This window comes from Pecten maximus, chromosome 19 (assembly GCF_902652985.1).
Source record: "Pecten maximus chromosome 19, xPecMax1.1, whole genome shotgun sequence".
Classification (NCBI taxonomy): Eukaryota; Metazoa; Mollusca; class Bivalvia; order Pectinida; family Pectinidae; genus Pecten; species Pecten maximus.
This window is the reverse complement of record NC_047033.1, coordinates 4,910,487-4,976,892: the sequence shown is the minus strand read 5'-3', so window position 1 is coordinate 4,976,892 and position 66,406 is coordinate 4,910,487. Positions and strand designations below refer to the sequence as shown.

Sequence of the window (66,406 nt, the reverse complement as noted above, 5' to 3'; positions counted from 1 at the left end):
AGAAACCCATACACTTAATTTCATGCAACTTTAGAACAAAAACATTATACCATTGTATGATATCATGCAGGAAAAATACTTATGAGTAGTAAAAAGTTGGCCTGATTTATGAAATATTTCTTCTGAACTAAAACCTCTTGAATCACTCTTTGAAGAAAGCTCTAAGTCAGTAAGTGCTTCAGGGAAAAAAATCCTATCTGATATAATCACACTCCATCAATGTGAGAAGTGTAAATTTATTACACTCCCATCAATGTCAGAAGTATATTTTAATCACACTCCCATCAATGTCAGGGTTTTCTCATGGCGCTCTGGAAAATTAAACAACTCCATGTCAAGCAGTGGAAATGCTGCTTGGTGTGACAGGGGCTTAGCTATAAGTTTGTCTTTACTGCTGTATTGTTTAACCCCTTGCTTTAATTTCCAAATTCAACAGAAGAAATTCAATTACAATTTGCAGCAAGAAGCTTAATGAGACAACATCGTGTTCTACCATTTCATGAAATTCCGCCAGATGTGAAATTACATGCCAAAAAGACACATATGATAAATTCGTAGTAAATAAATGATTTCACCACTCATACCCCAAGAATGTTCCAGTCACTAGTAGCAGGAGATACAGCCCAGACAAATGTTTCTTTGATGTAGGTCAAAGGTCAAAATATAGGTCAGAGTGGCCTACTTATGACACATGACACACTGCCTCACCAAGGTGACCCATACTAAGTATGAAGTTCCAATCGCTAGTAGTGTAGGAAATAAAGCCGAAACAAATTTTTCCCGTTTAATATTCAAACAAAAATAAGTAAAGTCAGCTCTTATTTTAATGACTAACAATTATTATAAATAATATATAAGTGATACAGTTTGAATTTTCTAACCTTGATGAAATTGTGAGCGAAAAATATAAATAGTGGAAGTTGTACTCATTTTAGAGAAGTATTCACCAAACTATTTGTAATAAATCTATATGCGGCTTGTATGATAATCCTTAATATCTTTAAGCTGACAAACCCAGCCGATGTCCAGACTAGGTATTAAAGCAAGAAGTGGAATTGATCACAGGCGGAATTCAATACAGCAGCCATGATATGAATGAATAGCGTTTACCAAATCTAACTAAACGGACCATGCCAGTACCATGCTCACTTGATAACGGCACAATCGCCAACTGACAAAACCAGCTGATGCCCACAACAATACCCACACACCAGAGCTCTGGTTCTCATTGTAGGACTTATAATATTATTCTTCGAGGGTTGGAGTGGAAACCAATAAAGAATATAAATATATATCTGATGTATGGATCACCAGTAGAAAGCATAGAACGCTTTATACAAAGAATCAGGGAAAGAGAATTTCCATGTTTCTCTAATTGCAATTTATAAGCCATACATCATGTCTTTCATACTGAACACTGAATTCCTTAATCGTACCTGAGAAACAAACAAGAAATTTTAATTAGACCTACCATTTCTTTATCATTCCATAAATGCTAAATATGGTTAGTGTACGTGTACTAATTTTAGAGGTATTCTAATATTTAAAGCGTCTTTAATTTGCGCTCAAGTCATTGCGCTTATTCAAATGAAGCACTAAAATTACTTAACCTAACATTCTGCATACACGACATCCGCAAACTCACAATATCTACAGTACAAAATGATATAGCATGCAAGGTTCAGTATTACAATATCGTCTGTTTCAATAAAGTATGCAAGGTTCAGTATTACAATATGGTCTGTTTCAATAAAGTATGCAAGGTTAAGTATTACAATATGGTCTGTTTCAATAAAGTATGCAAGGTTAAGTATTACAATATGGTCTGTTTCAATAAAGTATGCAAGGTTCAGTATTACAATATGGTCTGTTTCAATAAAGTATGCAAGGTTAAGTATTACAATATGGTCTGTTTCAATAAAGTATGCAAGGTTAAGTATTACAATATGGTCTGTTTCAATAAAGTATGCAAGGTTCAGTATTACAATATGGTCTGTTTCAATAAAGTAACAATGATCATTAAACATTTTTATCATTAAACAAATACAACTGAAAATTAACAAACTCTAACAAGGATTTTAAGCGAGATAGGACAACTGCAGTTCATTTAAGCATTGAACGGCTTTCAGTTGGCATTCATATTGACTATGAATGCCAACTGAAAGCCGTTCAATTCTTATATTTGCCATCTGCGATTTTTAATTTGTCATGCAATTTTTTTTTTTAATTTTCAAATTCAAATTTCCCGCGCTTACCAGTAGCAGAGATCACTTCCTGTTGGCAGTTCATAAGCTGGTGAACTCGCAACTGAATTGGTAGGGTTATATAGTGGCAGTGCCATACAATGGTAAATATAATTAAGTGGTTATTTCACATGTATTATCTATGATCTTGTGAATACCTGGAGTCAACCCATCTATGTTCAATATAGATGCAGAGACGTCTCCTGGTATGCTGACACAAGCCAACCAGCTTGAAGAGGTTTTAAAGCAGAAAGTCTCAAAACTACATTAACATGTACATGTATATGGATATACAAAACAACAAAATACTGTTTACTAATACAATGTAATACCTATAATTGGTCAGTCAGAATAGTCATCTCACTTATAATATAGCCTGCTTCTGAAAAATCACAATCTTACCTGTACATGGTTGATGTGTAGTATATATCTAGAAACTTGAAAGCTATAGTGTGTTTCAGGAAAGTGTATCACAGCTAATCAAAAGAGAAATTATTGCTGTGATAGTGTAAATTCAAGATTATGCTAACAAGTCTACATCCCCTGTGAGTGCTAAAATATGAGTTCGCTAATTTAAATACACTTACAGTAATTACTGATATAAATTACAATTGTCACCATTTCTGAACTGAAACCAAAGTGTGACAGATTCTTTTTATTTCTCAATAACTTGAGTGTGGAACGTGACCCAGTTCACAGTGTATAAATTATACATAAATAATGGTGGACTTCTTTCCGCAAGCCATGCCCACCCACCCACCCACCATGCCTAATTTTCATATCAACATTAACTCAATATTTATTGCATAAGATATTAAGACAACTTTAATAAAATAATTTAATAAATTAATTGAATAAAATAGTTGAAAAGAATAGTTTTTTCATCTGTTGTGATGTGGTAAAAGTTAGCAGGGTTCAGCTGTCTGTCAATGGCTTTTGCGAGTGGCTGTGTGTTGTGTGTGGAAAAACTTGAAACCTATGGTATTTACCGTAAATGTGTGAATGATTTTTTTGTATATTGTTATTTCAAAAAGAAAATATTGTTAATATGTTAAGTTAATGAGATCAATTTCAAACAAATGGAGCAGTCAGTAAATTGTCCGTAGCTAGAGACTTCAACTGGCGAAGTTCGCAGTGTCACAAAAACTGGACGGAAACCCAAACAACATTTTATTTGGCCTTTTAAGTAGAATGTCAACAAAGACATGATTTCCTCTAGAGTTAAGCTACACATTGCATGACCCTTCCTGACTGGTTAATCAAATCATCTGCTGACATCTCAGCTAAATTTGTTTTACATGCTCGCTCAGAAATGACCACAATTCGGAGATGGAAAAGTATCAAGAAGGAATTCCCTTTGGTCAAACACTACCAAATTTAATTTGGATTTACACTCAGGGTTTCAGGGTTTTCAGAAATAACAGAACACATTGCGGCAGTTGTTCAGGATTAGATTCGATATGCTGTTAAATTTATATCCTGTAAGACTGATAAATCTGTAAATTAAGACCGAAACCGCATGATGCGTGACAAAACAGAACACATGTACAATGTATTGTCATAAGTAATTATGTACCTCATACAACAGGTCACAGAGTATTATTGCACATAATGGGTTTATATTCTCTAAATGAGTTCCTTTTCAGAATGAGCAGGCTCCTTCCATGCAGTTTGAATGAAATTCCTAAAATAACCCCAGTATTCAGTTTCTATCTTCCAATGACCAACACTTTTAGGCCCGACACTTTAGTATATTACTGATGAAGGACATAACAGGACATGACAGGAAGGACATAGATAACACTATATTTACGATTGTATGGCACTGCCACTATATAACCCTACCAATTCAGTTGCAAGTTCACCAGCTTATGAACTGCCAACTGAAATTTGAATTTGAAAATTTCAAAAAAAAATAGCACGACAAATAAAAAATCGCAGATGGTAAATATAAGCATTGAACGGCTTTCAGTTGGCATTCGTAGTCAATATGAATGCCAACTGGACAGAGGCAAATTCCATGAAGCGCGCTAAAAATGTCCCCAATTAAATGGTGAGAGAACAATAGAATAATGATTACAAAAACACACTTATATAAGACTATACTTGCTGTCCCTTCTTTCCTTGCATTATGCTCTTTCACTGTTTTTGATTCATTTTATAATTGAACATATCAGTGGGTTACAATATCGGCTCCTTGAGCGAGGTGTTGCACTATTGCATTACTGTGAAGCCTCAGCTGGCAGATAATGTTTGCGGATCCCAAGAGACGTAATGCAATTCTACTTGTGCTACTGCAAATCAACTGGAACAGTGTAACGAAGAAACTTGAATATGTTTTGTTCTCTCTTAAAATCTATGTTGTCTAAGACTGACTTTTTCCCTCACTTTCTTTTCGAGACAATAAATTGCTGACAACTGGGTTTAAACTATAAATATAGATATACAGTACTGTATCTTTCCCCAGAATATATTTAATGCATCTTTCTCCAGAATATATCAAAATTTGTTAACTGATTGCGTCAGAATATATATATGGATTCCCTTTACTAAACTATGGATAGCTGTTTATAAGTCCCTACCAGTGAAATCGAGAGGAATATAGGTTTCTTCTTCATCGGTCTTGTATCTAATGTAACTATAGATAAGGTATCCATACTCAACGCGAATTTCCACACTATGAAGACCCACTGAATTCCGACTGACGTTGGCTCCTCTCCCCTCCGAAGTAACTATAGATACGTATACACATACATTTTAACGCCAAACCTTGTCAGTACTCTAGCGACTTCATTTCTTAGGGATTTTTCAGTCAGTACTCTAGCGACTTCATTCCTTAGGGATTTTTCATCAATCTTCAAACAATGAGAAAGGAATTAAAATTTTGGACTAGTTCAATTTTTAGGGTTCAGGGGTCAAGGTCAATTACTTTATGTAGCAAGGGGCGGTAGGAGATATGTATAGCAATATCCAGTATGCAGTATGGCCTGTGCTGTCGTGGTTGTGTCCTTGGGCAAAACATTTTACCCTTATTGCTCTGAATGGCATGCTAAGGGCCTCCCGTATAGTGTTGTCTGAGGTAGTCACCAACTACTACAAAGAGAAGCAGTCTAAAAATGACCCTGGCTGTTTAAGGGGCGATAAACCCAGCAAACAAACAACTCATGGAACAATGACCTCAGATTTTCTATTCAACTAATATATATATATATCAATTTCTATTTCAATGCTTATTGATATTTGACAATTAAACATTGATATGTTCACTGGTAATAAATATTATACAATTGTTGAATACTTTTCATTAGAATGTTAGCTCAGAAGACAACCAAGAATCTTACAAATCTGACAAAGGACCTTGAAACTTGTCCGAGATGTTATGGTCTTTTGAAATTGTCTGAAATTTGATCAAAATCCCTCATTTTTTCAAGCCGTTAGAGAGAATTTTCTTAAAAATACTTTCTAAAAATAATAACGGTGACCTTTGCAAACGACCTTGAAAAGCGAACTTGTCCAAGATATCATGACACTCTATTATTGTGTAGTTTTGTCCTATTCTATAAAATAGGTTTTTCAAGCAATTTTCTACATTTTGATAGCATAGCATAGGTGATCCTGGTATGTAAAACATTCAATAAATTTGTATTTTTTTTTAATCTGGACGAATAATATTAATGAAGTTGTCTGGCCTAATTATTTAAGATTTTTAGCATGATATTTGTTAGAAAAAGACAATAAATGATTTGTGGGAGAAAATGAACTAATAATTTGGGGTATTTTAAGGCAGAGAGAGTTAAGTTGGGGTTTACCCATTAACCACAGGGTCTTATATTAAAAAATAGCCAGAAATACCTATATAAAAAATTATATTATATATATATAGGTATTTCTGGCTATTTTTAATGTAAGACGAGACACGTGCCTGTGCATTAACGGTAAAGAAATGCATGGGGCTAGATTGCTGTTTTTAGAATATATTTAAAACTGCATCCGCATGTGTTACTCGAGCTCTACTTACATTTTGTAGTCTTAGAGAGTAACTCCAATGTTACAAACTAAATGATCTGTGTTATATTTTTCTCTCTTTTGGAAGCTCTTTATTTTGAGAGATTATTAAAAGTTTTTACACAGCATATTTTCAGTCTCTCACTCTCCTGAGGATAGTTATAGGTCTTACTAGTGTAAAATAAGGAGGGAAAATAGGGCTCATAGAGACATAGACTGCATAAAAATGCCAGATTTAAAGATTTTGGTGTTTTTTTATGAATGAATTCAATGGGAACAATAATACAGGATTCACTATGGGAAAGATGCCTGTTTACAATACAACTGTGAATTGGCAAAATCAAACAACCCCCACCACACAAGATTTATGCAAACGGGTTTAGCATACAAGAGTAATGCCCCTTTAGTTAACAGGAGTACCATGGGATGGGGGTCACTATCTGGAATCTATGTTGCTATGTTGCAATATATATTTTAATTATTTTAAAACACAATATTTCAAGGCAAAATAGATACTTTTATATATAACAAATTAGGTTTTGCATCGCTGTAGACTATATATCTAGAAGCATTTGACTTCTTAAAGACCTATCATGAAACATGTTTGACTCTGGCAAATGATAACCCCTGCAGCAACCCTCAAACCAAATATCAGATAAAAAAATTAGCCTCTCTCGAGTATGATTGTCAAGGATATGTAGTTGTGGGACGGGTCATACTCGGGAGAGGCTATTTTTTTATCCGTTATTTTTTTGGTGACGTACAAAGTGTAGGTTCGCGCCTTCCCCCTTTGCCAAAGACAGAAAATGCCACAGAAAATGCCAAAGTCAAAATGTTTAACTCGAGGAAGTAATACAGTAGTTAACAGCAACTCTCAAACCAAATATTACAACCATATACAGGAGTTTACTTAGAGAGTCGAGCTTACAAAATAAAATGAAATAGATCTAAACAGTCCGCCTCTGGAATGATAAATTGATATCGGAACGTCTACTAGATTTCTAGGCCTGGTGGTTTAATTAAAATTGGTATTTTGGTTTGAAAAACAACACGAAAAGAGTTACTTGCCATTATCCAATGTCAGCTGGCGACAGTTTAGTGTCAAACAGTCCCCTTGTGTATTATTCCACCTTGCTGTCAGTGTGGCGGCCCATCCATAGGCTCCAATGGCGGCATCTGAACTTGTTGTAGCGCACTTAAAACAGGAGTTATTCCCCTTAGTACACAAGCTGGATTGATCCATTTCACATTATGAAGTCATGCATTTAAAACAAGTCCACGGCATTTTTTTAAAGAATACTTCGTCTCCTAATTTACATTTGTAATAGCATTAGGACAACACTGCATAATCGCATATAACTTTGAAAGAAAACAGTGTGTGGGAAGTTAGAGGTGTTTTTGGAACATCCTACAGAAGATGTGGACAAGTTGTGTTTAACTGAAATTCAATTGGATGAAATCCTTCTTAAACTCAGATATTTTGCTAAATTAGTTAAGCACTAAGCTTATACTAAGAAAAGACAGAGACGCTTTTGGTGGTGGCATCCTCATTAATGAAAAAAGTGTAATTTTGAAACAACGCGGGGAAACGATTTCGATGGAATTAGTTTTAGATAATATGAAAGTACAAGTATGTTATGGGCTTTATGAAAGTTAGACCTCATGGCAAAACGTAACATCCGTTGTCTAGGATGAATTACTGCAAAAAATTGTTTTAACATGCAATTTAAACGTTAAAATATTTGGGGAAAACATCAACAAAAAAACAAAACACAAAACAAAAACGAAAAAATATGAACGCAAATTTAACTTTAACATAAACTCGATCCCGATATTCAGTTCTCATAAGCATTTAGGCGTTAGTGAGGATGCTAAATGGAGTGTCAATATTAGGTATAATAGTCCCCGTCACTAATTTATGCAGACATGCGCATTGAGTGGGTGCTTCTTCCATCATAACCATTATAAACAATATTGCAACCCGCGAAATTTTAAAAAGAGTACCTGTGGCACATCTCAAAAGTATAGCAACGGAGAACATCGATGCCAATAAATAGAAAAAGGAAAGGATTATCAGTTTGATACTTGAAAACCAAGCATCAGAAACGGCATTAACGTCTGTCTGCAGCAAGGTATCGGTCAACGGCGTCAATGGTGGTACATTTCTAAAGGCTACGGAGAACCCGTGTCCCTTATTCAACAAAGTGATCTACCAGAAAACGTCCCCTATACACATCAAGATTATCTTCGGAGGTATAAACACGTTTATGATAAGCCGTAAGACAGAAAAAGTAGCGGGGCCGCGGTGGCCGTGTGGTTAAGGTGTCCCGACACTTTAACACTAGCCCTCCACCAGTGGGTTGCGAGTTCGAAACCTACGTGGGGCAGTTGCCAGGTACTGACCGTAGGCCGGTGGTTTTTCTCCGGGTACTCCGGCTTTCCTCCACCTCCAAAACCTGGCACGTCCTTAAATGACCCTGGCTGTTAATACGACGTTAAACAAAAACAAACCAAAACCAAAGACAGAAACAAGGTCAACTGTTATTAATTATAACGGGTTGGACCGAGCCATGAAGCACTGGAAGGCCAATGATCTTCAGAACATCGCTTTTGCCCAGGTAACTTGAACACCGACCCCTCCCCCGATCTTTGTTTAACCTACTTTTATTTATTTATTTATTTATTTATTTATTTTTGTTTCTTTTGTCATCTTTGACTCTGTCCTTGAAATATAATTGACTAAATGCTCACTTTAGAATAATAAGATCCTCAATCAGAGAGACACATATAAACATTTTTATTTTCTCTTTACAAGAGAATGCCAATCGACATAACATAACTAACATAACATAAATAAATCTTTTATCAATATAGAGTCATAATGTCATCTCTTTTGCCATTCCACTTCAACTTTCAAATTTTCCAATCGTACTCTTATTTCACATTCAGTCAATCTACTAATAAAACAATTTTATGCAAATGTACTTCTTAATGTAAACAAAACATAAAATGGAACCTCTATATTGCATTCACCACACAATCTATTGTTACATAAAGTTTTAAACAATTTTATTGTACTGTAAACATATAACAGAAAATCAAGTACAATATATGGACTAGATTATTCAACTAATTTACATATTACAAGCATGGTCACATTAAAACAATGAATATCCAATTCAATTATTTTCAATTCTAGATAAACAACCTTTTAATGAAACATTTCCAACTTAATTCTGATGGTACAAATTCATAAGTTAAAGGTCCATTATGGAAGATTATAAATTTCTTCATATTAACACATCTGGAATAAATCTACACAATAGGTATATAAAATCTACACAATAGGTATATAAACCTACACAATAAGTATATACAATCTACACAATAGGTATGTAAAACCTACACAATAAGTATGTAAAGTCTACATAATAAGTATGTAAAATCTACACAATAGGTATGTAAAATCTACACAATAGGTATGTAAAATCTACACAATAGGTATATAAAATCTACACAATAGGTATGTAAAATCTACACAATAAGTATATAAAATCTACACAACAGGTATGTAAAATCTACACAATAGGTATGTAAAACCTACACAAAAGATATGTTAAATCTACACAATAGGTATGTAAAATCTACACAATAGGTATTAAAATCTACACAATTCTATGCATCATTTTAACATATGCTATAGATATATGTCTATACTGATACAAAAAAAAAGAAAGAAAATAAGCCGCGGCTTATTATCGAGATTTTAAGGTATGCAACTGAGCGTTTGGAGCATATACTGTACCTTAAACTATCACACGATTTTGGGTAGGTTCTGAGACAATAACGTGTTTCTTCAAGCATTAACAAGATGACGTATTCTGGAAACCATGATATATTTGTGTTAAGGTCAACTTCACCTAGAACCAGGCATTAATCACAGGGGCTAGTAACGATATAAATGGGGAAAAAATGAAAAATAAGAAAAAAACGTACGCAATAATACATATGTATTGCGTACGTTTTTTTCTTATTTCCCCCCCCCCCCCCCCCCCCCCCCCCCCCCCCCCCCCCCCCCCCCCCGTTTATATCGTTACTAGCCCCTGTGCATTAATTTACGGAGGAAAGGTCTGAGGTGTTTAAGACGGACTGACCACTATTAGTCAATACTCGGAAGGTATTTCATTTATGCTTCAATGAATCCCTTTTTGATGATAATTATTGAATTCAATGTCCATCCTTTTAAAACTTTTTATTGATACTGTCTATAAGAACCTCACTGAGTAAACAATAAGATGTTAGATTCGTCACGTATCTCAATGTACGTTATCAATCTACATCACACGGCCCTCGGTTCCTCATTAACAGACTGTTAAATCAGTAACGGAGTCTTTTACTGGAATTTTAGTAGATTCTCATGGCTACAATCATCTAAATTGTAGACCAACGTGCCTTATTACGGCAACTAAAAGTAAAACTTAACTCAGGATGACCCAGGTAAGAAATATTTTAACAAGTGTGGTTAAAAGGCGCTGGACTTTTTAATGTCTGTGAACTATTCTTATGAACAAATCACACAAAATGAGATATTTTTGTGTTATTTGTGCCATACATTTTAATTTCATTTGTTAAATAAATCGAATTTTCACATCTTAACATCGATATTAATGTAACGTTACGGGTCTTTGCCCATGACTAATCACTTAGGTTAAAATCACTGTGAGGAAGCAAGTTATAAGGTTTATTGAAGTTGGGTCTTCATCATCTAATGGTAATCTATAGCGTTCGTTTTGTGCCTTTACCGGTTGGTAATCCAGGTCTCAGGAATGAACAGGTAAAATTAAACTGACCATTGTCCATATTGACTCGTAGACAAGTTTATAAGTCAGATCAATTATCCAAAAGAGGTTTTATCATTTTGGGTAGCCATAACGTACATCTGTATCCATGATATTACTTATTGACATGTAGTAAAGGTGTACGATGAAAATGCCTGACACATCTGTCAGAAAAAAAAACTGACAATGTAAGGTCACGGGTAGATTGGCTGTCATAGTAAGAACAAAGGAAAGTTAAACTGAGAGGACAGGTATTTTACCTAAGAGTGACCCTAGAGTAAATACATTACGTAAACTTTGATACGTCTTTGGTTCGTTAATTAAACATGGCTAATAGGCTAATGGCGAGAGTCTAATCGTATTTCACTATCAAAGGAGAATTGTTTACATTCTCAGCTTGACATCCCTGTTATATTTTATCGCTGTATTTTAATTACTTTCTTAAAATTTAATATTTTTGAGCAATTCAATACCATTATACCCAGTTAAACAAAGAATTTTCCTTTTATATGTATCGACATAGGTAAACATGAGGGGGGGGATCTGACAAGGTGTTCCGCAGGGAATAGCGTCTTCTGCTTTATCGACGACACCCGCCTGTACATCATTATTAAAAAGATTTCGCAAATCCTCACTGTTTATATTAGAACATCTTTTTCTGTCTACTCTAGAAAGTACTCAAATAAAGCGTCGTTCAGATTCAGCATGTGAATGAATGAATGAATGAATGAATGAATTTCATCAGACTGAAATTGAACCGAAAATGATGACGATCGTATTCTTCTGTCCTTGGTGACGCCATCGTGCAATTGGCTCCAGGACATTATTAGGGATTCTCAAAATATTCTAGGATATGAACAGTACTCTCCGATACGGGTATAATAAAATATTGCCGGGTTAATTCTTGACTGATACGTGTTATTTTAACCAACATTATCATGTGAAATGTATTTCAAATCATCTTTTTTCAGCAATATGTACTTATAATGTATATTCACTATACAACTTGTTTCGGACTTTGTGCTACTATTTTGTGTCTTGTTTACAATCCTTTGACATTGCAGGTGATAGACACTGCAGGTGAACTTTGCTTGCCACGTTTTGATTAATTTCAATTGTGGCGCGGTTCAGAATAGACTCCAATACTTAACGTTCTGCTGAAATAAAATATTGAAAATTATGAAATCTATTGAACGACTGAAGCTTTTGTACCCTAACCAGATGCCTTTTACATTGTTTCGCTCTATTTCGATGTTTTTGGCCGTTTTCTATGTTCTACACTAATCAATGCTCTCACTTCTTTGACAACAATGTCGGATCATGCAAGGGGGAAGGTCTATCACATCTATTGGTTTCACTTTTCCTAACCGATTTTTAAACTTCTTTTATTGAGAATGGTGTTGCAGCCTTCGACTTCGGCGGATTAAGCTTATTTCTCCTGATGTACGGGTCAGTCAGGTCACATACACGTGCCATCAAGCTGCCATCCAATATTGCATAATAATTCTTACCAAGTTTGTATTATTTCCAAAGGCAATTTACCAAATTATGCTAAAACATTGTGACTTTCCTCTACAAACTATAGTAAAGTTAACCCCTTCCCCGGGGTCATGGATATTCAAAATCTGGGTTAAACGCCTGGATATCCTTCCGTCTATGAAGATTATTTGATTCTACCTTATTTGGGTCTTGTGAAGATTATTTTGACATTTCAGTCAATCGGGCCGCTTTTTGCCCTTTGACCCTCAGTACCCTGGAGGATAGATACCATATAATTCATACTTTTTGTTGACCCTTGGCCATAGAAGATTCCTGCAAAAATTCACTGAAATTGGTATAGGGATTTCTGATGTAGGGAAAATTCAATTATTTTGATACAAGGTATCAAGTGATGAAAACATCGAAATACCCATCAGGAATCAAGCTTGAAATGTTACATAAAATAAAAGTGCAATCGATGATTGCAACGCTCACCGGCAGCAGCAATCACACTATGCACCCATTTTTATTTATGTATAAGCATGTGATTTCCTAGTTATTGATGTTGCATTTATTATGTTCCTTTTCCATCAAAGCTGAATCATAATTTTCATTTGTTGGCATGCAAGGTTTGCTGGTGGTTATACATTTGTTTCTTTGTTAACAACATGCTATTAAGTAACTATAGTGTGTTATACCAAGAGTTTTAAGGACGCATGTTGAAGGGTATGTTGTGCATCTGCGGTAATTTATTCCAGGAACAGGTATATCAGCATGCTTTCCCTCCTTGTAATAATAAAATTGAATTTCTTGATTATCAATATAAGTGGACTATTGTGATAATGGTAACGCTAAAGTGCAACTGGAATTAACTTGAACAAATGAGAAAGGTGTGATATGTATACTTTTTGACTTATAAGCTTTCCAAAAACCAAAAACCCAAAAAGTTTAAAGTGGGTTTTGGTCCCTTGAGTTTTGATATATTTTGGCAGATTTGATTCCCGTGACCTTGAATTTGAGGTCACTGTCGTTCACTCCAGCACTCCAAAGGTCCAATATCAGGACTCTTGCTTAGCGAGAAAAATGAATGAAGTTCAAGGTCATTCATTTAAACAATCTCGATATCCCTTCATACCAGCATGCTTTAGGCCCAATATCAGATATCTAGGTTCCTATGGCGCGGGAAGGATGTCATAATTAAATATTTTTGCCTAGGCAAAATTATTTTTGCCTAGGCAAAAGTAGAATATTGCCTAGACAAAAATAATATTGCCTAGGCAAAATTCGATTTTTGCCAAGGCAAAAATATTTCTGCCTAAGCAAAAATAATTTTGCCTGGGCAAAATTCGATTTCTGCCTATGCAAAATTCGATTTCTGCCTAGGCAAAATTCGATTTTTGCCTAGGCAGAAATAATTTTGCCTAAGCATAAATCGAATATTGCCTAGGCTGAAATATTTTTGCCTAAGCAATATTCGATTGCTGCCTAGGCAGTATTTTATTTTTGCCTAGGCAAAAATATTTAATTATGATATCCTTCCCGCGCCATAGGTTCCTAGGTTACCGAGTGGAAAAGTGGAGAATGTAAATTCTTCAAAACAGACGTTGGACGACGCAAAACGACGGACAAAAGGTGATCAGAATAGGTTAATTGAGATTTCGTCTCCGATGATGTAAAAACTGTATACGAACAAGCACGAAGATGAATATTTCATTATAGCGGCGAAACAAGAAAGTGAGATGGAGAGTTCTACAAAGGGATGTAACTCTTATTGACTCCAGTGGTAGGTGTTACAACATTATATTGGATTACATAAATTCAATAGAACACAAAGACTTTTTTCTGTTTGTTCATACACATTTATTATCTTACCGGTTTAGTAAACATTACAGCAACAGGAGTATGGAGAACTGTGTCGCTATCCACTTAGCACCGGTTTCATAGTTCATATCATGCCTAACATTTAGTACTCGGGAACAAGTCGACTACACCTACAGTTGAATACTGTGTTATTTCCCTTCTGCGTCGCAATCATATATTATATATCCAATATTACATTATAAATATTTTTTTAAAAATCAGTTGTAGTCGTCTTACACCATTCGTGACAAATCTGATTCTGGTCATTCAAACGCATGTATGATGGTACATAATACAATTGCAGCAAAACGTGTAAAAGAATTCGAGGACGTTTTCAATTCTAATTTGGAGATATGATTTGTTTTCTTTGACATTATGAACACATCGAATAGATATTCGAAATTCGATATACATTTACAACTAGCACATTTCCGATAAAAATCGCACTATAGGTAACATGCCAATGACATCAAACAATGCTTCGTGACATACCCGAAAATTTTCGAAAATATTGACATAATACCACCAGGAAATAAACTGAATCAAGAGTCCTTGCTCACAAGCATTACAAAGACTTGGAATCACGTGATCAACATAGATTTCAAATACTTAAAGATGTGCTTGATATATTGAGCAATGCTAAACACATGTTTAGTTTGATGTTAACCCATAGTTAGTAATCATCCGTGCAAAATATTGCATATAAGGCTAGTAAGAAGGAAGACCGGAAGTTTGATTTTACACATCACCTCAACATCTCGTCATTCCGTTCATCAATGGCTGCCTGCGTCGGTTTATTACAACCGATGCAAATATTTGGGACTTGAGAGCAAGGACAATTGTTAGTGCTAGATTGATATTTTGACGTGAGTCGTCGGTTCAGTCAATGGTGGCGTGGCAGGTGATGAATCCGTTAATATAATATGTTACTTCGCTGGCCATTTGTATATCTTAGATATACCTCAGTTATTCTCGAATACATCGAAGTTGATATAAGGTTGAACTAGTATCTCTCATGACTGACAAATATGTTGTCCATTAGATGTACTATGCCATTCATGTCCCAACAGAAAATTATCAACTCTCTTAAAAACTACTTCGCAAATATAGCACACATTTTTATAACTTAATCGTTATAATAAATCCAGTTGACATTAGCACAAACATTAGCCTACACACACGTGACACAGCCTATAGTCGCCGTGTTTAATGCTATCAATCATAACAAATAAAGGTACCAATTGCTCCTTTACTTTACATATTAATACATTACCCGTTTTTAGCCCGAACACTTGTTGATAAAATGTTACTTTTATCTGTACAGAAAATTATTTCTAAATCATTCAGTTACTATAGAACTTCGTTAAACCGGACGTATCTTAAGAAGAAAAAAAAAGAGAAAAAAACAACAACTTAAGATGGCTTCTTCTTTGATAACAATTTTCATTAAAAAATAACTGAATATTACATGTGTGTAAATATGTTGTTTAATAAGGTAAACCCTCATTACCGCGAACTCTGATAACTCAAAAACACTGTTTAACTTGAAATAAATATTCACTTCCGACGCTAAACAATCTATGTAAAATACCGTATACCAGGTTGCCTCGAATGATAGGAATATCTCGTTTTTTTTCAAGACTCCCACTGCGTACGAGTTAACGAGGTTTGACTTTAATATATATAGACATACTACATCGAGGTTTGGTATCGTCTTAGGCTTGAATAACATTGGAAATGTTCGGATTATCGGAGTATTTAAGTCCGGTTTAACGGGTTCCGGTGTATCGACTTGCAGACACACACTCTGTACAACGGTTTTTAAAATAATTCATGATATATATGGCGTATACATGTAAACATGGTGCAATAATCGCTACATTTAAAAGTAATTTACATATTAAGCATCTCACATCCATATATAAATGTTATCACGTTCATAGTTTCATACAATAGAAGAGCATATACACGGCACGTGCACCCATAAGTTAACAAATTCAAACACAGTAACACTGGCATTCAGACAAATATTCCGAGAGCTATCAATACTTTGTACAACAGAACTATATTCCCGTCTAGCACTCAATAATTAGCTTCCATAATTAACACTCGACCTTAGTACACATACGTTCTGCTAAGCATTACATTGTTAACATCTCAAATAATAGGCCCATTGGTCCTGTATTGCTCACCTGATGATTAAGCTTTAGGCGAAATGGGAATGTTTCTAATTTAAATTGGACTCGACGAATTTTAAATGGCATAACAAAATACCTACTAAACGTTTGTGATAACAATATGGTAAATAAAACAACACCCGTAACTGTTTCGCTTTAAATATGTACAATCAATACAATATCTGGAGACGCGGTGGAAAGAGGTCGAAAAAGCAGAATGAGTCAAGACGCTCTTCAAACAGTTGCTAAGATAATTTGCATGATTTTTTGTTAAGGTATTCTTCATTGACCTGAGAGGTCAAAATCTATTGCAACATTTCGTTCGTTTTCTTGCTACCAACCAGTCATGCTCTGAATATCACAGCTTTAAATACATTCTTTAATTGAGGATCAATTCCATTCATCCTTCTATCAGCAGTATATAATAAATGCCTATTTTTAAATATTGAATCCCCTCCCTTGGATGCTCCATGCCAAATAAGGTCGAATTTCTCTTGAAGAAAGAAGATCTTACAACGTTTCCTTTTCTGGGCTCAAAACAACAATTGACAAAAGTTGAATTTATCACAAGAAGCTCCAGAGTGGCTGAAATCCATTCGGCCATTATAGAGTAGTAGTATGTTAAAAGAAAAGTTGGCACCTGGCAGAAGACGATGGACGTTGAGCCTAGTACACTTTGCCTTTGGGGCTGGGCTAATTGATGTATGTAGATTTGGAAGACTTTGCCTTTTGATTCGAGGGTAACCATAATACTAGATCGACACAGATCATAGAGAAAATAATATATGCAGATATGATTAAAACGTTTTTGTGGAAAAATAATTTAGTTTTTGATTTAAGTTCACATTCAGTTTTGATTCTGTTGTATTTTCATGACATTTTTTTCATTTTTTTTGATGATCAATCAAGATTCTATCAAATATCACTGACAGTTCAATACATTAGCACAGAACCAAGTTATTTTCACTTTCAGAAACATACCCAATTACACACAGATAATTAGTAACCTTTTCACACTTGACATTCACACAACTGTACAGTATACAGGGACTGAGGTAGATGTCGGCTGTACAGTAAGTGTTTCTCGTAAAAGAGAGAATCATTATATTACTTATCACGCCTCACAATACTACGATAGTCTGGTTATCTCCCTTTAAAAACATTAATGGTTTTATTTATTACAAAAACGTTGGTGTAGCAGGCATGAACAATAATTAGAATGTATCATCATATTGACATTTTCGTATCATTAACTCACTTGAAAGTTTAAAATTATTAAAAAAAATACTGAATTTACTTTAATATATCTGCTATATTGCAGAGAAGAGAAGATAGATGAAGAAGAAAGGGAGATAACCGGACTAGTTAAGTTTCTAAAGATCTATACAACAATGTTATCATACACAATTTCACTTAAAGTACACAATGACAAGAATTCAAGAATAAAATTAAAAAGCCTGGTGTCTTCACTTCTCACTTTGTAAATATGACAATGAAATAAATACTGAAATACACCTTAGATCTGTCTGAATATATCAACAAAAATGGTCTCCAGTTTCTTATAAAGTAATATTTTGTAGATTCTCTTACAGTTATCCACCTGTACAACTGGTAATTTACAAAGGTAATGCAGTATTCATCCATTTACTGAATACAGAATACAATATGTAGAAATACAACATCAAATTTTGATTGCAAACCAAATCTAAATATCTTAGATATATAAATATCTTATCCGTACCGTATTCATCCACAAACAGGTCCCTGCCCACAAAGAAGCCCTCATCTTCATTTCTTCAGAATAATTAATTTAAAAAAAAATCTTCAATTTTAGAGAATCATCAAATAAAAAAAAACACAAATAAGCTTAAAGAGGCTCACAAATATGCTCTCCAAAAATGTTAAACAATCTTTTTAAACAAGTGGAGGGGGGCTCATTTGCGGATAATTACGGTATATTCCAAATATGGTCATCACCGGTACCAGTTTTATGATGCGTGAGTCCGTGCTGAATATATTCCAATGCCTCAATTGGTGGTTCTGATGCTGATACGTTAAAGCTTGTCGTCCACATTTACATAGATTAAAGCGTCACATCAAAGTGTATTATTTTACCAACACAGCTAACAATTAAGTCATTATTGCAAAATAGAAAAATGGCAGATTGCCAAAATGATAAACTGTTCCTTATGTTGAGCTCAATCAGACAAGTTCATTACTGTTACAGGTATATATAATTATTATTTAATACTTTATATAATTATCTATACATTTAGCGGTATGCTTTTAAAACCTGATCACCTGGTTACAATTAATCTTTTAAATACAATACGATGCAGAGGGATTTTCTCAATGTTACAAAACAGCATCGCAAATTTTATGTTTTGAACATTATATTGTAAATTTTATCTGCGTCATGAATTTTAAGTCAAATACTTTTGATATTTAGCGCAGAACTTCACTGTTGTTCATAATTCTACTGGACAGATCGCCGTGTTTTAGAGGAGAAAAAAAGAAGAGAAAAAAAGTAATTTGTCTGAATTAGTTTCACAGGGTCAACGTGCATTGTATTCGGCAGTTCTACATTTATTTGATATTAAACGGCTTCGTTTGAGGTAAGGATGGTCATTAATCTTGTAAATTATACAGGTCACTGATAGTATATTTTACAATTCCAGTTCAGAAGTACTCATAGTACTAAGCATACCCAGTACTATACTCGGTTTTCCAGCAAAAGTCAATACATGTGCTTTAATGGAGTTGCATTCCGCTACAATAACTGTAACCACTACATATACCAAATAATGAATATTCCAGAATAAACGTGTACACTGATCGATAAATATTATTGTTTCAATGTAAACCTGTAACAATAGCTGCTTCCTACCGACTCGGCTAGGGAAAATTTAGCAATAGTAAGTCAGGGGTCTCAATTACGATCCATAGCGGAGTCGTTGGAACAAAGATAATGAACTAGCAATTCTCTGTTACATTTGTATATAGCGATAGAATGGATGCAAAGAAAGGTTCATTTTTAAATGAACTGTGTAACGGGACTTTCAATGTGGATAAATAGAAGCAAAGTTTTGAGTAAAAGTTTTGGGGTCAGTTGATCCATCACTAAATAGGATAGACAAATTTGGATATGGTTCTATACGTCTGTAGACCTATTTAACTACTTATAGATCTCTTGTAACGTTAAATTGGTTTGTGTAAGTTGTTAGTAAGTAATAAAACCAACAGGGATTTAATACTTATCATCAAAGTCATACTAGTTGTATTGTGTTACCATGGCTATAATGTTGGACTTATCCGTTACGTTTATTCATTAATTGTTCTGATTTTATTCATTTTATTTTTTTTCGTGGAATAAGGGTGTTATAAAAAGGAATCTACCATGCTATGAAAAGCATTGTGACAGAATGTGACTGAATCTCTATTGGTATTCTATTCAGCCTACATTTTCATAAATAAAATGGTCATCAATATGTTGCTATTTCATATACGATTGATAAAAAGACATTTAAAGGTTGCTTTACGTTGGCAAGCCTTTTGGAAACGAAAATGAAAAATTTGATAACAATTTCATTTATTTCTTCTTAAGAGCCGGAAAAAAAGATCAAAACGTGTTCCATATATTGTAGACCATATGTTTTTCTGTTTGAATTTTTCAAGTTACTTTGACTCTGTATAGGCCTATAGTTTGTCAATTGTGACGTCATGAATAAATATGCAAGTATGTGACTTAACTTTCACGTTCACCGTAATAATGGGAGACAATTACTGCTATACTTCTGATACCAAATGTATTCAGCATTTCACTGGGGCAGATATGTTATGACCCAAGGACATTTTGCATTTGTAAATTGTTACGTCGATAATGGTCCAAAAATATCATAATGGCTTAATAAAATTCACAAACCTCTGAAATCACAACATTTTGTCCAACAAATATGTTATTCAACCACATGTCTATGCAGACCTCACATAATGTATCAATTCTGCTGCAGATATCCGAACCACGTGATCTTACGTACGTGGTGAATGACACAGAATATAACTATTCTCCTTCCAGTTGTCCAGCTTCCAGTCACGGTATGTTTTACATTCTACAGCGCCCAGAACTATCAATGCTCCAGTCGAGGTTGATTTTTTTTGTATTGGTCTGATGAAAGAATCAGTTGAGAGTTTTTAAAGATTTAGAATTGAAAACCTTTTTAAAACTTCCTCTCATAAGTAGTGTTCCCCTTCATTGAACAAATCTAGTAGATGGGGAGGTATTTCATTTGAATGGTCAAGACGTATACACAACACCCTCTCAGCATGTCTTGTACTAATTGTCCGAAGATCGGTGACCTTCATTAATATCTTAGCCCAGTGGACAGGTTGCTGTGGACGCTTCACTGCCACGTAGCGTTTGAAGGCACCTAAAACGTCATCTTGGAGTTTTTCAACTGCTTCTGCTTCTTTTAAACCGGAACGATCTGCAATGAAATTACGTTTTGGTATGTTGAAATGTCTTGATTAACTTAAAACATGTAGCTTGAACATAATAGAAATATATGACGTTAAAATTTACGTTAATTACCTTTAATGTTAATTATTTTCATTTTATTGGTTTCATTATTATTCATATGCAATTAATCTATAATAGAAATATATATATTGATAGGTACAAATTAGGGAATAACACGGAAACCAGTGCTCAGAATTTATATTCTTATATTTCTAAGATTTACAATAGAATCACATTAAAATTTACCTGATTGCATGAGTAGAACGGCTGCCAATAGAGCTAACTCTGTCTTGTCGAGGTCCAACTTCGCTAAGCCGACAGCAAACTCGAATATTGGTTCCACGAGAATTCCCAATCCTTCCGCTTTTATCTGGGACTTATGCAAGGTCATACCATTGTGCATTGTTAGTGTCTCTTGCTCTTGGTCATACTTACAAGCAGCTCGAAGACACATTATCTCCATGCAGCAGGATTTCAAAAGTAAAATTTGGTCATCTACAAATAGCTGAAACAAAAAAGAAAAATATATTTAAAGATTGAAATGGTTATATACCATCAATATATGAATGCAGTTTCAGTAGTAATGAATAAGCAGTTTTAAATGCAGAGAACTATTAAGAACATAGTACTTTTTTGTTGTTGTATGGCAGCAAATATACATGTGTATATGTCGATATCTGCACAATGAATAACAACTATTAGCAACAAACACGCTACATAAACACAACGCCTCATCAATGTGTCCTGCAAACGTTCTACACAATAGTGGTTCGTAGACCAACATTTGGTCAGGCAGTAATTCGTTTTTGAAATATTTTATATAAATGATGATTATGGTGATCCAATACGTTAATATCAGCTGGATACCACCGTAATGCTTGTAAATATTACTTATCATTTATTACTTTGTACTGTGATATTTGACACTTAACTAAGATATATTGTATTAAAGTATATTTGTATATTGATGCCAATCAATATATTGAAATGGTCGATTTTAATCTTATAGGGGTACCAAAAAGGGCATTACTGACGCGTGTGTGATCCCAGCTCAACTCTTCATATGGCAAGAGAGGGTTCAGAAGAAACAGAGAAAGAGAAGAGAATACATTCATAGGAATGCAAACTAAACTCCACGTGCAGGAATAGAAGTACAGGAACCATATAGATCTCTTTGCATATGAAAACATTTAAAACTAAGGAAATATTATTCTTCATACAGGCAGAGAAATTAGTTCCGTAGAACCGTATCAAGTTTGCAAACTGGACGAACACAAAGTAAATGATTTCACGCAGTGTCACACAAGGGGATCTTACTCTTCTAATAAAAAGTGAAGAGGTCTTTTCAACCCTTAAGATGGGTAGGAAGACGAAAGGAATATCATAAAATCAACACGTAACGAACAACGCATCCCCTCAAAATAGAAGTGACGTTAGAGAAAAAACGTATTTATTTAGAATATTTTGGAACCTGACATTTGAAGATGTCATCATTGTCTTGTTAGCGCATGAGTAAAAATATTCTTTAGAAAACCATGAAGATTTTGAAAATAACTGTACAATATATGCTATTTTACTTAATACCTATTGAAACAAATTGTTTTAAGAAAGGTTCACCGTACGTTATACGACTGAAGAGGGTATTTTTTTCTATAGATGCGCATTCAAGAGATACACACATTGTATTAATCCGTTTTCTGCCAACAGTAAGCCAGCTTTTCTTACCAATCGGATGAAAGTATTTTATCTTCTGTATACGTATGATAATGGAGAAATCATGCTCTCCAAACCAATGCAGCTGAGCTGATTATTTCTACCATAAATTCTATCAAAATGTCATGGAAATACACTAACGATCTCGCTATCTCTCGCGAGAATATCCATCACGTTTGTTATCGCTGTGTCTGGAATTTGACCACGAGCGTTATCACGAAGATTTACTAACATGTAAGTTCAAAACATGTTCGGCCATTGATTGATAAGTTTAGTAAGGGTAGAGATGGTATTTTAGTAATGTTTGAAATACCAGAAGCACTTTATAAGTGGGTGAATGATTTTCAAGATAAATCTTTCCAGTGGAAAAAAAAAAATAAAGTAAAACCTATCACATGTATGAACGTAGTTTTAGATGTTAGATGTTAAGATTGTATAGTTTGCTCTGACGAAATGGGTCTGTAAAAATACCTGGAAAATGTACCATTGTATAATTTGCTGGATCATAAACATCATGTAAGTCTCATTGATTTTCCTGTCTATTTATCCTATATCAAAATTATTCTGATAAAATGTTTCTTTGTTAAACATTTCTTTTCGCATGCTTGTACCAACCTATTAAAAAACTAAAATAACCGCCTAATTTACAAGACTATCTTTAGGTTTATTGTATAAAGAGAATACATGGTCAGTGTCTTAAAATATAAGATGTATTTTGGCGAGGGTAAAGAAAGACAAAAGTGGCGAGCCTTGGCGAGCCACTTTCATCTTTCTGTCCCGAGCCAAAAATACAGCTTATATTTTAAGACACTGACCATGTATTCTATTTATCCTGCAACAATAAAAGAAATAATCATCAAAAATAATCAATTTGAAGTGAAACGGTGTCAAAAATGACAGAAATATGTTCGCCTTTTAAACGTTGTTTCACCTTGAAGTAGGTCAGTCAAATTGACGCACGTGCTAAGATTCCAAAATACTGCTGTTTTCCGTCACTGCCGTATACAGCAAAAATATATATGGTGGGTGTATTCCGACAATGCGGTGGCAGTTGCAGGATAAATAAATATATATATATTGATGGGACAATCATTCATATGATATACAAAAAATAGTGATCCATAGCAATTGATTTAACGGGTTTTAAGATGACCGAATTAAGCTACACAAGTAAATATTTAATAATATAAATAAATGCATATCAGAGAACAATAATACATATGATATATTCCGTAAAAGTCGATTGGGGTTATAGTAGACATACGATTTTAACCAAGCCATTTAAACTTATTTACGTGGAAAACATTTGAAACATTTCTGATATCATGATACATAAAAAAGCCGGTTTTAAAATACCATTTCACGAACATTTTTATTACGTTTAACACAATATTTCCATTTGCTCTACAATGTCACTTGATTATAACCTCAACAACAAAAATAAAAAGGTCATCACATCATAATTCTCGTATAGGTGTTCGTGACGTCGTCACATAATGACGTCGTTTGTTTGACGTCACAATATTAAGTGTATTTTCGACGTCACGAAAAATACGTACTGTATTATTAAAAAAAAACCCGACTGATACATTTAACTTGCACCGATTTACGCAGTTCAGTTGCATAAAGATGAATATTCTCATGGTGGAATATATTGGTTAAAATAATGAAATTTAATTGATTAATTCATCAACCTCCACGAATTTTACACGAACTATTTTTTGTGGAGTACGATCTGTACTTTTTGGTATATGTAACATTTTATTTACATGTTTTTTTTCTGGAATACATTACATTGCATTATTTTTCTTGTTGGTGTATTTCATATACAATATTTTTTATAGGTTTGTAGGGGCTTGTTTTTTTCTATTTACATATTTGATCTGCACTTTTTTTTTTTGTTTGTACCGATTTGCTTTATTCTATGCGTACATATTTCTTGCATCTATTGTGCTCTTATTTGGCATTAAATACAATTGGTATAGATCAGTTTTGATTAAACGTTTTTGGTTATGTAAGTTTCGTATAAAGTATTTGGTTGCATCAGTTTCGTATAAAAGTATTTGGTATATATTAGTTTCGTATAAAAGTATTTGGTATATACACACATGTATCAGTTTCGTATAAAACTATTTGGTATATATTAGTTTCGTATAAAAGAATTTGGTTATATCAGTTTCGTATAAAAGTATTTGGTATATATTAGTTTCGTATACAAGTATTTGGTATATATTATTTTCGTATAAAAGTATTTGGTATATATATATTATTTTCGTATAAAAGTATTTGGTATATATTAATTTCGTAATAGAAGTATTTGGTATAAAAAATATATGCTTTGTGTATATGGTAACTACAGGGTTGTTAGATTCAGTACGCACTAGTCTACTCGTATATTATGCTATGGGCAACGCGTAGAGATAAAGACTATGTATATTATTTACACACCACGAAGCCAGTAGGCACTATACATAGATCGATTGACCCAGATACGCTGACCACTGGTCAGTACAGATAGTACATAGTTATACATATAATTAATTTCACTATAGCTATAGTTTGCAGGAGTTATTATGATGTTATTAAGCACCGGTCAACAAGTGCCAGTATCCACAAAGCTCTGGACATTTGGCATTAGGGCTGGGCAGTAGATAAAATGGTGTAGATTATCCGAATTGGCCATGTAAATAATAGCCATGATAAATTACATATCAACAACGGCCTTGACCTGGCCTGACCTGAAACTGACCACTGTCCACCACTATCTCAGTATAATTTATAGACTTCCATAAGGCCGTATATACATCAGCCCAGTCATGCATAATGTGATATCACCAACGGATCTTTTGTAGTAGACCATACATGGCTAGTCCTACTCTTAAATAAAGCGCAAAAGTTCGACGGTATATACAAACATTTAGGATGTAAGTTTTGCGTTAGAAATATAAAGCTTCGTAAAATAATCACCATACTAAGTACATACTTAGCAACAATGTTTGTGCATGTCCTCATTTAGCAACGAGAAAAAAGGCTAAGGTCAGTTTTAATCCGTCGTATCAATATGGAATTATTTGCGAAAACAAAAGATTAATTAAAGCATGCATACACATCTGAAGACATATAAAGAATGGAATGTTCATTGATTTCGAAAGAAAGGGACACCAATAGGCATATAATTATAATACAGTGGTGCAGTATACTTAAAAGCGAAACAAACATCAGGAATATGTTAGAAAAGCGAAACGCAACGATAGAAAAACAGGCCATCTCAAAACAAAAACAACAAAACAAAACAAAATAACAGGAACAAAGGTCATCTCAAAACAAAACGAAATAACAGGAACAAAGGTCATCTCAAAACAAAACGAAATAAACAGAAACAGCAACAGGAAAACAGGCCATCTCAAAACAAAACGAAATAAACAGAAACAGTAACAGGAAAACAGGCCATCTCAAAACAAAACGAAATAAACAGAAACAGCAACAGGAAAACAGGCCATCTCAAAACAAAACAGAAACAGCAACAGGAAAACAGGTCATCTCAAAACAAAACGAAATAACAGGAACAAAGGTCATCCCCAAATAACAGGAATGATAACAAGAACAGAAAAAGGTCATCCCTAAACAAAAGGAATTATACCAAGAACAAAAAGTATTTCCTGCAGTAGATGAGGTTTGGCAAGCAAACAAATCTATGATGTATTTACATGGAAAAACTCTGATATATTGCACCATATTATCATATTCCTTAAAGTTTAAAAAAGAACAAACAAAAAAGTCCCCTCGACTGGGTAGTATGCTCCCAACAATAATTCCATACTTCCTTAGCTAAATAGCTAAATATGAAAAATAAACTGACATTTAAACAATTTTAAAATTGGCTCAGTAAGATTAACAATACTATTGACGAGATGTCCAGCTCCACAATAGTTAGTAGAGTCACTGAGTACCTTTTATATGACCGTCGTTTTCTGTTCTATAGGTTATGACCTTCGCCTGGGGCATACCAACCCTGAAACCACCCGTACAGGTAAAAAATGACAGGGACGTGGATATGGTATCGTATTTCTCGGCCACGTATCAATCAACTTTCTCAATGGACCTTAACGGTAACCACTTTGACAACCTTACTCCTGATAGCTAAAACTAAACTGATAAAGAATGATAACACTGATATATACAGTCAAACGTTGTTATCTCGACCTTAGATGACTCGAAGACTCTGCTTAACTCGGAGTAACTTCAGTTCTGACGGTAAAAAAAATACATAAAATATACTCGGGTATCTCGAAGATTTGCCATGCATGACCACCTTCGAGAAAACGAGAATCGACAGTACATGCAGGGTTCTGTACTATTTCCCGCTACTTAAGTGAATCCTGGTTTGTTTTATTTAAATTTGAACGAGCCCTAAGCACATCTATAAATATATATCGCAAATTATTTCCGCTTCTCTACTGCTCATTTTTAACATGCATTTGCAGTGAATGAAAACTTCGACTGTATAGCAAAACCTTTCTACAAAGGCCATTCGTATTGGCTGCTAACGTAAAACACAGTAAATTAACCTCCACATAAAGGTCGTCTGTATATAGCACAACCCTGTCATAACGGTCATCTTTATACAGCACAACCCTGTCATAAACGCCATATGTTTATAGCAAAACCCTGTCTATAAAGGACATCTGTATATAGCTAAACCCTTTCTATAAAGGTCACCTGTTTTGGATACCAATATAATATGCACATGCTTATAGATGACCGTTAGTGACAGGTTTATCATTTATAAGATAAATGAAGGTTTTAGCATGAGGTATTGATATGCAAATAATCATAATGGTTGAGTATGATTCAGAGTGACCGGCAACTGTCTACACTGTTAGACTTTATCCTGATACAAAATATGATGTTATCAAAATATAATCATAATGGTCAGGAGAAGGCACTATTGATATCAAATTCCACATATAAGCAGAATGATGAATGAGGAAAGTCACGCACCGGCTAGGAGGAGGTGGCTGTCGGGTAAGGTTTGCTGACGAACAATCGATAAAAACTGACCGTGCTGACCACTTCGGTGGCTCATGGATTATTCAAATGAGCTGACCGCTCCACATTACCATGGCAACAAATAAAAAGGGCAAAGCCTAGAAATGAGACATAGCACATCTGTGAAGATGTGTCCTCGTTATGTTATCTCGTTTAATCATATATTGACGGGTGGTGTTTGTTTCAAAATTATCCTTTTCAAATCTGCTATATGTCGTATTGTGTATGCTATACTTATACATATGTCCAATGTTAAAAAAATAACTTATTATCTTAAATTATTTACATTGTCAAACTACCTAATAAATACTATAGGCCTTTATTATGAGAAAATACAAAATAGATAATACAATGCATTGTATTTAGAACAATTGAACAGGTGTGAGTATGTGTCCTGTTCTTGTTGACAGTAATAGCAATTTAACAAATATTATCAATTATGTTTAACTCATTCCGAGAACAACTGCATTGATGTATTTTCTATTTCCGGATATATATTCAAATCTCAAAATCAGGTGGAAACAGCCATATGACTTTTTTTTTAATCTTCCAATGCATCATCTAGGTGATACACATACAATAGTTATTAACAATTAAAAAATTCCATCAAAACATTTAATAGCAGCACCTAAAATTTCCATGGTACAGGATTCGTGGTCGATTGTTCTCGGATATACACGTATAAACATTTAGCGAAAGATAACCAGGTGCTATTTTAAAACTGTGGCAACGTTTGTACTACATCATAATGTGACAACCACTGCATTGAATGTACGTTTGTATTACAATGTAGTGATAATTCAGCGAAAATATGCAAATACTTTAAAATGTCTTATTTATATTTTGTAATATGAATTTACATTGTTTATAAAAGTAAATAATGAAAATAACTCCAAAGTGTTTTTGAGCCAATTATATTAAATTTTGTTTCCTTTAACGATGCCATGGGATATGTTTTTCTGTGTATAGAATACATTTATCTACATAGATATATTCCGTACCAATAATTGGAGCCTTACCAATTATTATAGTAATAATGTTTAATGACGAACAAGAAATATATTTACTCCTACTTTCTTTTCTATTTCTATTGTTTTCCTGCTAAATATTTACTTCTTCAATCTATATTGAAAAAAAACATCGTAATAGTTTTATATTAGTTGTTCTATTTGTATATCCTATGTAACTGGCTTATTTGTACTTGAAAACAAGTTATATTTCATGACTGTTATATATAATACTTGTTTAATGCTAAAAACAAGCATCCTTCACAATTCACAAAACAAATAAATAAATAAAGAGATAAAATCAAATCAAATAAAAAAAATTACTATCGTATTTATGGATGCTTACACGAAATAATATAATTGATGAATTGTTGACTGTCGTGTATATTTGGCTAATTGATGGTAGGCAATACTAATACTTATGAGTAATACATGTAATCTGAAACAGTTCTGTGAGTTTAAGATACATCACTTACAAAGTGCAATCATGATACCTTGAAAACAATAAGGCAGTTGTATGTTTAATACAATACCGAAAATTACATACGTACTCCTATCACCATCCTCCAAAAAAATTAACTAGTGATTATATCTTTTAAATTTTAAGTGGGTAAATGATCAACTGCATCCCGATCGAGCAAAATCAACCACGACCTTCCTTAATATTTTGTATATAACTTTTGATCATTATAAGGGCGTTGTTATACATTCTTCAATTGTTGTTTACTAGACTTCTAGATACAATGTAATGCATTTTGTAAGAAGCATATATACACAACTGCCGAAGAAGCATCCTTATTGGTCTAATGTAATGAGGTGATCTAGTAATATACATTGTTTATTTCAATGAGAAAAACATAAAGGCTTTTTTAGAGGTAACTCAAAACAAAAAATGAAAAAAATGTAATGGGTTTTAATGGGATATTATAGAGCTAAACACTGCACAAAAATATCATTATTTATCTGTTGTTCGTTTTGTTGGTTTTTTGTTTTGTTTTTTTTGTTTGTTTGTGTACAATGAATTATTTGACGATTGCAAAGGAAACCAACATGTAACATCAACATTACTGTCGTTAATTGCCATCTATCTTAATATTTTCCCTCCTGTTACATGTGTAGTTTATCGTGCGTCTCTTTTCCAACTTTTTTCCAATTAAATACTTCGGATCTATGTTTTTGACAGTTTTCAATATTGGGGAAATATATGATGAAAATAAATATCACAGAACTTCCCAGTTACACCATAGACCGCATGCAGCGAAAGACATATTTAATCTTAAATTAACACCATTGTACATACCTTCAATGATAAAATGAAAGTTTTCATGCCTTTGTATAAACCATTCTTAAAAATACCGATTTCCAACCCTTTTTGCCTTGCCGATTGGTATGCATAAATGTTTGAAGACTAACTGAGGTCATTATAACATATAATTCGAAAACAATATACGTGAAAACTATTTGATAAATTAATTGGTAAGACAATTGTTTTACTACTGATACCGTTACTTATTATGTTTGAGATTAAATCTTGTTTCAAGTTCTATATAAAACACCGCTGAAGCATATATTACATATCGGCGGCTTTACACAGAGCATCCTTCTCACTCGAATGCATAATTTATGTAAAAAAGCACAATCACTCCTGTACGGTTTAATTCCGTCTTTTTTTCTGTTATATCTTAGAACAATTTAGACAATTAATTAGAATGTTTTACAAATCAGTATAAGCATACGTGTACCATACATCATATTTTAAAGAAGTGCAGATCAAACACGAATTTCATTAGCCATAGAGAACGTCATGAACGACTACAACCTGCGATAAATAGAAATGGCATTAATTTGTACCAATATCAGAATAAAATATCTATGTAATGAACTTATTCTATAAAGAATACTTATCATAGACAACAAACAGTATATATAATATATTTACCTCCCCGTCCACGTCTCCGAACAAGATTAACATCAATATTCATCGCGGATCGAATCACTTATGTGAGACCAAAGTGAAGTCCATGGCGCAAGTGCGTAAAGGACATGAGCAGTGCAGCAAAATATATCGCCATATACCCATATTTGGTCACCATCAAAATTGAGAGGCAAACCCGAGGAGAACATCTATTTTACATCTCAGAAATAGGAATTGGTTGCTTGTTTATGCGTCTTGGAAGAAAATGCAAAAAACAATATTTCCATTTTCTTTTTCGTGTTGTAAGTGTATGAGACATTGTGTCATTGGAGTGTCGACTGACCGAGAGGAGAGGGGTCAAATGTAAGTATGATTATTTCTCGTCATATCTACTGCCTAAGCTTCTTACGAAAATATGATTACACAAAACGATAAGTGAAGTATGCTGCCATTCAACACCTCGACGTGAAATATTGGATTTTAATCAAATGCGTCATAATTTTGTCAAAAAATATATTCTGTAAAACATTAGTATATTGTATTATATATGCATGTATTATATATCATATTACTTATTCTAATATCCAATTACGTATCCAGGTGGGTTCTATGGACTAAGACATGTTTAAAGTGATATGGCTTGATGCTATGGACTTGGAAATGTAAAATTGGCACGACTTGATGCTATCGACATAGACATGCTAAAATTGTCACAAGACTTGATGCTATCGACATAGACATGCTAAAATTGACACACGACTTGATGCTGTCGACTTGGACATGTTGCAATTAACATGACTTTGTGCTATCGACTTGGACATGCTTAAAGTTACATGACCTGATGCTTCTGTGGACTAAGACATGTTCAAATTGACATGACTTGATGCTATGGTCTTGGACATGTTAAAAGAGATACGACTTGATCAATCACTTTGACTTACAGACAAAGGCCGCGATAAGAAACACATGATTAGAATTAACATAAAAAGCCAGTACCTACCTCTTTGCACTTTGAAATAAAGTAGTATCCATTACCTAATAGTGTAAACATACGCGAATATATGGATATCCTGTACAGACCACGTGACCACAGTACCTTAGAGACTCCATTGTCTGGTAAAGACGTGGTACAACACTCACGTTCAAAATGGTAAGCTAACACTTAACTGATTCTATCGTCAAATGACAATGTAAATGCAAGCGACATGCGCAAATCGCAATTATACCAAACAAGCTAACAGAGTATCCCTCAGCTACACAAATTTGCATGTGTTGTCAATTAATTATATGTAATAGATAATGTAATGGTAATGGACATAAATTTTTTTTTTTTTTTTTAAATCAATTTTAAGTATCGTTTGAATACCTATCTTGGGCTTTAATCATTTGTTTATTGGAAACTGCTAGAAATAAAATACTTATAAGATATATCTTTAATATAACAATTAACAGGGCATGCTTTCTCATACATAAAGCAATAAAAGAAACCGATCTTTGGAGCATATAAAGTAGCATGCGATGCGATATGGTCAACTAGGGAGCTGCGGCTTATCTAAGAGTGTATTCATCTCTACAAACGTTTTGATAAGGACATATAAGTCACGTGACAGAAATATTTTTGCCTATTACAGGTCTATTTGGCTTCTAAAAATGCTTACGTGTTTTTTTTAATAGCATTCACAAAATATATTGAAAAATATTTTATAGTGGTTGTGAGAGTTCTAAATATTGTATTTATTGTGTACATCGTATTGATTAAAAGTAGGTGGTTGTACAGGTTATAGTTATTTACGTTTGGCTTTTGCGTGACTGACCTGATATAGCATATAAATACTATGCAAGTGTATTACAATGTAATGATTTTAAGCCCTTTAGAGATTTATTACATTGTTATGATTTTAAGCCTTTAAGAGATTTATTACAATGTAATGATTTTAAACCCTTTAAAGATTTATTACAATGTTATGATTTTAAGCCCTTTAGAGATTTATTACAATGTTATGATGTTAAGCCCTTTAGAAATTTATTACAATGTTATGATTTTAAGCCCTAAGAGATTTTAGTAAGAATTATGACATTCTCTAATTCATTTTAAACGTACGAGAATATATCTTCGTGTTTCCAGTTAGGGTAAGCAATTTTAATTGTATACGTGCATTTTTTCATAAATCAGTTAAAATACTGTTGTACTATTCAAACCTCTTACGCCTCAGTCCGGATATAACTCGTAGTTGCCATAATGACACATTTCGGAAACAACCGTCAGAAACCAAAATCCAAGTGTTAGGTGTTGAATATATCACTTGACCAATAATGTTGTCATAGCAATCATTTGCCAATTAATACCAGTTCTTTAGGGCGACATTGTGTTCAATGTCTAAATCCGCCTTTGTAAATACGACATACCTGTGGTCTGTTGGGTCAGAAAAGTAGGATAAACTGGTTCGGTCTCGATTTGGAGTGAAGAAAAAATGATAATAAAAGCTTAAACTCCAGCTTGTCTTACCTGGATAAAGCCTGGGACACCCTTGGCAAACTCGACCACTTTGACAATGGAAGGAGTCATCGCATCTGCTAGTTGTTGCCATGCCTCAGGATCGTTTGTGTCGGTACAGCTCATCTGCAAGAATACATAATGGACGATAACCTCACCTCTAGTTCACCCCAGTTCAGCTATAGCATGCTATTATAATCAACTAGAGTACATGTAAAAGCATGTGTCTTATTGGTTGATGTGTCCGGTCACTGCCCTCGTCCCACGTATAACAGGACAATATCCGCTTGCACCCTAAGGTTCACCCTACTTATCATGGCCTACGTTACATATATATATATAGAATGAGTATTTACCGTTTTAGGTTATCAACCGAGCGAGGGAAGTGGAGGACGGACAGCAAAGGAAGAATGCTGTTAAAGACACACATCACACGTCCAGGAGAACGGGACACAAGGGAGAAAACGTTTTATACATGGTGAGTTATGTTTACCTTGCATGGTCGTGGTTATCATGGCGGTGTTGTGATGTGTGTTACAAATGCTGCCATCGTCCATTTTGAATGATATAATCGTATCGAGGCTAGTCTAGTTCATGTTCGTTTACAGTTAAATAAAATGTTCTCGTCTCTTTTTGGTATATCAACTGTGTTTCAATCAGTCTGAAGTTTCTCCCTTCTTGATGTTTAATGGCGTCATCGTAACTGATGTTGTACAGGTGGTTTATTTTTGTAACGATCACAATCATTTAAGGACGATGTGCAAACATAATATCATAACTATAAACATAACATCATAACTATCTTGTTAGGTTTTTTTTATTATTTGGACATTGTTTTGATCATTTATTAAATGTACAATACTAGGATCGTTTAAATAATATTTTATCAATATTAAACATGTGCAATCGTATCATACAGAATTATGAAATTTATGAAATAAGATCATTTTATCTCCTTTTATAGCGTATTCGTCAAAACGCTAATTACGATTTAGTTAATTGCAAAAATTTAGCCGCATACATTGCCAACACTGATTTCTTTTGAACCATAAAATAAATATGTTCATTTGAAATATCGCCTCACACGAACCTACTCAGAGCAAAACTGTTACGCCCTTTTTGTCAAGTAAACAATATCTTGTACCCAAATTGATTGCATGTTTTGTTAAAATACTGTTCCAATTACTGGGTTTAAATCTCTATGGCGAAGTTTAATTGACACGAAGTCCGTGGTATGTTATCTTATCGCGTCAGACGAAATAGAATAACGATTATATCTTTCTTCGATCCTATTTCGTCTGAAAAAAAGTTCATGAACTGTAGCTCTTTATTATGTTAATATATTCATGAATTCCTCCCCATACACTTCACACGATAAGCCCATACCTGCTGTCCATGGGAGACATATAAACATATCATGCCTTTTTCCGGTGTATGGACACCGACATAATGTATGTAATAATAATAATGTAATGATCAGTATAAATATAGTTATTATTCTAGGAAATTCTCGTAACACAAGACTTTCAGGGTCGCTTATACAAAGTAAACAGAGATATTTTAATGCTGATATCTGAAGAAATATGAACGTCACTGTTTCTTAAGTTATTTGTTATGATAACCCTTATGCTGTTTTTTTCAGCGTTATGTACGTAATAAAAAAGAATTTTAAATTAGATATAGTTATTTTGTACATAAACCCAGTCCACCAAACACTATAGTATTCTGTTAACTATGTGTAAAGTATTAAGCTTGATATCTGCTATAGAAATAGAATACATTGTTGCATATGTTATAGACTGGTAAAATTATTAGAGTTTTAGAAATTTGAGCACTTGTTAAACCATTCCTTAATTCATAACTTATTCATAACTTATTCGAAGCAAAATAAAGTTGAAATATGAAAACCAGTATCGTTTACCTAAAGACTTCAACTTTAAAATAAGAACATGAACAGATAACATAAATGGTGAATATTGACATAATAACAAAATTGTAATTCTAATCAGCGTGGAGGCCCTTAAGGATAAAGAGAATAAGACCAGGTATTTCTGAGGAGAAAGCGTCTTCAAAACATATGAAACATGCATAGTAAACAGGTGGTCGAAAATTACATGACAATTTTTGGCCAGAGTTTCCTTTAAGAAAAACTACTATTACAAGTTATGTATTTACCTACAATAAGATGCATTGATAAATAGATACATACCCCCGGACCTTTGGTCTGCACCTTAGTGGCCGAGCATTCGTATGCATTCACTACTTCAGCAATCAACAACTTATCATCATCTGTGAGCACATCATGTGGACATAAGTCAGATTTCGTTTTTGTTTTTTGAGCCTCCGTTTTTCGTTTGTCTCTATTATCTTCTATTAACTTCCGCTTCGCTTTTCTCTGTTTTTCGTTTAGGACAACTGTAAAGAAATAAATGGTATACTCGTTCAGAACAACTCAAATAACAAATAAGGTAATATTTATTTTGTTCACGACAATCGTGAAAGGCGAAAGTTATATATATATATTGATACTCGTGAAGTTTAAAGTGTTTTGCAATTTATTTCAATGCAATTTGTGTCATTAATTACAAATACAAAACTGGAACCAAAATGGCAACGCGCAAAGTTTTTTCTCTCTTCTATTTGTACCCTTTTTTTTCTCCATTTTAAACAGCAGATTCCTCTAAACAAATGTTCATATAACCCACCAAAATGAGAATCGATTTTACCCATCAATTTCCAAAAAGGAATATTCAGTCTTGTTCAGTCATAATTATGTTTCCTACAGATATTACCTATATTAAGAGTTTTCAGTGACAAGTATTATTCTTGCACTATTTTGATTTCACCACGTTAGAAACACTTAATGCTCTATGTAATACAATATCAGTAGAACGTAGTCGATATATTTAGTACTATGTAACCGATACAAAATTTAATCGAACAACAGGTCAATGCCTTGGTGTTTGTACCCTTGCCTTCGTTGTCTACAAGACCAGTAAGCAGGTGATCAATACTTTGGCTATGTGGGATTGGGAGTCACGTGATGTCCACATTGGACTTTGGACTCAATATAACGTGCTGTTGACCATTCTAATAAATGATTGAGTCCATCCTGAATATGCCATAAAGCATCTTAATGAGAATACTGAATACCTAGATACGCCCCTGATTACGGACACGTGGTGATACACACATATCATATGACTCGCAGAAACGCATTTTATGACTGATCAACATAAATATGATACTTTGATATTTTCTATATATTCAGTAATTTTAAAACGACTGACGAATGATCTCTCTTTCTCTCTGAAATAGCCACATAGCACTTATAGACATAACCATTTTTCTCTGCAAAAACGATGGAAAAACTACATCAAAATATTTAGGTATTATATATGTATATTCTATATGTACATTAATTTCTCTTCTATATTCCATATCTTAGTTTTTTTAATGTTGGCATGTAGTTTACCATAAAATAAGTGGCTTTCAAAAATCAATAGGAAAAACGAAAACTTTTAGGTAAATGTCACAATTAGTTTTGGCGTTTAAAGCATTTTATCAGATAGGTAAACTTGTTGATCATTGAGCATTGAAAAACACTGAACATATGGCAAAATATTTGTGTCCGTAGATTCGAGTTAGTAAATAAACACCGATTTCTAGTAATATCATATTTGCTAACATATTATTGACATATGAACCAAACAGGCTATAAACCAACAGTTGTGCTATTCAGGTCCGGTAAGCTGATTGAAATTTAAATCTGATTAAATAAAAATTCAAAAATCTAAATGTGTGTGGCACTGGAGCAAAACACCACTCGATATGGATTATTTCCGGTGTTTAGCGATTTAAGTTCTAAAATCAATCTAACAGATGTTTAAATATATTTGGATTACAAAGAACCAAATATGTACCATTAATGCGCAACAAATAAACTGGTTTTAAAACATAGGACCGAAATCAAAGAACAAATAATACCCACTGTGTAAATACAATGTTTACAGTCCTAATGACCCAACTAAGGCGTCAATAACAAAAAATGACATAACACTTTATCAACACAGAACAAAATATCAACTTAAGTCGATTAAAAACGAAGTTTTATTAAGAAAAATGCTAATATTGTGTGAACATTTTACATCAGATCTGCATTGGTCAGTAGAAATACTGGCTGCACGCAATCTGAAATTACAGGTACATTTAATTTGCTGTCATTTTTTAGATATGGAATACCGAATTATATATATAATTAAACTGAAAGTATCAATCAGGTGTGAAAATTAACGAAAACGTCGACGAAGGATGTCATTCAGCTGGCTGAAAATGACACACAAATCGGATAATCCTACCAGAGTGATCTCGGTCTCACTGAGATCTGGTGACCTAAATTTGAGGTCAGATGTTGATTTCATTGAAATGTCATACCAGTTACTGACCATTCGCAAATATTTACATAACAATCAAAGTCGCCTAATGTAGCCTGGCGGCGAGTTAACACTGCTATAAATTCTTTATGGTTATTTCGATCCTGTTAATATCAGTATTAGGTAATAGATATATGCCGCTTACACCAGGTAGTGTATGAACAAAGGAATATCCATTCTTTGAGTATCGGTTTGATCATAAAATCATCAGACAATACCGACATATGAACGAAAACATGATTTTAACTCATAATCGGTAAAACGACATAACGGCAAAATGTAACTAAAAATTATAGTTTCACATGCGTGGGGACCCTTGAAAAGCGCAACCCCGGTAGAGTAAACGTCCCCAGCTTAACCCGAGATAGGTCCTATTCTCATTACAACTAGGGTGGTGACAACGGACCAGCTAAGTGATTTATAATTTCGACATAAATTGTAGAGGTATTGAAAATATTGTCAATTTTATAGGTTTTTACTAAATCGTAAATTTGAAAATGAACACCAAGGGAACAAAAGACCGTCGTTTCACAAGTTCCTAAAACATCCGTCTTATAAAAACTGTTGATACAACCGCAAACATTTGAGTCAGCGTATTAAAAACATAGTAACCATGCATAATAATGAGTTATGCATGGTTCATAAATTTATTGAATATATCAAACAATATTTTGTTTGTTTTGTTTATACATCTGACTTAAAATTCACCAAGAAGACTTGAAATATTTCGGAAGTTTCTGACATTTTCCCTCACCTGGTCATCGACATTTACATCATACTAAATTTTACATCAGACATATCCCATATATCATTTTAATCGTAAGTGGTCGCGTGGCGCATGGGCAACACACCTGTCTTTCATTAAGGCGACCGGTGTTCGATTGCCCGATTGTATGTGAAAAAGTAAGACCCCTTTAGTAGATCTATATACTCGTCATCTGTAGTTTTATGTGGAGGTATGCCATTTTAAAGGGCATAAGAAAACACATGTGGCCTCTCAATAGCTGTAAAACTAATATATGTATTATATGTTCATATTTCGGTCACGTGACGTTGTATAAACACAACTCTGCATACATCATGTAGAACAGCAGCTGCCTCTGATATTCAAATACAACCTAAGGCTATACATGTAAAACATCTCCCGAAATCTATTATGTACAACTATTCCAAAAATATAAAAACAAAAAATGTCAGATGTTTTCGAGAAAGTGCTACCTTTATAGATGTGACATGACTCGATCATTCAGATAGTGTGTTCAGATAGCTTGGGACAAGGTTAATGTGATAGAGGGTTTATTCGAGTCCACCGGTAAACACCAAGAGACCGGCCAGCATAGATCGAAACCGTGTAGATTATGACTAACCATGTTACTGGTCCCAATTCACTGTTCCTTGTACAAATTGGCCGGTTGCCAATTGACCTGGATACTCAGGACAATATCGTGTCGGTCAGCATTTGCCCAGTGGTATACAGTGTACGTTGGTGATGGCCTCGATAAAGTACTCAGCGTCCATGCATAATATTATCAGAGAGTTTGTGTGGGCCATAAAGGTCATATATATTCATATATATATATATAAATCTGAGTTAAGTTTTCAGAATTATGTGAAAATGGAACTGTTTTTGTATATATTATGCTAATGATATAATTGTAAGGCTGTTTTTCCCCTCTCCAAAAATATCAATATCACAATTATTATGTATATATAAATCCATTTCAATGCGCCTATATGATAATGATGACGAAACCAATAGACCATATTGATGCAAGTAAATATCCTAACCAGTATCCCGACCTAGCAGATAGCAAGTACACAATTTGGTTCAGTAACCGATATATCGTCGAAATACCGATACTAGTCGTGTTTTATAAGCAAAAATGTCCGATGAATATCTCAGCTATCTGCCCGAAATAGACCAATATTATTGCGGCTAAGCTGATTTGATTATAGCGAACATGACTCTTCAAGAGATATGCAAACATAAAAAAAACTAAGTCATCCTCAAAGGTATTTCCATAGATAAGTAGCCTTCCTCGACAAACGCTTTGTAAGGCAAACAGAAACTGTACGTGGAAATACATGCTAGTGTTTTAATGGGGAGCGTGTGTGTGTTGATATTCAAAACAATGGTTTCAGGAGAGTGTGATCCAAGGCATTGAAGCAGGTTCTTGAAGGCCTGTTTCATATAGATTCGATGCGGTGAACACAGTACCCTGAAATATTGTGAGGACTGTGAGGATGTATAAGTCTTAAGCATCAAACAGCATTACCTGCATTCCACGTTTAAATTCTTTCAACACCTGTGCGGTTCAGAATATACACTTATAATACCTTATATCCTATCAAATTCAATATTGTGAACATTGCAATTCGTAGAATGACGGGGCTGTTGCTCATTCCTATTAAGATGATGACATTTCTGTCAATTTAGTTTGTATTTTCTGATCCGTCGCCCCAAGTTATCAACACCATAGTGTCACAGTCGAGTCCAAAGGACAATGATATTTTCTAGCGTCTTCAGCACAATCTTTCAAATACTTATTTATCTAGCTCTCTATTCTTATTGAAATGTGTTTATATCTTCTGAAGTCTTTTTGTACAATACTTCAAAGGCGTGCCATATCTGGATAGCAAAAGCACCTTAGATTGACTTCTAAGACATAAATAGTTATAACAAAACCTAAAATCTAATGAACTCGCAACCCAATCCCTAAATTACATAATCATTTGTTAATTACTGATGCATTCATACCCTTTGAACATAATACGATCAATATAGCATTGTATTGATTCCACGTATAAGTGTACTTTATCTATCTAATGGAACTTACGATCAGTTGCCATGCCAACTTGAACACACTTCCGGTAGCGACATTCCTGGCACTGGTTCCTGGTGGTTTTGTCTATGATACAGTTACTGTTCCATTTACAATGGTATTGTAAGTTCTTTTGTATGGTCCTTCTGAAGAATCCCCTGGAATAAAAGAACAGATACCAGTATAGTCTCATAGATTTGTCCATCCGTCTAGCTTACACCATTATCTCTTCGCCATTTAACATTTCAGAACTGCTTCAATACATATCAAAACAACTTGCTACCTTGCGCACCATTGATCTCAGCTACACATACTGTGTGAATACGTAATTAGGCTGAGCTTTCGAATAAATCACCACCTTGACCAGGTATCGTCTTTCATCTCTAAAGAGCCTGCCTTAATCCAATTCCAGTTCAATAGACGGAAACAACTCATCCATCCACTAGAAACCGTGTAAAAATGAATGGAATATTGCTTGTTTGTATTTCAAATATTGTTGATGTAAGGTGAAGCTGCATGTAAATGTAAACAAGAGATCAATGCAGATATTAAGTTACAAAGCTAAGGCAATGGAATAGTTATACAGGATCAGGGACTTTGTACCTCTGGATCCGATTCCCTGGACAACATTTCGTCTTTGAAAGGACTTTTGTGATATTCATCCAGCTTCCTAATATGAATTCTTTTTCTATTTTAACATTAGATTCCACTTACGAATACTCATATGTAGATTTCTCAAATTGTAATTTTATTCAAATTATAATAGTTTTACGGGGTCGATTCGAACAATGGCGCTTTCTATTATTGTGTTTGCGTGGTTTATCCTGTGTTTCTGCTTACCTTGCATCCTTCACACGTCATACATCTATAGTGATAACCAGTGGCCGCGTCTCCGCACACCACACACGGTTCCGGGCCGTTCGTCATGTCCATATAGCTAGGGATGTATGGCGTACCTGTAACACAACAAAGTCATGTCAGAGACGCCATGGTCAAATGTTAACAACATCAACGGTTTGCTTAGATCAAATGATGGAAGAAACTTTAGTTTGTTTGTATCAAATGATGAGAGAAATGATATGTTTAGATCATGTATGGAAACGGTGATTGTTATAGATCGGAAGTGGAATGTTTAGATGGAGTAAAGAGCGAAAACAATGACATTTTTAGTTCAAATGATGAGAGAAAACAATGGTGTGTTTAGTTCAAATGATGAGAGGAAAAAATGGTATGTTTAGATCAAATGATGGGAGAAAACAATGGTGTGTTTAGATCAAATGATGAGAGAAAAAAATGGTATGTTTAGATGAAATGATGGGAGAAAACAATGGTATATGTATGTTTAGTTCAAATGATGAGAGGAAACATGGGTTTGTTTAGATCAAATAATGATGAGATAAAACAATGGTATGCTTAGATCAAAAATTGAAAGAAAACGATAGTATGTTAAGAAAAAACTTTGCGAGTATGCAATATGATGTTATGGTCGATTATGGTAAGTTAGGGTCAAAAACAAGGACAAAATAACAAGAACTTTGTCAAGCTGGCAGAACTGGACTCACTTATTATACAATAATAAGTACAAAGAATGCATTTCTCTTTTGAAAGATATGATAGTCTTTAATAATATTTACCAACTGACATCCATATAATTTATAGGTTGTGATATTGCGGTTTCAGTAACCCTTAATTCGTCCAATTTGCAAGTCCGTACAGGAACAATCGATAACATCCTTAGGGTTGAGAACTGTTATTTGATCAGTGTTATATAGATGCTTGTTCTCCCAATTTGACTTGTGTAATACTATTGTAAGAATCAAAACATTTACATGATGTATTGTTATTCGAGGAATATCGTTTACATGTACAAATCAATAGCACGGAGTCGTGTTGAATTTTATATGAAATTTCGCAACGCCGCTGATTGCTGTTGATCGTAAATGTTACTTAGAGAGGTCCCGATCTTAGATATTGTTTATTTTTCAACAAACTAAACTTTCATAACCTATTCTTGCATCATTTATATACAATTTGAACATTTTTTCATCTTTTCTGCAAACTTTTGCAAATTAGAAATGCATTTACACATATCTTTAAAGTACACAAGCTAAATAACAACATGAAGAATCAATAATATCGGCAAGAATCTTTGTATTATTTTCAGCCGGATACCAAAACGTAATTTTTGTTCTTGGAACAATAAAAAAAAAATGATGGAAATAACCTTCATATTTTAGTCAATTATGCGTCTTGTGATTGAAGGAAGAAAATGGGTAAAGCGCCAGAGACATTTCTATAATCAAATTTGACAATATGCCATGGTCTAGGAAAAGGCCGGTTGGTGGTAGAGCTAGGGAAAAAACACCGCAGCGGGCCAGGCAGCTGTTAATGTCATTGATAAACCAGGTCCGTCCACCGTAACGACCTGGCCAGCGGTCACGGTCTAACTATGGGGCTGGAAATTACGATAAGAATGTCTTTGATGTGTCACCAGAAGGTCTAATTTACTAGCTTTGCTTTCATACTAAATCAGATTAAAATCTTCAAATTCCTATGCAAGACACGTTACATTGAAATAAGGCCGTATGCGACCGGCAAGATGGCCGAGAAAGTATTGTCAACTGTCGATTTACAAGATGGCCGCGGAATTATTTTCAACTGTCGACTTACAAGATGGCTGCAGAGTTATTGTCAACTGTCGATTTACAAGATGACAGCAGAATTATTGTCTTTTAACAATTGACAAGATAGCCGCGGAATTAGTGTCCATTGCCGATTGACAAGATTGCTGCGGAATTATAGTCAACTGTCGATTGACAGAATAGGCGAAGATATCTACAACTGTCGAATGGTCGCAGAATTACCGCCAACTGTTGTAAATGAAATATGGCCACCACGTATACAAATATGTCAAATATCGGTCTCAAACTTAATTAGTCGCAAAACATCACAAATGACAACATCCAAGAGACACATGGACTAATGATCTAAAATTAAAAAACAAAATCGCGTCATTAACTTGATTTAAATGAGAGCAATATCTTAGAATGTCATCGATTTTAATGGAATTGATGGTGCCGACTTATATAATACATGTAATCTCATTTTTAGCCCACCATCATCAGATGGTGGGCTATTCAAATCGCCCTGCGTCCGTGGTCCGTCGTCCGTCCGTCCGTCCCTCCGTCCCTCCCTCCGTCCGTCCGTCCGTCCGTCCGTAAACAATTCTTGTTATCGCTAATCCTCAGAAAGTACTGAAGGGATCTTTCTCAAATTTCATCTGTAGGTTTCCCTTGGTGCCTAGTTATGCATATTGCATTTTGGGACCGATCGGAAAACAACATGGCCGACAGGCAGCCATCTTGGATTTTGACCATTGAAGTTTGTTATCGCTATTTCTGAGAAAGTACTGAAGGGATATTTCTCAAATTTCATCTGTAGGTTCCCCTTGGTGCCTAGTTATGCATATTGCATTTTGGGACCGATCGGAAAACAACATGGCCGACAGGCAGCCATCTTGGATTTTGACCATTGAAGTTTGTTATCGCTATTTCTGAGAAAGTACTGAAGGGATCTTTCTCAAATTTCATATGTAGGTTCCCCTTGGTGCTTAGTTATGCATATTGCATTTTAGGACCAATCAGAAAACAACATGGCCGACAGGCAGCCATCTTGGATTTTGACCATTGAAGTTTGTTATCGCTATTTCTGAGAAAGTACTGAAGGGATATTTCTCAAATTTCATACGTGGGTTTCCCTTGGTGCTTAGTTATGCATATTGCATTTTGGGACCGATCGGAAAACAACATGGCCGACAGGCAGCCATCTTGGATTTTGACCATTAAAGTTTGTTATCCTTATTTCTGAGAAAGTACTGAAGGGATATTTCTCAAATTTCATACGTGGGTTTCCCTTGGTGCCTAGTTATGCATATTGCATTTTGGGACCGATCGGAAAACAACATGGCCGACAGGCAGCCATCTTGGATTTTGACCATTAAAGTTTGTTATCCTTATTTCTGAGAAAGTACTGAAGGGATCTTTCTCCAATGTCATATGTAGGTTCCCCTTGGCGCCTAGTTATGCATATTGCATTTTGAGACCAATCAGAAAACAACATGGCCGTCAGGCAGCCGTCTTGGATTTTGACAATTGAAGTTTGTTATCGCTAATTCTCAGAAAGCACTGAAGGGATCTTCCTGAAATTTCATATGTAGGTTCCCCTTGGTGCGTAGTTATGCATATTGTATTTTGAGACTAATCAGAAAACAACATGGCCGACAGGCAACCATCTTGGATTTCGAAAATTGAAACTGGTTATCGCTATTTCTAAGAAACTAATGAAGGGATCTTCCTGAAATTTCATATGTAGGTTCCCCCATGTGCCTTGTTATGCATCTTGCATTTTGAGACCAATCGGAAAATAACATGGCCGACATGCAGCCATCTTGGATTTTGACAATTGAAGTTTGTTATCGCTATTTCTCAGAAAGTAATGAAGGAATCTTTCTCAAATTCCATATATAGGTTCCCCTTGGTGCCTAAATCCTAAATTTTGTATATAGGTTTCCCTTGTTTGAAAAGTACTAGAGGTTTCTTCTGAATTTATACAGATTAGTAAGACTTAGAAGAAGAGAAAAGTAGAGAAAAGATCAATCTGACATGGAACCTATGAAGAACATTCAATGGTGGGCGCCAAGATCCCTCTGGGATCTCTTGTTTCTAAGTATACTAATAAGGAATAAGATTCATCAGTTGGGTATCAACGATATATAACAAGTAAGTTTTGTACCAAAACAGAAACTGAAAACTTAATTTGCGAGTTTTCGAAAACGCCTGTTTCCTTTGTCAAGCAAAGAGTACAATAGTTATAGACGAGTGTCGGTGTTCTGACCGTTGAAATCAGCTCATTACCCAAAATAGGCCGCTCGAAAGCTCGGAAACTAAGTGTTTTATTTCTGTTTTTGTGCAAATCTAACTTGTTATACAGTGTATACGGTAATATATTTAATGTTCTCGCTCGGTGGTTAATGCCTTGTTATTACCGAATTGTTTACGCCTCGTTATAAGCCTAGACGAGGTTATTATGATGGATGGTGTTATGTCTTCAACTCTGGCTCGTTACATAACATTGCATTGGGCTAGGATAATGAACCCCTCAACCTCCATTTCAACTCATGGGAACACCATAATCTCCTTATCTCGTCCTTTTCATTCCAGTACCGAGGGGATCATTCAGTGTCCGCCATGACGCATAACTTTACCCAATCGTGTGCAACATTATGTAACAAGCCTGGCTGACCAACAGCGTGGAAACACAACGACGAATTCGATTGGTCCATCAAAGCTGAGTCTGGTGTGCTAATCTTTGGGTCAGCAGTTAGAGGATAATAAACCTGACCGGGAAGGTTCACAATCTTACATAGAAAGAGGTAAGAGTTGGAGCATTTTACAACCAACAGATTGATCACATACACACGTACGTTAACCGGAGAGTTCGCATTCAAAATATTCGCCATCATACACCTGAAGTGATCCGTTTTAACAAATCTTACTTTTAGAGATTTAATAAAGGTCAATTAAATAGTGTTTTAATTTCATTTTAAAGCTGTCTACGCTTTGACTAGGACCTGGTATAACCCCGATATTGATCCAATGCCCGGCGTTCCTATCAATAAGCCTGGTGACGTAATTGGGCACTTATCGCCTCTCATATACTATGTGTATATGTACTATGTACTGTGTGACGGTCGGTTCTGAGTAAATATGCCCTAGGCAATCCACATAAACCCTAACCAGTCGACCTTGGAAGAGGTCACGTCGAGAGTGCTGTGACTAGCCTGATTATGTGTATGAATACAAATCGCATTCGTAAGTCTCTGGCCAGTAGAAGACTGGTCAGTTTTCAGGTTTGGTTTAAGAGGACAGTTCCCTAACGTTAATGTAATACGAAGGTTTCTGCTGAAAGTAACCAGTATAACATATGATACGAATCCTAGCGATAGAGCTCACCGAGTCACGTGATAAACAATAGATCGAAAGCACGAGTAAGAACGAACAGAAACGATATTGCCTTTAACGAGAACTGACTATTTTTTAAATAAAACCATGTGAAAAAAAAACGCATGAAATAAGAATGTTTAAAACAAATTTTACATGTTGGTTCATCTTAACAAATACAAATGTTAGGGCGGGGTTGGGGTTGTATTCTGTGTTCCGAAATTCGTTCCACGTGGTTATATACCAGCACTATTAGCTTTATTGGTGACACTAAAACATTACTTTCTAAGAAATATATGTCTCTGTGCCTTGGATTCGCACGCACGACACCAGGATAAGGGAAAGTGTAATTTCATTGACCGTTCGGGGGTCATGCAATAACTCCTGACGTCGTTTTCGTGACGTGTCGGGAATTTCATTGACCAATCAAATTCCGCGTTACATTTCGAGAATGGATTAGAAGTATTGAATACCGCTCATGAATAAAAACAAAATACGTCAGCACAGAAAACCCTTATACATGTACCTAATAAAACCTCCGTATTCATAGAAACCATCGTACTTGATTTTCCTCTTTCGTGCAAAGATAACATGGTCGAAATGAATATGGAATTGATTACGAGAAAAGGTTCTTCTGCTGCTGACGTAGGATAATTGTCCTCGATAAGAGTGTCTAGACATCTTCTTGGTTAGATGCCAAGTCGTTTAGAAAAACTTGAAAACCAATCCTTCACATACTCGTTCCTTCGTGATGCGCTGCTAGTGTCACTTTCCTACACTTCCTAGCCATTGAGTTTTTATCTAGAATGTCATTGGCACAGTAATGACACACTCCCTTCACCTAGGCGACCGGGGTACGATTCCCCGATCGGGTATGAAAAGGTACGGAGTCAACTGCCCAACCACGTGGGTTTTTCTCTTCTCCGGGTATTCTGGATTTTAATCAATATAAGTTGACATGACTTGTTTCACAATTGTTGTAAAATAAATGAAACTTAAAAAAAATATATATCTGCACTTCAGAAGATGTGGGGAACAAGCCAGAATTTGTTTGAACAAAAATAACTGTGTGATGTTTGAAAAAAAACATCTTCAATAGTATTTTTTTTACACTGAATAGTGAATTCCATTTATAATAAACAAATTATTTAAATACACCATTGATAGGAATTGGGGACTTAATCTAATAAGAATGACCAAGAGGACGAATTTCACTTCATACTAAATCATACCTTCTTCATTGAGTTAGAATTATATACATTAAGACAAATTATCGTAAGAATTCCTTTGCCTATGAATTGACCATATTATCAACTTCTGAAAACATTTAAGAATTTAACAACCTAGGTAAGTTTTAATCAGAGATGAAAATGGAAAATCTTAAGAAAGGCTGAAATTTATTTCTTTGGTGGAAACTATACACGGAAAAGGCCATTTTGTGGGAGATAAAAAGGCTGAAATCAGCCAAATTGCTGAAGATTTTCATCTCTGCTTTCATATCGTGTACATTTACAAAGATCCGCTTTGATGACACTAGATGCAATTGTTTGATACCATTGTTCATGTAGAATTGCATCATTTTTCTATCATATATTTGGTCTTGAACTATTACGAATTCCGAGTGATTCTTTGATTATGTACATTATTTTAGCACATGTGTATGTCACATAAATCTGACCTTGAATGTAGTATGTATGTACTTATTATATATGTAAATCGGCAGGTTGATATATGTATTAATTCAAGTAATGTGTTTTTTTTGTCAATTCATGTAGACATCAATTTCCTCTATATTTGAGCGTAAATGACATGAATTTATAATTTATATATTCTAGAGACAGGTGACCAGTCTGACATTAGACTTTAGTTAACGAATTACCGCATTTTCTGGATTCCCACACATTTTTGTAACTGACCGAGATCAAGGGGAAACACTGTGGGTATCACATTCCATTGATATTGACAACGCTCACCCTGTGTTGGAGTAGTTAAATGCAATTCACAGCAATATATCATAATTGTTATTGACATTCGCTGTTCATTTCTGTGCAGTCGACGAAAGGTCACCGGAAGTAGTTCTTTTGAACGCTGAGGGTGGTTTATAATTAGCACTGGCCATGGGTAGTGTCCTTCTTCGCGGCGGTTATTTTTTTCATTTTAATCTTATTTATTGAATAATTGACAGTGTACAAAATAATTCATCTCAACATCAAACCATATGCAAGTGTTGTTGTTGTTATTGTTGTTTTTGTTATTGCTGTTGTTGTTGTTGTTGTTATTGTTGTTGTTGTTGTTGTTGTTGCTGTATCGAAATTCAGATTTTGATTTTATTAAGTTAAAGACTAACGCCTCGATTCTCCCCATCTGTTATATGGTTTTAAATGATTGTGTTGGTGTTTTCATTTTTGATCATTGTGGTGGAAAATGTCAGATATTGAAAAGTGTTTATGGCCAGGCACAACTAATATTTGTATGAATGGGAGAAACCGAGAAGCTCCAGATCACATTACAACCTATCATTATCTATATAATTAGTAGCTAGCCACCTCCACTTCGGTCGCCATGCCAACACATCAATACACGAGAAAGAGTTGGATCTGTCTGACTGTGTGAATGGACGGACGGATTTGTAGACGAGAAATGTTATCTCGTCAAATATACCACAGGGACCTGAGAATGTATTGCATTCTATGCGTATTTGCTATTCAAACCATGCTAGTGTGTACAGCACAGGGACCTGAGAATGTATTACATTTTATGTGTGTTAGACCTTTCCTAGTGTACACATATGTATATTTACATTTTTGTTTATAAATTGCATGTAACAAAAACAACACCTAAATCCCTAATTATATCCCTAATTACAATGTTGTTTCATAAAGTTGTTTTTTTTTATCTGTTTTCGGGATCATTTAAATTTTTTTTTTATATTACAGACGCAGAAGAGTTTCCCGCTAAGAAGTGGAACAATTGTTTTTGCAAAATGCAGTAAGCAACTTTTTCATAATAATGTTGTTGTTTTTTTCATTAAACTATGTTTAACTTGAAATTTTCAAACTACAATTTTTGTATATTGTTGTTTCGGTATAATTGTCGGAAGTAACACAGTAAGCAACTTCATCATAATAATGTTTTCTTTATCATAAAATTATGTTTAACTTGAAATTTCCAAACAACATTGTTGCTTCGGTATAATGTAATACACAAAAATCAAGTTACAGCATAGCCACTCTCCTCTGTCTATACCACACAATGATAAGTATAATGGAAGTTGTTATAGCAAAGTTTATTTCGTCCAAGGTGTAAATCCAAGGACTTCTACACCATTATCAGTGTGTACTGGGCGAAATGTGCCGTAAATACTTGGGAGAACTAAGGAAACCCGACTCCAGCGATAACACAAAGACTGACAGTACCGATATATACCAGCCTTAATATGTTCGGACATGAAGAGAGACAACCCACCCACTTATTGTAGTAATGAAATGCATTTTATTGCCTTTTCCAGTGTTTCAGCTGCCAGAGTTTCTTCAAAAGCTCAGGGCGAAATGACCCTCACTGTGATAGCTATGTACCGTGTAGCCCCTGCACAAAGCATGGGAGTGTAGCAATCAGTCAAGCGAAGTACCCCGGCCGGAGCCAATCGAGTGGTGCCCCTTTTCAGTCAAACGACCTTGCCTTTTTGATGGGAAAAGCAGTAACGGGCTGTCTACGTCATTCGATAGTTGGAGACTGCCCAGGGGTCACCTTGACCTGGACTGATGATCGATTAACCAGAAAATAAGGCACGGATAACACGTTCTAACTGTCAAATCAATTAAAATCCACAACGCGAGATTTCTCTCTCTTGACTTTAAGTTGGTACAAGATATGAGTAGACATACACGGATCCAAGTCTCCCGCTTCATTAACATAAATTGATTAAAGGTATTGAATTAAAAGATACATAATATCAGGAGAATTTAACCATAATTAGACTGTAATATAACTTAGATTAAAGCAAGGGTTGTAGGAGGCCTGACTAAGCAATGATACACAGGGAGACATATCAGATTAAAAATCAATGTGTCCTGCGTTACTTTGTCTAGTAAATGTATTTTTAGAAACAATATGTTATATACAATACTGAATAATTGGAAGGATACATATGACATTTTATCTGTAAAATGCAAATACAGAATGTATACTATACTTTTCTATTGTTGTCACGTTTCGACTCATTTTAGATAATAAATAAAACAGTGCATTTTTTATCATGTACACATGTAATTACTATTAAGGTGCATACGGCCCTGTCACGAATTTCCACCCAACGGTCCATATTTACAGTACATAAGTTCAGTTAGTTGGAAATTAGTGCAAAATCCCTGTGAACTTCGGTGTTAATATGTCTTTCACGTTTTTGTTGTTTTTTTTTTTCAAGTTTTGCAATGTCGCAGTGAAACAAGCATCGTACTATCAGGCCTTTAAAGAACTGGTCCACACTTTACAAAGAAACATTAGAAAAAATCTTATCTGGTGATGAAAAACATCTTTAAGGCGAAAATTCTTTAACTGATAATCTAATTTAAAGACAGCAAATTGGTGAATTTAATTAATATTCGATGCTCAGTTAAACTCCTTATGAATATAAGTTGAAAACCTGTGTACAAAAATGTGAATAAAACTATAAATGAAACAAAAACATGTACCATTGTCCATTACAGGCCGAGCATCTATCACACTAGAAGATCGTAAGACTGGACACTTGACCAGACATCCGATGTCCTTAGATTTCGGCCACAGACTACGGATCGCGGGGGCCTCCGGACAAGAGAGATAAATGTACTCAGTGTTAAGATATTACTCGAAATATGCCTGGAACCATGTTCCCAGTCCAGGTGTATAAATGCCTTGTAAGCTTGCAATATATAAAATCAGAACTTGTGAATCTAGATCTTTATACGGTTGCTTTTAATATAATTAACATAAATATAAGATTTTTATGTGACGACTTTTGACGGCAAAATAATGTGTTTAATTTAACCTCCCGTTAAGATGTAAAGAGAAATAGCAGGAGGATATGTAGGCATGTAGAGATCGAATTTTGCAGGTATATACAGGTATATCTTTATACATGTACATTATATATCGCGGCACACAACAGCTGTTAACAACTAACTACCTTGTGGTGCAGTGGGGTCAACTAGACATATTCACTTGTTGGGCGCAAAATCTGGAAAATATACAAATCATGTCATATTCTGTTTTCATATCGCTGCGAGATAGGGATGTCCTACGTCATCAAAAACGCCACAAAATCGCGCGATCGACATAAAAGTAGTAAACCATCTTATTCTGAATTCACATTCTGAAGTTTGAAAGGGAAGTGGGGTGGGGTATGGTGAGAACTGAAAAATTTATTATTTTCTTATATTACTTAACAATCGCTCTGATGTCGAATACTGACCCAATGTTTAAGTACTCATCTTTGACAAATGGCGTAAGTATAAGATGAAAGAAAAACAAGATCGCGAACACATTTATCATGTATCTAGGGACAAATCTCTATAATCTATCCACCAACTAAAACGACCGTTGTCACCTCAGGCGTACTGCCTCACTCTTTGTTTATTTATGGCTCGGTACCGTTGATTACGTGACGTCATGTTACGTAACGCCTTTATCGGCTAGTTGCACCTGGAAACAAACAAGCGATTTATGGCCGGTATTTACTGCCAGATGGTGCCGTTTGGCATGTCAATTTGGATAATACAATAAGCAAACGGTTATAGCATTGACACTTGGAGGGATGTCTCGCCTGGAAAGGCGTATCGTATGAGGAGGGGGTCGTTGATTTGTATTAATCTATTTAATCCGGTTATTAGGAAAAGGCGTTGATAACGTCCATGAAACCGAAACTTATAAATATTTTTCAGCATACATATATATATATATATATATGACGATTGCAAAATATGGTGTTTTAGTCCAATAGGATGCTGCTTCTTTTGGACAAAAATCGAAATATATTTCAATATATCTGACATTTGTGTGTGAATCATCAGATTCAGGGTCAGTGTTGTTAGCCTTGCTTGTTATTGTTGTCGCCCAGTTAGTTTAATTGTCAATAGAATACAAGACAATACAAGTTGAACGTCGTATTTCTAAACAAGTCCTTATTATTATGTTATCATTCGGAAAGAATATTGAAATTCATTATTTGTCTTGTATAACTCAAAACTGAACCCCAAAACATTCAGTATATCCTGAACAAAATTCAAAATAAACATTTTTTTTATTAATCTTTTATTTTCAAAGATTATTTTGTAATTTTTATCGTCATAAGCAAACTTTTCCCTGTGGTTTACAGCTGACGTGATTATACTATTCAGGACATCCAGTAGACCCTTGAGAGTATGTTTCTGACTCCCCAAATTGAGATCTGACTCTTGAGTTTGAAGGAACTTGTCTATATAGCTATTTGACATATGTTTTGACCCTTCAGATTTCTAAGAAATAGTGATTTGACTTCTGAAATTGCTAAAAGTCAAGGGTCAACTGGATGCCCTGCTATTACATATTTATATACCTGTATGATATTTGACCCCTTTATGAGTATGTATTACATAGTAAATATCTGCACTGCACGTGACGTATTGAACAGTGTCATTAAATACTGCAGTGTAATTTGAGACTATAGAAGTAAAGGCCACCTACAGTCTGAATTGACATTTGCGATGGCATTTTTTTTGGTAACATATTTGATATTCTATTATCTATATATATATTTTTTTATTATTATGTACTATCCATGGTCCGACTAACCATTACTCTCACAAAGTTTCCCATACTGTACTTTTTTGTGTGTGTGAAAATTCCGCCAAATTTACATAGGAAAGTATTTTGTATTAGATCAGAGACGAATTATCTGTAACTGTCAAAGTAGACCAACAGTTATATATCCTAGATACGAAATGAGGGTTATTTAGATCAATAACTGTAAAACCTATTGAGGTATATAAGTCGCTAACTATGTTAAATTGATTCTATTTGGAGTAACAAACCCCTCTTTGACTCTTAATGAACAGCTAAATACAGTTATTTGTAGCTAAAATGAGATATCTTTTTTTTATACAAATACAATTTATTGTATACAAAATATACCGAGAGATTTTGCCACATGTTAACATTGCTATGAAATATCTCACGTTTTTCTTCCTTTCTTCTTTTTTCAAAATATGTTGTCACGTTTATAGGTGCTCACACAGTTTCTACGTCCAGATTATAAATATATTAATTAAGTGGTTTCATTCCAAAGAATCGTAAATTGATATCAGACCAAATGGATAGTACATAGTCAAATAAAATGATATGGTCAACTCATTTTTTTGTGTGTGTTTTTTTTTCTATTATCTTATCTTAATTTATTGCCAAATCTAAATATTTAATGTCAACTATAACTTGTCATACTGGACAAGTCAAAAACTGTTTTCAATGGAAACAATGCAACAGCTATCTTTTGTTATTCATCTTTATAAATTAATTAATTCCTTTAATGAAATGATTTCTAAGTAAAAATGGATGACATAATTAATTGTCCTGACTAAATTGTGTGTTTTTTTATCATTCCTATCAATTTTTTTTTTAATTTATGAATGCATTTATTAAGTTATCATTTTTTTATAAATGGTTTGATATCTGATGTATGTAAAAATATTGAAATAATGTGTACATTTAATTTACATATATAGTTAATAATTTACTTACATGAATTATGAGCGATTTTATTTTAATGTTAAAAAAATCATTACTTTACAAATGCAAAATGTGTTTCGAACTGCAATGAATCACTGTTGTAAATAAATACTTACAGAAAATGTTAAGCACGTTTTCTCTGAATTTTGATTTATTGGAATTTTATGTCATATTAATTAATAATGAAATGATATTTACGATAACAACTAGCGTAGTCAAAATATGACTCTGTAGTATGTATCAAAGCATGTTTTATGGTAAGGTTGGATTTTTGCATGGAGATATATTACAGTTTAATTTTATTGATAATAAATTGTGTATGTGAGAATGTTTATTTGTATATGGTGATATGACATGTTGTATATATGTTTACGTGTTTTTTTCTTCACATTAAGGGACAGGTCGTTGGGGAATTGGGAGATGTGCATCATCGGGATTATACGCGGGGAGAGGGAGAGGGGAGGAGAGAGAGAGAGAGAGAGAGAGAGAGAGAGAGAGGGGGGGGGGGGGGGGGCAATGAAACATTAATCAGCCATTGTGTTTTGAGTCTTCTTCTCCTTCTTCTTTGGTTGACTAACCTCCGTCAAAAATGACGATTACGGTTGTGAGAAGGATTGTACTATGCTTTAAAAGAATTAAAAACAGTGCAGGGATTTGGTTACAGTGAGAGGGTTTTTTTGTATTTAATTTTTTTAGTGGAAACTATAAGATAAAACATTATGAGGGTGTGTTTATGGTGTGTGTTTGAGATCATCAAGGGCTGCATTGTCGTGTTTGGTGCTAATAGATTGCGATGGTTCCAACGTGATGTTGTCAGCCCCACGCGTACGCATTACAATACCTCTGTATCTTTAAAATCGGCCATGATCACCAGCCTTGGAAACCGAAAACATTTGTTTTATATATATACAGGTTGTTTAGACAAAATTTCAGACTCAATAGGTCCTATGCCTGGTTTAAAATTTGAGTAACATAATTATTATTCTAAGTATGTAATGGAAGCAGAAATGTATATATCACATAAAAACGTCTCTCCGGAAAGTAAGAAGAGCAGAAATTGTCAAGTAGATGCTACTACTATTTTAGGAGAAACAGGTCATCTGTCAATATTATGACGTATTAGCCATTTATCGAAGGCGACAGGGAATGGAGGTTCCCCCAGTCACATGAACACATGTTGTCTTACCTTTCCGCTTGATCGTCGATCCCGTGGACGAAGACTCCTGGGAGGATATGCTACCGTCACTACTACTAGTAGACCCAGGAGTGGACACCATTGTATATCGACTCAGGTTGCCGAATCCGAACTCCGACAACCCAGGTCCACCGTCCATCTTGTTCGGCCTCAGTCCAACAACACTGTTTACATCCGGCCGTTCTGACCCTCGGTCAACAGGTCCGCTATCTGGCTCATACAATTTTTCTCCGAGTCTTGATCCAAACATGGAAAAAGCACCATCCATGCCACTGAATTGGGGTTCGAGCTCCATTCTTATAAAGCTGTAATAATTTAAATCATCAAGCATGCTCACGTAACTCCGTTCACTAGATTCATTTCTGTCACATACTGCCGGGGCGACCTCGGCCCGACGTTATGGACTTTGTGAGTTCAGAATGGCCTATTTGATGTTGGGCAGGTCAGTCCCTATGCAAATCGCACAGCCGGTCAGTGCAATGATGTAATCGCTCTGGCCAATAGGCTGGACGAGTCCATTCTAGGGAGAAACTGACCACAGCTCACTGGTCCGTGCAAACACGGGGAAACTGCGTGACGACTTTCTAAGTTAAAGGAACATGCCTGTAAACTATCTTAAACATAAATTATAACTTTAACTATGTTTAAATTATTTTAAACTGTTTTCGGAATATGAAATTTGCCTAGGCGCAATAAACCCAGTCCTCCCCTCCTCAAAACAGTGTTCTTGTTGCCATTGTACGGTTGGACCGAAGTATATAGTCAGAACTGAAAGGGTAGACAGGGTTTGCGAGAAACAGAATCTAAAACAATCATGAATAACGTCTTTTTTCCATAATAACTTGGTATCAATATTCTTCCAAACGCCTGTCAAATATGAATTGATTTTAAGTCAAGTTTTGAAAGAATTACGTTCAGAGGTAAAATTAGTAGAGGTCAATTTGACCTTTCCTACCTGTGTATACAGTAAAGTGGACTGTGCTGACCTTTGCTAAGGCCACACGGCATCCTGACCAGACGACTGGCCAGAGGGCGGGGCCAACTGGTCAATGATTTCTCGCCTGTTGGTGGTGGCGAGCCGTTACGTATACCCGTAATATGACGTAACAGGCTTAGTGATATGTACAGGTAGCATTAGAGGTCGGTGTTGGCCATAGTATAGACATGACCACGTGATTACGTGAAACGACTTTATCCTCGGACTCCGACGTGTGTATCTAGTATATGTCGGCCATTACATAACCCGTCTAGCTAACCCCGTGTCTACCAGGGTGTTTTCGAACACCTGGTAACCAACCTTAGATTTCCCAACAATGTGATAAAGATAGGTCGGGATTTCTTGGCCTTTTATTTATATGAGGGAGTGGGAGCGTTAAAACGATGGGAGGGAGAGGGAGGGGGGGCGGGGGGGGGGGGGGAGGGGCTGAAACCAGCGGTAGGATGGTGGGGTACGGAAGGAAAGGGATGGGGGTGGGGGTGGAGTTTCTATAACATATGTTGTCATGGCAACAGACATACAGACACTACACTCGGACTATATATACTGATCCGCCTTTCACAAACATATATTATGAACCAATATCAGAACTGTTTCACGTGAATGCGTTCCATATGGAAACTATTCTTGTCTTTTCGATGAAGAACAATGGGAATCATTTTGAGTTCCATGAGTCGAATTTTTTTGGAAGAAATTGGAGTTTGACTTTGGGACGATGTATGTTGCTTTATTTTGTATAACTTTTTTTTTTTGTACCTGAGAGACCTAAATTATCATCATTAAAATATATGATGAAACATTTTTTAACTTCGGCTGTGAGTTTGCGGCTTTTCGTTATTTTGTTTTGTCGCTTAATTTCGCTCCCCGAGTGACAAAGGAAAGCAAAATCCTATATCGCCCAACATATAAAAGTCGAACGAACAAAAATTCACACCTGAAGAGTTGCGCAAATAGGGTAGAAATCGGAGACCCATGATCCGCCACTAGCAGAAATGTCGGAGGAATGTCGGTACAACAGATGTGACTCTACAAATATACGATTGAGACAGATTGATTTCCCGAATCTCTTGTTTGTTTATATTCAGCAGAGCAATGGAATACATTCCTCGTTCGAAGACTTACTTCAGTCTACTCAGGACGCCTATAAGTTATTTTGTCGTTGTGTTCATTCAAAGATGCCATACTTCCCACAGCGGATAAACTGATTGTCATCAAAATACAAAAAAAAAAAAAAAAAGAAAAAAAAAAAGACACATCCGGTATAGAAATATATCACCGCCAACAAATGACAATAAAAACAATGATAACAATAATAAAACAGTGTTCTAATAATCTATTTTAAGACCGAAAGCAAGGTGTGAGGTTCGACGTTCCTACCCCTGTCAGTTTATGTTCTCGGGGAAACCGAGACACGGACAGGTCTGTGCTGTCGTGGTTTTACCTTGGCCAAGACAATATAGCTCTACCCCAATTTCTGTGGATGGCATGCGACGGGGCCCCGTATGTAGTTCAGTGAAGTAGTCACTAACTACTACAAGGAGACCCGGACTCAAAAATCCAACAAACAAATAAACAAATACCAACTATACGGACAGAGTACAACAGAAGTTCACCGGGATGCAATCAATTATTTAAAAAGAAAAGTAAATTTTATTTATTTTGCAACAATTGCGAAACAAGCTTGTAATGAATTCTGACTGGACTGGGGGGGGGGGGGGGGGGGGGGGGGAGGAGGAGCTTGTAATGAATTCTGACTATAGTGACTTTAGACCCGGACAATACTTGGGTGTTCGCGAGTATTGTTGACGTTGAATCATAAAACAACATCCGGACTCTCTGATCTACGATGAGTCAACTGTGATGTCCTCACATACTTTGAAGTTTCTAGTCACGTTTTCATGGTTATGTCGTTCATGCCCGATTATCTGCCATGGCCGAATGGTTACGGGTCTGTTGATAATTTCGCATATTAATATCTTTATTGCGACGTGAATATAATTATGCTCTCCCTTTTTGACCTATTGTACCAGGAATGTACTGTAAATACACGTGCATGGACTAGCGCGAATAGTCAGGTGTAAGGATAGTCCACATGTATCATTTACCTATATATACTTGATTAGTTCCTAGTAGGTTCGCAGAGGTGACCGACTTTCCGGGCCCGTTACTCAATTGGACCAAAGTCATTCGGCGCTTACCGAATCGCCATGTGTTGCAAGATCGCATCTTGATCTATCAGAGTTATCACCCCTTTTTGTTTCACTCTGTCAGCTGATGGAGATCAGCGACCCGACGTTAGTTCCCGGCGGGAGTTTCATGAAATTGAGCAATGACTCCGCCTAATCGAATCTTCATTAGACCCCTCTACGCATGCGCTTCTTAGCGACGTTCCAGCTAAGAACAAACATTGCAGCATTTAAATCTTTTACGGATTTTGTCACCTCTTCTTATAGAACAATTGTCAAGGAAGGACAGGATGTTTTGAGCTTCCTCGTAATCGAATCCATCAGCAATGTTGTGACGTACATGACACGTTTTATCCAATCATCCAATAGTTTACGGTAAAACGGACAGCACCTTTTGGTGGTGATTTAAACTTGTTTTGTAAACAGTCATATTTAGAATGATGGCATTTTCAATCGGAATGTGGCTAGTAGTAACACATGTGTGTCTCACCTCACCCAGGCGACCGGGGTTCGATTCCTTGATCAAACGTGAAATGGTATTGGGTCACCTGCCTGACCTACTCTCATCAACAGATCTTCTGCCTACATAGCAACACTTGGGATCTAAATCTTTCTTTTCATTTGTTCTGTCTTTTTGTTCTTTGATGTCCTCTATAGGAGTTTTCTTGACTTCCGCCCTCACATAACTCTGGTTGTTGCGAGGAAGTCAGACATTAAAAACAAAACATAAAAAAAATATATTTCATTTGCATTGTTTGGAGCCAAAGCAAACAATAAATGTTATTTTCTTCCCGCGAAAAGAAGAAAAAAAGAATACCGCGTGGCTCGACAATTTACGTCCGTTCCATGCCAAAAAGAAATGAATTCATCACTCAAAATATCAAAATTTATACAAGTATGAAAATGAAAATGTAACAGATCTATACATATAATGAAAAGGTCGTTCAGGGAAACATCTATGTAGGAGGAAATCTCTGGACGAGATTCGAATACTGAAATATCTAAGGACCAATAACTTCTGTAGTAAGGGTCAAAGTTCAGGTCAAAAATGTAGATCTCTCCAGGCACGATTCAAATGCTGAAATATACAAAGGACAATAACTTTTGTAATAATGATCGAATGAAAATGCTGTTCAGGAAAACACTTCCATACATATATCAAGATTGTAAAACTTACTGAGTTTATTTTGTTTATCATTGTTTAACGTCTAATCAATACCAAGTTTAGTTTAAACAATATTTATTTGAGAATAAGTAATACAGTACAATAAATCAAAAGTATACAAGAGGATTTGGTAACAAGCTTAGAGCTTATGTAATAGTTTGGGGGGGGGGGGGGGGGGGGGGGGGGAGAGATGTAGGAAGAAATCTCTGGACAAGATTAAAAAATAATCGTCATCTGAATCTTTTTCGCAGAAACGCAATGACATATCTTGATTATAAGCCTACTAAGTTTCAAAGATCAGCTGAAAAATGTAGGAGATCTCCGGACAAGATTGAATTACTGAACTAAGGGCCAATAACTTTTGTAAAATTAATGGAATAATTATGCCTCTGAGAGAAGGCAAATTTCAAAGAAATCGGCTTAAGAGATATAGGAGGATATCTAGATCTCCGGACAAAATTGGAATACTGAAATATACAAAGGATACAAAGGGCAACAAATCTTGAAAAAAAAAAAAAAAATAGATGAATCAAAATTACATGGTCACAAAGCCTTCAAGGGTTGAAAAATGTCCTGGTATAATTAAAGTTATAGCAATACTGAGATTGAAAATAAATTGCATACAAAATATTGCTAATATCAAGCAAAAACCGATTTAAAGGGTTATTGCTTTATAGTAAAATATAATTTCTCGTTGATAATTGATGATTTATTGCCGAAATTGACAAACAACTCAGCATATCTATACTAAAAATGAATTTATGATATAATTAATTGTCTACACCATCAGTTTCACCACATACACAAATACGTGTGTGTCTTTTAGAACAATTACTATTCCTGATCAATTTAACAATTGCACAGAGTGGCCACTAATTACTGATTCTAAATTACAAAGACAAAACGAAAAGAATTATTATCAAGTCTGGCCATGTCTATTCTGAACGGGTCAAATTGACATGGAAAGGAAGAAGGGAAAATATTCGATATATGTGAAATCTGACCATTCCGGCCAAACTCTGGCCGGAGACTGGACAATTTGATTGCTTGACCATGTGAGATTTTTAACCATTAGATGAGTAGAGGCGTTCAAATTGCCTTTGCACTGAAGAAGCTCGTAAAAAGCTGTCGTTCCTACATGCTTGGTACCCAACTCTATCGATTTATGTGTGACAGGTTTGTCTTAGTCCGGCCAGCTTGACCCCTAGACAGTATGTTCACCGTAATAATTACTTGACCAGTGATAGTTTAAAATAGATCACCACATCTGTGTATTAGGGACGTTGTAATCTCTCTTAGGTATCGCCAATACTTCCCTGATTGCTCTGTCGGTTTGAGCGTCAGCCACGCGATTTCAGGTGAAGATCCGACGCTCCCTACCCGTGTCGGTTTGTGTTTCTTAGTGATTATCGTCTTTCGCCCCGCGGAGCGAAAGAACGAAGATCATCGTCTTTTCGTCCCACGGGTCGAAATAACGCTGATTAGCGGGACGAAAAACGATAAACAGCGGGGCGAAGTATTTCGAGTAGCTAAACAGCGACCTTAATATTTCGTTATTTCGCGTTACTTTTTTTCGTTATTTTGTTCTGTCGTTGCGAATAGACGATGATTAGCGAGGCGAAATAACGAAATGATGAAATGGCACATATCAGCCAGCACAATGTGGTTATGGTTATGTCCTTGGGCAAGACATTTACTCTAATTGCTCTGGATGGCATGCGACGGGCCTCTCATATGCTGTTCTGTGAGGTAGTCACTAACTACTACAATGATATCCGCCTCAAAAGGACCATGACTGTTTACAGGACAATAAACAATAAACCCAGCAAACAAACAAACAAATATGTTGGGCTTACAGAGAGGACCTTATATTATTTCCAGAGCCCAACCGCTTTCAGGATGATACATTTAAGATTTTTATACAGATTCAGATACAATATGATTCATTGCAATCTAAACACCCGTCCATACAAAAACTTCCTTCCGTGCATTTGATACAGCTAGGCAGAGTGGAAAGGTCATGACCTTATAAAGACATTCTAATCAAAATTCGATACGTTTACATGTATTTGCTAATATTTAAACTTTTCTAAATTATAAACTTCTTTTATATTTTCATCTTTAGAGTAATTGAATTAGTTTAAACATTAAATGATTATTAAAGTATACAGGTCTTCTCACAAAAATGCATAAAATGACATCTTTGGTAAAGAAATATATCTAATTATCTCATTACCACAAACAAATTTAAAAATGATACATGTACCTTGGTAAGCTCACTTTTATAACGAAATCATTATAGGACACAGAAAATACATCCATGAAGGGATGGTATCAGAAACATATATAACATAGTAACACAATTGACGAAGGGAGACAACTCCACCCGGGCCAAGGCCGAATACTCGTGCCCTAACCGGGCCTCGAACTCGCGATCTACGGCACCCAATCGCCTAGCCAGAAATACCCGCAGCTTATACCGCTGCGCCACATCGGCGTTCTGATTAAATGTCACTAGTACCTGAAATTATTGGGAATTGAAAGCGTTCAAAATATCTCTTAAATAGCAGTGATAACCGATAAAAGGTATTTCAGCAAACTTGAGCTAGAGAGATGAGGAATGAGTTGCCGAGCTTGATAACTAGTACATATCAGGTCTCTGCTTCAGACCCACCGGGGGCCTAGATACCATGTGCTTTATATTAATCTATGTCACATTCCGATCTGTGGATAAAACATTGATGACCTTGGCCTCCAACGGCCTTGGCCCGGGTGGGCTAAATTTAAATTTGACATAAGTCTTTAATGTCTCTGAAATTATATAACTTGCACGCATTTCTTAATACGGCATTCATTAGAGGCTTGTATGGTGATAAGGACGACTTAACGGCTCCCCTTTACACATAAACCATTGAGGCTGTCACTGAGCGTAGTCTACTGGTACGTATTACGCGTTTCAGGGGAGATAATCTATCATCGTCCGCCATTTATAGCTAATTAATAGCCCACAGGATTAATTACTGGACTTCGTGTTGATAACTTCACTGACATTTCACAGAGGGGAAATTGTTAGCAAGCGCATCGGTGACCTTGTTTGAGACTACGGTCTCTGATCAACGAGTTAATTTTCCTCTGACATTTTAACAGACACGAAAGTGCGTACTCAAAATTCTGGTTACTTCAGTTGGCGTTTATCAAATTTTGGTTTGCCTGACAACATTCTCAATCACCAATCATAGTTGCTGAGCTGACCGATTTATAGAAAAAAAAAGTTATACCAAATGTTTATATTCTTAATTTTACCATCATATTTCATAATTGTAGTGATCTTTTGAAGTATGGCCGAACGAATTTAGAAAACGCATGTGGCTGTGGCTGATATACGTTCTTGTTACTACTTCACAAGTGATATGTTATCAAATCAATTTTCAATTTATAAACTTTCATTACTGCTGATTTCACCACTAAAATCTTATGTGATGTAAAATTTGGTATTGACCAATCACAACGGTGTTTATATTCACCGCACAGCAGAAATGCAGGTTTAGTGAATTGTAGAATTACAGAACCACAATCTTGGTACCGTTGAAAGCTTATTGTTGACAGCACTGTATCGTCACGGAATAATGGTTACATCTCCATGCGTGGTTGCATACAGGTTGCGACTTGATTAATTTGTTTTTCCAATAATTATTTCTCAATAATAACATGACACCTCCTGGTTGTGGTATATACATGTAGATTATGTATAAAAACACAAATTGATCTTTTAAGTATTATGTACAGTTCATAAATAATATAGTAGATAAAATGTCGGTTAATGAAGAAAGAGGGACAGTTACTTCCTACAAATACATAAATTATCACCAGCCTCTTTAGCGATTATTTCAGTCACTGAAGAAATTATGTTTTTTTTCGGATGGTTTTTCTAGAAATAGAGAAAGTGGCTATTTTGCTTCTCTTTCGCAAAATAAATCTTTAATACAATAATGTTCGGCATCAGTTTTGAAAACAAAAAACTCCATGAAATTGTGTTGTAGCGATTGCTTGCTGTCAAAGGATACGTCATCATCGATTTGACGTCAAAGATTAATCTTAATGATTTCCGTGATTTGAAGTATACATTAATTTGTTTATTTACTTTTTCCTTCGTCTTGAACATGATTTAATGGTTTCTCGAAGAGGATTTTTATTTCAGTATCAGAGAAAACCAACGTGGTCCGGCAGATGACCCAATACCTATTCACGGTTTTTTTTTTATTTCTTAGGCCGCCAGATGGATAATACATAGTACATGCAAGCAACTATACATGTACTAATGTATTTCCTAGACATTTCACACATATGAAGGGATATACCGATGTTTCGTACTCGTACGTTATAATTTTCACGGGTGAAATGCAATAAATGTAATTATCTAATTCCCTTTTGAATGATCTTTTTAGTACAAGATTGGGCAAAAGTTGCACACAACCTATTAAAAGCACCCTCATTCCCTATGCGATCGATAGTTCCGATATAAGGTTGCTTGATAGACAACAACCACAAAGCAACACCATTTAGCATTTGTCCAGTGAGCGTTCATATTACCTATACATGCCAACTGAAAATGGACCTTAAACATAAATAGACGATTGATTAATATTGTCGTTCATAGGGACGGTTTGGACGGGTGCTGTGTCCATTCATCAACAAATGAACACTTGCTGTTTATGAGCTGGCAAGTGTACCGTATCCTGCGATGGATCCGACGCATTCAGCGATATTAAAATTCAACTGTACAATAATCATTTGACCCTTTTCAATAAAAGCTGACGCTCCCCAATAAAACCATCCTCGGTCACCGATCTGGTTATTATTATATCTGGATGACCACTGTCCAGTGTAGTTGGCTTTATAACCTGACCCAGCGCGGCTAACCTCTGTCATTTTGACCAGACAACAAAAAGTATTTTACCATCAAAAGGCTACAAAAACAAATTTTGAATTACATTTTTTAAAAGCATAATGTCCCATATGTGCCGTACTTGTCTGTCTGACCTTGGCAGGTCAAACTGACCTAAGGTCTCTGAAGAGGAAAAAAAGGCAATAAAATACAAAATGCAATTGTACTGGAAGCTAGCTTAGCCGTGGTCGGCAGGTGCGATACATTCTATTGATGCTGCGCCGGTTTTCATTGGGAGTTGTTGACCCCTAAAAGGGTCAAACACGTCTATTGTCATTTTGACAGTTTTCATTGGCAGTTGTTGACCTTTTGAAAGGTCGAGCTCACTCTGTCTATCCGACTGTCATTAACTAAAGATTAGAATTTTGCATCGGTAACTATTTTTTTTTCTTGGTGAGATTTCAGTTCGGAGAAGAAAGAAAGAAAATTGACCGAGAGCTACAGTTCCTGAAAATATAGGTCGTATAACGTCACAAAGGAAGGTCTTTCATCTTGAAAAGCATCTGTTTCACTATCGAATGCTTTGCACGCATGGTGTATGTTAGAAGAAAGGAAATGTGATTTAAATAATCTGATATGACAAAACAGTGTTTCGCCAGGTATAACTTTTCTTATTATAAAAAAAATAATACTTTAGGTGAATAAACTGAAGTGTACACTTACGTTATAATTAATTGATCATGTCTCAATATTTTTTTTTAATGAAAGTATTTAAAACATCTGTCAATACGAGAGTCTATGTTTCAATTCATATTTTAAGGGGCCTTTCGCATGTATATCGTTCAATATAGCAAAACGTCTTATACATGTATAAAAGATATCAACACAGTTTAATACAATGCCTTATAACACAAGTAATGATTTGTTGTTTTACAACATTATTTATAAATCAAATCTCATGTATATCAATCACAAAGATGATTTATGATTACCAATTAATGATGAAAGATTAATGATAATAAGATGTTTGTTATTCTAATAACTCTCATAATCTCAAAACATGACATGTTTCATGAAAAAAATGAAAATAATTGTATATTAACTATGTCGTCAACTTTCTTCCGTCAGGGTAATTTGTCTTATGATATTTTGAAAAAATAAATTCTATCGATTAGACAAAACAAATATCTTTAACATTGTATCAGATTCAATATAATGCTACTAAACACAAGGGTGATGACATCACATTTATTGTTGACCAATCAGAAAAATATATTTTATTCGCTGCAAAACGTATACTCATGGATTTTTTTTTTATTCAGAGGGAGTGCATGTTTTTATACGTCTTTAAAATGTTCAAGATATGAAACGTATATGATATAGATTTTTGGTATTGACCAATCAGAACATCGCTTTTTATTCACCGCAATATACATTATTTTATTTGGCAAGATTACACTGCAGTCCAATACTACAATATAGATCAGTTTTGTAACAATAATAATAATAAAAATACAACATCAACAACAAAAACACGGAATCCTCAACAGAGCACTCATTCTGGGAAATGTTAAGACACAAATTATGTAGTAAGAGGATAGTGTATCTAATCATTATAAAGACAGTCCAAAATCAGAGATAGTTACATAATAGCGTAATTGAAGGATAAAGAATGCATAACTATGAAGAAA

The 66,406-nt window shown here is 35.0% G+C and overlaps 1 protein-coding gene across 1 annotated transcript; it reads right to left on the bottom strand.

The window, feature by feature from the left end:
* Positions 1-14,401: 14,401 nt before the first annotated feature.
* LOC117317400 (thyroid hormone receptor beta-like) lies at positions 14,402-55,802 on the bottom strand. Its single transcript, XM_033872213.1, has 7 exons — positions 55,474-55,802; positions 41,392-41,507; positions 40,567-40,708; positions 35,506-35,711; positions 33,309-33,422; positions 21,365-21,623; positions 14,402-21,086 (listed from the first exon to the last, which is right to left on the bottom strand). Exons 1-7 carry the CDS (start codon positions 55,775-55,777, stop codon positions 20,833-20,835), a joined length of 1,395 nt encoding a protein of 464 aa, XP_033728104.1. The 5' UTR covers positions 55,778-55,802; the 3' UTR covers positions 14,402-20,832.
* Between the last annotated feature and the right edge of the window lie 10,604 nt (positions 55,803-66,406).

Excerpts from the sequence above, each read along its gene's own strand:
- LOC117317400 (XM_033872213.1), bottom strand. The coding sequence starts at position 55,777 with ATGGAGCTCGAACCCCAATTCAGTGGCATGGATGGTGCTTTTTCCATG. Across the intron at positions 21,624-33,308 it reads GTGTCCCAGGCTTTATCCAG|CTATTTGTAGATGACCAAAT; the intron begins GTAAGACAAGCT and ends TTTTTGTTTCAG. Across the intron at positions 21,087-21,364 it reads CGTTCTACTCATGCAATCAG|ATCGTTCCGGTTTAAAAGAA; the intron begins GTAAATTTTAAT and ends ATTTCATTGCAG.